The sequence below is a fragment of the Dipodomys merriami genome, unplaced genomic scaffold (genome assembly GCF_024711535.1).
Source record: "Dipodomys merriami isolate MVZ:Mamm:240054 unplaced genomic scaffold, mDipMer1.0.p SCAF_83, whole genome shotgun sequence".
In the NCBI taxonomy this organism is placed as follows: domain Eukaryota; kingdom Metazoa; phylum Chordata; class Mammalia; order Rodentia; family Heteromyidae; genus Dipodomys; species Dipodomys merriami.
In genome coordinates this window covers 3,850,663-3,917,135 of record NW_027206435.1, presented here as the reverse complement: position 1 = coordinate 3,917,135, position 66,473 = coordinate 3,850,663, and positions in this window count along the sequence as shown.

Here is a 66,473-nt window from a genome sequence, read left to right as displayed (position 1 = left end):
GAGGGTTATGTTTAGGATGAGGTTTTGGGTAGGGTTAGGATGAGGGTTCGGGTTCGGGTTAGGGTGAGGTTTAGGGTGTGGGTGGCAGTTAGTGTTAGAGAGAGGGTTAAGGTAATGATGAGGGTTAGGGTGAGGGTGAGGTTAGGCTTTTGGTGAGGATTAGGTTTAGGTTTAGGTTTAGATTTATGGTGACAGTAAGGGTTACGATGAGGTTTATGGTGAGGGAGAGGTTTACAGATATGGTTAGATTTAAGGTGAAAGTTCGGCTTCAGGTTAGGCTTAGGGTTAGCATGAGTGAAAGATATAGGGTGAGAATGAGGGTCAGGTTGAGGGTTAGGGTTATGGTTAGCGTTAGGGTGGGGGTGAGAGTGAGGTTTAGGGTGAGGGTGATCGTGAGTTTGAGGGTGAGGGTGAGGGTTAGGGTTTGGGTGAGGGTTAGGGTTAGGGTTAAGATTAGGGTGAGGGTTAGGGTTAGGGTTAGGGTTAGGTTTAGGTTTAGGTTTAGATTTATGGTGACAGTAAGGGTTACGATGAGGTTTATGGTGAGGGTGAGGTTTACAGATATGGTTAGATTTAAGGTGAAGGTTAGGCTTCAGGTTAGGCTTAGGGTTAGCATGAGTGTAAGATATAGGGTGAGGATGAGGGTCAGGGTGAGGGTTAGGGTTATGGTTAGCGTTAGGGTGGAGGTGAGAGTGAGGTTTAGGGTGAGGGTGATGGTGAGGTTGAGGGTGAGGGTGAGGGTTAGGGTTTGGGTGAGGGTTAGGGTTAGGGTTAAGATTAGGGTGAGGTTTAGGGTTAGGGTTAGGGTTAAGATGAGGGTTAGGCTGAGGGTGAGGATTAGGGTTAACCTGAGGGTTAGTGTGAAGGATAGGGTGAGGGTTAGGTTTAGGGTGAGGTGTGTGTAAGGGTTAGGGTGAGGGCTAGGGTTAGGATTAGTGTTAGTGACAGGTTTATGTTTAGGGTTGGGGTGGGGTTTATTATTAGGCTCAGGTGTAGGGTTAGGTTTAGGGTGAGCTTGAGGGTGAGGGTCAGATTTAGGTTTAGGGTGAGGTTTAGGCTTGTGTTTAGGGTTAGTGTGAGGGTGAGGTTGAAGTTTAGGGTGAGGGTAATGGTGAGGGTGAGGGTGAGGGTTAGGTTTAGTGTGAGGGTTAGGGTTATGGTTAGGGTTAGGTTGAGAGTGAGGTTGAGGGTTATGGTGAGGGTGATGGTGAGGTTGAAGGTGAGGGTGAGGGTGAGGGTTAGGGTTAGGGCTAGGATTAGGATTAGGGTTAGGGTTCGCCTGAGTGTGGGGGTGAGGTTGAGTGTGAAGGTTAGGGTTAGGGTTAGTTTTAGGGTGAGGGCTAGGGTGAGGGTGAGGGTTAGCGTGAGGGTTAGGGTGAGGGTGAGGGATTCGGTTAGGAAAGGCTTAGGGTAAAGGGTAGGGTGAGGATTAGGGTGAGGGTGAGGTTTAAGGTGACGGTTGTGGTTAGGGTGAGGATTAGGCTTAGGGTTAGGATGAGGGTTAGGTTAGGGTGATATTTAGGTTGAGGGTTAGGGTGAGGGTGAGGATGAGTGTTAGGATGAGGGTTAGGGTGTAGGTGAGGTTTAGGTTTAGGGTGAGGGATAGGGTGACGGTGAGGGTTAGGGTGAAGGTGAGGGTTAGGGTTACTTTTAGGGTGAGTGTTAGGGTGAGGCTTTGTGTGAGGAATAGGGTTAGGTTTAGGGTTATGGAGAGGGTAAGGTTTAGGGTGAGGTTTAGGGTGAGGATGAGAGTTAGGGCTAGCATTAGAGTAAGGGTGAGGTTTAAGGAGAGTGTTAGGGTTAGGTTGAGGGTGAGGGTTAGGGTTAGGGTGAGGGTTGGGGTTTGGGTGAGGGTCAGGGTTACTGTTAGTGTTAGAGTTAGGGTGATGGTGAGGGTGAGGGTTAAGATTAGGGTTAGAGATAGGGTTAGCCTGAGGGTTAGGGTGAGGGTTAGGTTTAGGGTGAGGGTTAGGGTGAGCATTAGGCTGAGGATTAGGTTTAGGTTGAGGGTTAGGATGAAGGTTAGAGTCAGGCTTAGTGTTAGTGTTAGGGTTAGGGTTAGGGTGAGGTTTAGGGTGAGGGTAAGGGTTAGAGTGATGGTTAGGTTGAGGGTGAGGCTGAGGATGAGGGTGATGGTGAGGGTTAGGGTCAAGGTGAGTGTTAGGAGTAGTGTTAGGCTGAGGGTTAGGGTTAGGGTTAGGGTGAGGTGTAGGGTGAGGGGTAGGTTTAGGCTTAGCGTGAGTGTTAGGGTTAATGTGAGGGTTTGGGTTAGGGTTCAGGTTAGTGTGAGGTTAAGGGTTAAGGTGAGTTTTAGGTTGAGAGTTAGGGTTAGGGTTAGAGTTAGGTTTAGGGTGAGGGTTAGGGTGAGGGTTAAGGTTAGTTTTAGTTTTAGTATTCGGTTGAGGGTTTGAGTTAGGTTTAGGGTGAGTGTTAGGTTTAGGGTGTGGTTGAGGGTAGGGTTAGGGTGAGGGTTCGGGTGAGGGTGAGTTTTAGTGTGGGCGTGATGGTTATGGTTAGGGTGAGGGTGAGGGTTAGGATTATGTTAAGGATTAGGGCTAGGGTTAGGGTTAGGGTTATGGTGAGGGTAAGGGTTAGGATGAGTTTTTGGGTGAGGGTAAGGTTTAGGGATAGCGTTAAAGTTAGGGTGAGGGTTAGTGTGAGTGTTAGGATTAGGGTTAGGCTTAGGGTGAGGTTGAGGGTTACAGTTACGTTTAGGGTTAGCGTTAGGCTGAGGGTAAAGTTTAGGTTGAGGGTTAGGATTAGGATGAGGTTGAGGGTTAGGGTGAGGATTAGGTTTTGGGTTAGGTTGAGTTTGAGGGTCAGGTTTAGGATTAGGGTTAGGGGTAGGTTTAGGCTTAGGGTGAGGCTGAGGGTGAGGGTTGGGGTGAGGGTGAGGGTTTCGTTTTGGAATGGTTTACTGTAAGGGTTAGGGTGAGGAATATGGTGAAGGTGAGGTTTAATGTGAGGTTTAGGTTTAGGGTGATGATTAGGGTTAGGGTTAGGGTGAGGGTTAGGGTGAGGGTTAAGGTAAGGGTTAGGTTTAGTATGAGGATGAGGGTTAGAGTTAGGTTTAGGGTGAGGGTTAGGTTTCAGGTGAGGTTTAGGGTAAGGTTACGGTGAGGATGAGCTTGAGGGTGAGGGTGAATTTTAGGTTGTGGGTGACGGTTAGGGTTAGGTTGTTTGTTAAGGTGACAGTGAGGGTTAAGGTTGTGGTGAGGATTAGGTTTAGGTTTAGGGTTAGGTTTATGGTGAGGATAAGGGTTAGAATGAGGGTGAGGGTGAGGGTGAGGTTTAGGGACAGTGTTAGAGTTAGGGTGAGGGTTAGCGTGAGGGTTAGGGTTCATGTTTCGCTTAGGGTGAGGTTGAGAATTAGAGTTAGTGTTAGCATTAGCGTTAGGGTGAGGGTAAGTTTTAGGGTGAGGTTTAGGGTTAGGGTGAGGGTTAGGGTTAGGTTTAGTGTTAGTGTTAGGGATAGGGTTAGAGTGAGGGTGAGGATGAGGGTAAGGGTTAGAGTGAGGGATGGGGCGTGGTTGAGGTTTAGGGATAGCATTTGGGTTAGGGTTAGGGTGAGGGTGAGGGTTAGGGTTAGGATTACGGTTAGTGTTAGATTTAGGCTGAGGGTGAGTGTGAGGCTGAAGGTGAGGTTTAGGGTTACGGTGAGGGTTAGGTTTAGGGTTAGGTTTAGGGTTAGGCTGAGGGTGAGGATCAGGGTGTATGTGAGGGTTAGGTTGAAGGTGAGGGTTAGGGTTAGGGTTAGGGTGAGGATTAGGGTTAGGGTTAGGGTGAGGGTTAAGGTGAGGTGTAGGGTTAGGGTTAGGGTGAGGGTTAGCGTTAATGTGCGGTTTAGGGTTAGGGTTAGGGTTGGGGTTAGGGTTTGGCTTACAGTGAGGCGAAGGGTTAGGAATAGCTTTAGGGTGAGGGTGAGCTTTAGGGATACCATTAGAGTTAGGTTGAGGGTTAAGGGTGAGGGTTAGGGTTCAGGTAAGGCTTAGGGTTAGGGTGAGAGTTAGAGTTAGGATTTTGTTTAGGATTAGGGTGAGGGTAAGGTTTAGGGTGAGGGTTAGGGTGAGGGTCAGGGTTAGGGTTAGAGTGAGGGTTAGTATGAGGTGGAGGGTTAGGGATAGCATTGGTGTTAGGTTTCGGGATAGGGTGAGGGTTAGGGTGAGGGGTAGGCTTAGGGTTAGGGTGAGAGTTAGGGTTCATGTGAGGGTTAGGGATAGTGTTAGGGTTAGAGTTAGGATAAGGGTTAGGGTGAGAGTTAGGGTGAGAGTGAGCATTAGGGTTAGTGTTAGGGTTATAGGGTGAGGATTAGGGTGAGGGTTTAGGTGAGCCTTAGGGTTAGTATGAGGATGAGGTTTAGAGTTAGGTTTAGTGTGAGGGTTAGGGTTAGGATGAGGTTTAGGGTAAGGTTAGGGTGAGTGTGAGGGTTTAGGTGAGGGTGAGTTTTAGGGTGTGTGTGAAAGTTAGGGTTAGGGTGAGGGTTAAGGTGACAGTGAGGGTTAGGGTGAGGGTGAGGGTTAGGGTTGTGGTGAGGATTAGGATTAGGGTGAGGGTTATGGTTATGGTGAGGGTATGGGTTAGGATGAGTTTTAGGGTGAGGGTGAGGTTTAGAGATAGCATTAGAGTTAGGGTGAGGTTTAGAGTTCAGGTTAGGCTTAGGGTGAGGATGAGGGTTAGAGTTAAGATTAGGGTTAGTGTTGAGGTGAGGGTAAGGTTTAGGGTAAGGGTTAGGGTTAGGATGAGGCTTAGGATTGAGTTGAGGGTTAGGGTGAGCGTTAGAGAGAGGGATAGGTTTAGGGTTAGGGTTAGGGTTAGGGTGAGGTTTAGTGTTAGGGTTAGGGTGAGGGTGAGGTTTAGGGATAGCCTTAGGGTTAGGGTTAGGATTAGGGTTAGGGAAAGAGTGAGGGTTAGTGTTAGGTTGAGGGTTAGGGATAGGTCTGGAGTTAGGGTGAGGGTCAGGGTTAGGGTTAGGGTTAGGTTTAAGGTGAGGTTTAGGGTAGGGTTAGGGTGAGGGTGAGGGTTCGGGTGAGGGTGAGTTCTAGTGTGGGCGTGATGGTTATGGTTAGGGTGATGGTTAAGGTGAAGTTTAGGGTTAGGGTGAGGGTGAGGGTTAGGATTATGTTAAGGATTAGGGTTACGGTTAGGGTTAGGGTTATGGAGAGGGTAAGGGTTAGGATGAGTTTGAGGGTGAGGGTGAGGTTTAGGGATAGTGTTAAAGTTAGGGTGAGGGTTAGTGTGAGTGTTAGGATTCGGGTTAGGCTTAGGGTGAGGTTGAGGGTTACAATTATGTTTAGGGTTAGGGTTAGGCTGAGGGTAAAGTTTAGGGTGAGGGTTAGGATTAGGGTGAGGTTGAGGGTTAGGGTGAGGATTAGGTTTAGGGTTAGGTTGAGGTAGAGGGTCAGGTTTAAGATTAGGCTTAGGGGTAGGTTTAGGCTTAGGGTGAGGCTGAGGGTGAGGGTTGGGGTGAGGGTGAGGGTTTCGTTTAGGAAAGGTTTATTTTTAGGGTTAGGGTGAGGATATTGGTGGAGGTGAGGTTTAATGTGAGGTTTAGGTTTAGGGTGAGGATGAGGGTTAGGGTTAGCATGAGGGTTAGGGTGAGGGATAAGGTAAGGGTTAGGTTTAGTATGAGGATGAGGGTTAGAGTTCGGTTTAGGGTGAGGTTTAGTGTAAGGTGCTGGTGAGGATGAGCTTCAGGGTGAGGGTGAATTTTGGGGGGTGGGTGACGGTTAGGGTTAGGTTGAGTGTTAAGGTGACAGTGAGGGTTAGGGGGAAGGTGAGGGTTAGGGTTGTGGTGAGGATTAGGTTTAGGTTTAGGTTTAGGGTTATTGTGAGGACAAGGGTTAGAATGAGGGTGAGGGTTAGGGTGAGGTTTAGGGACAGTGTTAGAGTTAGGGTGAGGGTTAGGATGAGGTTTAGGGTTCAGGTTTCGCTTAGGGTGAGGTTGAGGGTTAGATTTAGTGCTTGCATTAGCGTTAGGGTGAGGGTAAGTGTTAGAGTGAGGTTTAGGGTGAGGGTGAGGGTTAGGGTTAGTTTTAGTGCTAGTGTTAGGGTTAGGGTTAGGGTGAGGGTTAGGGTGAGGGTAAGGGTTAGAGTCAGGGTTAGGGCGAAGGTGAGGTTTAGGGATAGCATTAGGGTTAGGTTTAGGGTTAGTGTGAGGGTAAGGGTTAGAGTGAGGGTTAGGGTGAGGATGAGGGTTAGGGATAGCAGTAGGGTTAGGGTTAGGGTGAGGGTGAGGGTTAGGGTTAGGATTACGGTTAGTGTTAGAGTTAGGCTGAGGGTGAGTGTTAGGCTGAGGGTGAGATTTAGGGTTACGGTGAGGGTTAGGTTTAGGGTTAGGTTTAGGGTTAGGTTTTGGGTCAGGCTGAGGGTGAGGTTCAGGGTGTATGTGAGGTTTAGTTTGAAGGTGAGGGTTAGGGTTAGGTTTAGGGTGAGGGTTAGGGTTAGGGTTAGGGTGAGGGTTAGGGTGAGGTGTAGGGTTAAGGTTAGGGTGAGGGTTACCGTTAATGTGCGGTTTAGGGTTAGGGTTAGGGTTAGTGTGAGGATAAGGGTTCGGGTGAGTCTTACGGTGAGAGTGAGGGTTATGGTTAGCGTTAGGTTTAGGGTGATGGTAAGGGTGAGGGTTAAGGTGAGGGTTAGGCTTAGTATGTGGGTGAGGGTTAGAGTTAGAATTACGGTGAGGGTTAGTGTGAGGATGAGGTTTAGGGTAAGTTTAGGGTGAGTGTGATTTTTCGGCTGAGGGTGAGTTTTAAGGTGTGGGTGACGGTTAGGGTTTGGGTGAGGGTTAAGGTGATGCTGAGGGTTAGGGTTAGAGTGAGGTTTAGGGTTGCAGTGAGGATTAGGGTTAGGGTAAGGGTTCGGCTTACAGTGAGGCTAAGGGTTAGGAATAGCTTTAGGGTGAGGGTGAGGTTTAGGGATACCATTAGAGTTAGGGTGAGGGTTAGGGTGAGGGTTAGGGTTCAGGTAAGGCTTAGGGTGAGGGCGAGAGTTAGAGTTAGGATTAGGGTTACGGTTAGGGTGAGGGTAAGGTTTAGGGTGAGGGTTAGTGTGAGGGTCAGGGTTAGGGTTAGAGTGAGGGTTAGTATGAGGGAGAGGGTTAGGAATAGCATTGGGGTTAGGTTTAGGGTTAGGGTGAGGGTTAAGGTTAGGGTTAGGGTGATGGTTAATGTTAGGTTGAGCGTTAGGGACAGAGTAGTGGTTAGGGTGAGGGTCAGAGTTAGGGTTAGGGTTAGAGTTAGGGTGAGGGTGAGTGTGAGGGTTAGGGTTAGGATAAGGGTTAGGGTTAGGGTTAAGCTGAGGGTGAGGGTGAGGGTGAGGGTGAGTTTTAGGGTTAGGTTGAGGGTTAGGTTTTGCGTTATGGTTATGGTTATGCCGAGGGTGAGGGTGAGGGTGTAGGTGAGGGTTAGGGTGAAGGTGAGGGTTAGGGTTAGCGTTAGGGTGAGATTTAGGTTTAGGTTTAGGGTGAGGGGTAGGCTGAGGGGTATGCTTAGGGTTAGAGTGAGTGTTAGGGTTCATGTGAGGGTTAGGGATAGTGTTAGGGTTAGAGTTAGGATAAGGGTTAGGGTGAGAGTTAGGGTGAGAGTGAGCATTAGGGTTAGTGTTAGGGTTATAGGGTGAGGATTAGGGTGAGGGTTTAGGTGAGCGTTAGGGTTAGTATGAGGGTGAGGGTTAGAGTTAGGTTAAGTGTGAGGGTTAGGGTTAGGATGAGGTTTAGGGTAAGGTTAGGGTGAGTGTGAGGGTTTAGGTGAGGGTGAGTTTTAGGGTGTGTGTGAAAGTTAGGGTTAGGGTGAGGGTTAAGGTGACGGTGAGGGTTAGGGTGAGGGTGAGGGTTAGGGTTGCGGTGAGGATTAGGATTAGGGTGAGGGTTATGGTTATGGTGAGGGTATGGGTTAGGATGAGTTTTAGGGTGAGGGTGAGGTTTAGAGTTAGCTTTAGAGTTAGGGTGAGGTTTAGAGTTCAGGTTAGGCTTAGGGTGAGGATGAGGGTTAGAGTTAAGATTAGGGTTAGTGTTGAGGTGAGGGTAAGGTTTAGGGTAAGGGTTAGGGTTAGGATGAGGCTTAGGATTGAGTTGAGGGTTAGGGTGAGCGTTAGAGAGAGGGATAGGTTTAGGTTTAGGGTTAGGGTTAGGGTGAGGGTGAGGTTTAGGGATAGCATTAGGGTTAGGGTTATGGTTAGGGTAAGAGTGAGGGTTAGTGTTAGGTTGAGGTTTAGGGATAGGTTTGGAGTTAGGGTGAGGGTCAGGGTTAGGGTTAGGGTTAGGTTTAGGGTGAGGTTTAGGGTAGGGTTAGGGTGAGGGTGAGGGTTCGGTTGAGGGTGAGTTTTAGTGTGTGCGTGATAGTTATTGTTAGGGAGTGGTTTAAGGTGACGTTTAGGGTTAGGGTGAGGGTGAGGGTTAGGATTACGTTAAGGATTAGGGTTACGGTTAGGGTTAGGGTTATGGAGAGGGTAAGGGTTAGGATGAGTTTTAGGGTGAGGGTGAGGTTTAGGGATAGCGTTAAAGTTAGGGTGAGGGTTAGTGTGAGTGTTAGGATTCGGGTTAGGCTTAGGGTGAGGTTGAGGGTTACAGTTATGTTTAGGGTTAGGGTTAGGCTGAGGGTAAAGTTTAGGTTGAGAGTTAGGATTAGGGTGAGGTTGAGGGTTAGGGTGAGGATTAGGTTTAGGGTTAGGTTGAGGTTGAGGGTTAGGTTTAGGATTAGGCTTAGGGGTAGGTTTAGGCTTAGGGTGAGGCTGAGGGTGAGGCTTGGGGTGAGGGTGAGGGTTTCATTTAGGAAAGGTTTATTTTTAGATTTAAGTTGAGGTTTATGGTGAAGGTGAGGTTTAATGTGAGGTTTAGGTTTAGGGTGAGGATGAGGGTTAGGGTTAGGGTGAGGGTGAGGGTGAGGGTTAAGGTAAGGGTTAGGTTTAGTATGAGGATGAGCGTTAGAGTTTGGTTTAGGGTGAGTGTGAGGGTTAGGGTCAGTATTGGTTATGTTTAGGGTTAGGATGAGGGTGAGGGTTAATGTGAGTGTGAGGTTTAGGTTTAGGGTGAGGGTTAGGTTTAGGGTTAGGGTTAGGGTTAGGTTGACTGTTAGTGTTAGGGTTAGTTTGAGGGTTAGGGTTAGGGTTAGTAAGAGGGTTTGTCTGAGGGTTATGGTTAGGGTTAGGGTGAGGTTTAGGTTTAGTGTCACGGTTATTGTTACAGTTAAGGTTAGGGTGCGGGTAAGGGTTAGGGTGAGAGTTAGGGTTAATGTGAGCTTAAGGGTTAGGGGTAGGGATAGGGTTAGCATTTGGGTGAGTGTGAGGGTTAGTGTTAGCCTTAAGGTTAGGGTGAGGGTTAGGGTGAGGGTTAAGTTGAGGGTTAGGGTTAGTATGAGGGTATGGGTGAGGATGAGTTTTAGGGTGTGACGGTTAGGGTAAGAGTGAGGGTTAAGGTGACGGTGAGGTTAAGGGTGAAGGTGAGGTTTAGGGTTGTGGTGACGATTAGGCTTAGGGTGAGGGTTATGGTGAGGGTAAGTGTTAGGATGAGGTTTAGGGTGAGGGTGCGGTTTAGGTATAGCATTAGAATTAGGGTGAGGTTTAAGGTGAGGGTTAGGGTTAAGGTTAGGATTAGGGTGAATGTGAGGGTTAGAGTTAGTCTTAGGGTTAGGGTTAGGAAGAGGGTTTGTCTGAGGGTTAATGGTTAGGGTTGGGGTGAGGGATAGGTTTAGTGTGAGGGTTAGGCTTAGGGTTAGGGTTATTATTAGGGTGAGGGAAAGGTTTAGGGTTAGGGTTAGGGTGACAGTGAGTGTTAGGGTTAGGGTGAGGATTAGGGTGAGCGTTAGATTGAGGGTTAGGGTTAGGGTTAGGGTTAGGATGAGGGTTAGGGTGAGGTTTAGTTTTAGGGTTATGGTTAGAGTGAGGGTGAGGGTAAGGGTTACAGTGAGATTTAGGGTGAGGGTGAGGGTGAAGGATATCATTAGGGTTAGGGTTAGGTTTAGGGTGAGGTTTAGGGTCACGGTTAGGGTTAGGGTAAGGGTGAGGGTGAGGTTTATGTTGAGAGTTACGGTTAGGTTAAGGTTAGGGTGGGGTTAGGTTTAGGTTTGGGGTTAGGGTGAGTGTGAGGGTGAGGGTTAGCGTTAGGGTTAGGGTGAGGTTAATGGTTAGGGTGAGGGTTAGAGTGTAGGTGAGGGTAAGAGTAAGGGTGAGGGTTAGGTTTAGGATTATGCTTAGGTTTAGTGTTAGGCTTAGGATGAGCGTGAGGTTGAGGATCAAAGTTAGGTTTAGGGTGAGGGTTAGAGTTATGCTAAGGGATAAGGTGGCGAGGGTTAGGGTGAGGGTGATGGTGAGGATGAGGGTGAGGGTGAGATTTTTGTTTAGGGTTAGGTTTACGGTTAGTTTTAGTTTTGGGTTAGGGTGAGGGCTAGGGTGAGGCTGAGGTCTAGGGTTAAGGTTAGGATTAGGGTGAGGATTAAGTTTAGGGTGAGTGTTAGGGTGAGGGGTAGAGTTAGCGTCATTGTTAGGGTGAGGGTTAGGTTTAGTTTGAGGGTTAGGTTTAGGGTTAGGGTTAAGGTGAGTGTAAGTGTTAGGGTTAGGTATATGGTGAGGATTAGGTTAGGGTTAGGTTTAGAGTGAGGGTTAGGCTGAGGGGTAGGGTTAGGGTTAGGGTGAGTGTGAGGGTTAGGGGGAGGGTTAGGTTTAGGGTGAGGGTAAGGGTTAAGATTAGGGTAAGGGTAAGGGTTAGAGTGAGGGTTAGTGTGTGTTTGAGTGTTAGAAATAGCATTAGGGTTAGGGTTAGTGTGGGGATGAGGGTTAGGGTTGCGGTTAGGTTTAGGGTGAGGGTAAGAGTGAGGGTTATGTTGAGGGTTGGGTTTTGGGTTAGGAATAGGGTTAGGGTGAGGTTTATGGTTAGGGTTAGGTTTACGGTGAGGGTGAAGGTGAGGGTTAGGTTTAGGGGTAGGTTTAGGGTTAGCGTTATGGTGAGGGTTAGAGTGACGGTGAGGTTATGTGTTTGGGTGAGGGTTAGGGTTAGGGTTAGGTTTAGGGTAAGGTTTAGGTTTAGTGTGAGTATGAGGTTGAGGTTTAGGTTTAGGTTTAGGCTTAGGTTTAGGGTTAGGCATAGGTTTAGCGTGAGGGTGAAGTTCAGAGTTAGTTTTAGGGTGAGGGTTAGGGTTATGGTTAGGTTTAGGGTGAGGGTGAGGGTGAGGGTTATGGTGAGGTTGATGGTGAGTATGAGGGTGAGGGTGAGAGTTATGGTTAGTGTTAGTTTTATGGTTAGTGTTAGGTTTAGAGTTAGGGTGAGTGCTAGGGTGAGGCTGAGGGCTAGGGTTAAGGTTAGGATTAGGGTGAGGTTTATTGTTATGGTGAGTGTTAGTGTGAGGGGTAGGGTTAGCTTTATTGTTAGGGTGAGGTTTAGGTTTAGTGTGAGGGTTAGGGTTAGGTTTAGGGTTAGGGTGAGTGTAAGGGTTAGGTTGAGTGTTAGGGTTTGGTTGAGGGTTAATGTTAGCATTTGGGTTACGGTGAGGGTGAGGGTTAGGGTAAGGTTAGGGTTAGGTTTAGGGATAGGTTGAGGATTAGGGTTAGGGTTAGGTTTAGGTTGAGGGTTAGGCTGAGTGGTAGGATTAGGCTTAGGGTTAGGGTGAGGGTTAGGGTGAGGTTTAGGGTTAGGGTTAGATTTATGGTTAGGGTGAGGTTGAGGGTGAGGGTAAGGGTTAGGGTGAGGGTTAGGTTGAGGTTGAGGTTTAGGGTTAGTATTAGTGTTAGGGTGAGGGTTAGGGTTAGGATTAGGGTTAGTGTGAGGGTGAGGGCTAGTTTTAGCATTAGAGTTAGTGTTAGGGTTACGGTTAGTTGAGGGTGAGGGTGAGGGTTAGGGTTAGGTTTAGGATTAGGTTTAGGGTTAGTGTTAGGCTGAAGTTGGGGGTGAGGTTGAGGGTGAGGGTTAGGGATAGGGTTAGTTTTAGGGTGAGGTCTTGGGTGAGGGTTAGGGTTAGGGTGAGGTTTAGGATGAGGGTGAGGTTTTAGGTTAGGAAAGGCTTAGGGATAAGGTTAGGGTGTGGATTAGGGTGAGGGTGAAGTTTAAGGTGAGGGTTAGGTTTATGTGAGGATTAGGTTTAGGGTTAGGGTGAGGGTAAGGTTGAGGATGAGGGTGAAGGTGTATTTGAGGGTTAGGGTTGGGGTGAGGGTTAGGGTGACGGTGAGAATTAGGGTGAAGGAGAGGTTTAGGGTTAGTGTTAGAATGAGTGTTAGGGTTAGGGTTAGGGTGAGGGGTAATGTGAGGGGTAGGTTTAGAATTAGGATGAGGGTTAGGGTTTATGTGAGGGTTAGTGTTAGGGTTAAGGTTAGTGTGAGGATAAGGGTTAGGGAGAGGTTTAGGGTGAGACTGAGTGTTAGGCTTAGCCTTAGTGTTAGGTTGAGGGTTAATGTGAAGGATAAGGTGAGGGTTAGGGTTAGTATGAGGATGATGGATAGATAGGTTTCGGGTGAGGTTTAGGGTTAGGGTGAGGTTTAGGGTAGGGCTACGGTGAGGGTGAGGGTTCGGGTGAGGGTGAGTTTTAGGGTGTGGGTGGCCATTAGGTTTAGAGTGAGGGTTAAGGTGACGGTAAGGGTTAGGGTGAGGGTGAGGTTTATGTTTATGTTTAGGGTTAGGGTTGTGATGATGGTAAGTGTTAGGGTGAGGGTAAGTGTTAGGATGAGTTTTGGGTTGAGGGTGAGTTTTAGGGATAGCATTAGAGTTAGTGTGAGTTTGAGGGTGAGGTTTAGGGTTCAGTTAGGCTTACGGTGAGCGTGAGGTTAGGGTTAGGTTTAGGTCGAGGGTTAGAGTGAGCGTTACGTTGAGGGCTAGTTTTAGGTTAAGTTTAAGGCCAGGATTAGGGTGAGGTTTAGTGTTAGTGTTAGGGTTAGGGTTAGGGTGAGGGTTAGGATGAACGTAAGCGTTAGAATGATGGTTAGGGTGAGGGTGAGGGTTAGTGATAGCATTAGGTTTAGGTTTAGGGTTAATGTGAGTGTTAGGTTTAGGTTTAGGGTGAGATTTAGGGTTATGGTTAGGGTGAGGGTGATGGTGAGGTTGAGGTTGAGGGTAAGGGTTAGGGTTTGCGTGAGGGTAAGGGTTAGGGTTAAGGTTAGGGTGAGGTTTAGGGTTAGGGTTAGGGTTAGGATGAGGGTTAGGCTGAGGGTTAGGCTTAGGGATAGGGTGAGGTTAAGGTTAGGTTGAGGCTGAGGGTTAGGTTTAGGATTAGGGTTAGGGTTAGGGTGAGGTTTAGGGACAGGGTTAGGGTTAGGGTGAGAGTTTTGCTTAGGGGTAGGTTTAGAGTTAGGGTGAGGGTGAGCGTGAGGGTTTGAATTAGTGTTAGGGTTAGGGTTAGATTGAGGTTGAGGTTGAGGCTGAGGTTGAGGGTTAGGGTTAGGGTGATGGTTAGGATTAGGGTTAGGGTTAAAGTTAGGGTGAGGGTTAGGGTTAGGGTTAGGTTTAGGATGAGGGTTAGGCTGATTGTTAGGTTTTGGGTTCAGGGGAGTATGAGGGTTAGTGTGAGGGTTAAGGTGAGGTTGAGGGTTAGGGTTAGGGTGATGGTTAGTGTTAGGGTTAAAGTGAGGGTTAGGGTGAGGGTTAGGGTTAGGGTTAGTGTTAAGGTTAGGGTGAGGTTGAGGGTGAGGTTAAGCGTTAGGGTGAGGGTTACGGTGAGGTTGAGGTTTAGGGTTAGCATTAGGGTTAGGGTTAGGGTTAGTGTGAGCGTTAGGGTAAAGGTTCGGTTGAGGGTGGGGTGCACTTGAGGGTGAGTGTTTAGGTTAGGGTTAGTTTTAGGGTGAGGGCTAGGGTGAGGGTGAAGGTTAGGGTGAAGGTTAGGGTGAAGGTGAGGTTTAAGGTGAGGTTTAGGTGTAAGGTGAGGTTAGGGTTAGGTTTAGGGTGGGGTTAGTGATAGGGTGAGGGGGAGGTTTAGGGTGAGGTTGAGGGTGAAGGTGAGGGTGAGGGTGTAGATGAGTGTTAAGGGTTTAAGGTGAGGTTTAGGTGTAAGGTGAGGTTAGGGTGAGGTTTAGGGTGGGGTTAGTTTAGGGTGAGGGTGAGGTTTAGGGTGAGGGTGAGGGTGAGGGTGAAGGTGAGGGTGAGGGTGTAGATGAGGGTTAGGGTTAGGGTGAGGGTTACGGTGACAATGAGGGTTAGGTTGAAGTGGAGTGTTAGGGTTAGGGTTAGGGTGAGGGTTAGGGTTAATGTGAGTGTTCGGGTTAGGGTTAGGGATAGTGTGAGTATAAGGATTAGGGTTAGGGTTAGGGTGAGAATGAGGGTTAGGGTTAGTGTTAGAGTTAGGGTGAGAGTTAGGGTGACTGTTAAGTTGAGGGTTAGGGTTAGTATGAGAGTGAGAGTTAGAGTTAGGTTTAGGGTGAGGTTTAGGGTTATGGTGAGGTTTAGGGTAGTGCTATGGTGAGGGTTATGGTTCAGATGAGGGTGAATTTTAGGGTGTGGATGGCAGTTAGGTTTAGAGTGAAGGTTAAGGTGACAGTAAGTGTTAAGGTGAGGGTGAGGGTTAGGGTTATGGTGAGGATTAGGGTTAGGGTTAGGGTTAGAGTTATGATGAGCGAAAGGGTTAGGATGAGGTTTAGGGTCAGGGTGAGGTTTAGGTATAGCGTTAAAGTTAGGGTGAGGTTGAGGGTTAGGGTTCAGGTTAGGCTTATGGTGAGGGTGAGGGTTAGAGTTAGGTTTAGGGTTATTGGTAGTTTGAGGGTAAGGTTTAGGGTGAGGGTTAGGGTGAGGGTGAGGTTTAGGGTTAGGTAGAGGGTTAGGGTGAGCGTTAGGCTGAGTGCTAGGTTTAGGGTGAGGGTTAGGGTTATAGTTCGGGTTAGGGTGAGGGTAAGGTTCAGGGTTAGGGGGAGCGTGATGGTGAGGTTGAGGGTGAGGGTGAGGGTTAGGGTTTTGGTTAGGGTTAAGTTTAGGGTGAGGTTTAGGGTTAGGTTTAGGGTTAGGATGAGGGTTAGACTGAGGGTTAGGCTTCGGGATAGGGTGAGGGTAAGGTTTAGGTTGAGGGTGAGGGTTAATTTTAGGAGTAGGTTTAGGGTAAGGGTGAGGTTTAGGGACAGGTTTAGGGTTAGGGTGAATGTTATGGTTAGAGTTAGGTTTAGAGTTAGGTTGAGAGTGAGGGTTAGGGTTTGAATTAGGGTTAGGGTTAGGGTTAGTGTTGAGGTTGAGGTTGAGGTTATGGGTGAGGTTGTTAGGGTGAGGGTTAGTGTGAGGTTGAGGTTTAGGGTTAGGTTGAGGGGGGGTCATGTTGAGGGTGAGGGTTAGGGTTAGGGTCAGTTTTAGGGTGAGGGCTAGGGTGAGGGAGAGGCTTAGGGTTGGGGGTGAGGTTTTCAGTCAGGAAACGCTTAGGTTTAGGATTAGGGTGAGGACTAGGGTGAGGGTGAGGTTTAAAATGAGGGTTAGGGTTAAGGTGAAGTTAGGGTTAGGGTAAGGGTTAGGGTTAGAGTGATGTTTATTGTGAGGGTGAGGGTTAGGGTGAGGGTGAGGGTGTAGATGAGGTTTAGGGTTAGGGTGAGGGTTATGGTGACAGTGAGGGTTAGGGTGAAGTTGAGGGATAGGGTTAGGGTTAGGTTGAGGGTTAGGGTTAGGGTTATGGTGAGGGGTAGGGTGAGGGGTAGGGTTAGGGTTAGGGTGATATTTAGGGTTAATGTGAGTGTTAGGGTTAGGGTTAGGGATAGTATGAGGATAAGGATTAGGGTTAGGGTTAAGGTGAGAGTGAGGGTTAGGGTTAGCGTTACGGTTAGGGTGAGGTTTAAGGTTAGGGTTACGGTTAGTATAAGGGTGAGGGTTAGAGTTAGGTTCAGGATGAGTTTCAGGGAATGTTAAGGGTGGGGTTGAGGTTTCAGTTGAGGGTGAGTTTTAGGGTGTGGGTGACGGTTAGGGTTTGGGTGAGGGTAATGTGACGGTGAGGTTTAGGGTGATGTTGAGGGTTAGGTTTGCGGTGACAATAGGGTTAGGGTTATAGTTAGGGTTATGATGAGGGTAAGGGTTAGGATGAGGTTTAGGGTGAGGATAGGTTTAGGGAGAGAGTTAGAATTAGGGTGAGGTTTAGGGTTTGGATTAGGGTTCAGTTTAGGCTTAGGGTGATGGTGAGGCTTAGAGTTAGGGTTAGGGTTAAGGTTAGGGTGAGGATAAGCTTCAGGCTGAGGTTTAGGGTGAGGGTAAGAGTTAGGGTTAGGTGGAAGGTTAGGGTGAGCGTTAGGGTGAGGGTTATGTTTAGGTTTAGGGTTAGGGTGAGGGTTAGGGTGAAGTTTAGTGTTAGTGTTAAGGTTAGGGTTTGGGTGACGGTTAGGGTGAGGGTAAGGATTAGAGTGAGGGTTAGGGTGAGGGTGAGGTTTAGGTATAGCATTAGGGTTAGGGTTAGGGTGAGGGTGAGGGTTACGGTTAGGGTTAGCTTGAGGGTTAGGGTTAGTTTTAGGGTTAGGGATAGGGTTGGGGTTAGGGTGAGGGTCAGGATTAGGGTTAGGGTTAGAGTTAGGATGAGGGTGAGTGTGAGGATTAGGGTTAGGAATAGAGTTAGGTTTAAGGTTAGGCTGAGGGTGAGGGTGAGGTTTAGGGTTACGGTGAGGTTTAGGGTTATGGTTATCGTTAGGGTTAGGCTGAGTGTTATGGTTAGGGTGAGGAAGATGGTTTGGCTGAGACTTAGGGTTAGGTTTAGGATTAGGGTGAGGGAAAGGTTTAGGGTTAGGTTGAGGTTTCGGTTTAGGCGAGGGTCAGGGTTAGGGTTAGGTTTAGGGTGAGGGTTAGGATGAGGTTTAGTTTTAGGGTTAGGGTCAGGATGAGGGTAAGGGTTAGAGTGAGGGTTAGGGTGAGGGTGAGGGTTAGGGATAGCATTAGGGTTAGGGTTAGGGTGAGGGTGAGGGTTAGGGTTACAGTTAGGTTTAGGGTGAGGGTTTGGTTGAGGGTTATGTTGAGGGTTAGGGATAGGGTTAGGGTTAGGGTGAGTATTAGGATTAGGCTTAGGGTTAAGGTGAGGTTGAGGGTGAGGGTTAAGGTTAGGCTTAAGGTGAGGGTTAGGGTTACAATGAGGTTTAGATTGATGGTGAGGGTAAGGGTTAGGTTGAGGGCTATTGTTAGGGTTAGGGTTAGATTGAGGTTTAGGTTTAGGGTTAGGGTTAGGGATAGGGTGAGGTTAAGGGTTAGAGTGAGTGTTAGGGTGAGGGTGAGGATTTGGGATAGCATTAGGTTTAGGGTTAGGGTTAGGGTGAGTTTTAGGGTTACGGTTAGGTTTAGGGTGAGGGTGAGGTTTATGTTGAGGGTTAGAGTTAGGTTTAGGATTACGGTTAGGGTGAGGGTTAAGGTTAGGGTTAAGGTGAGGGTCAGGGTGAGGATTAGGGTTAGGGTAGGGTGAGGGTGAGGGTTAGGGTGAGAGTGATGGTGAGAGTGAGGGTGAGGGTTAGAGTTAAGTTTATGGTTAGTTGTATGGTTAGTGTTAGGTTTAGGGTTGAGGTGAGGGCTAGGGTGAGGCTGAGGGGTAGGTTTAAGGGTAGGATTAGGGTGAAGGTTAGGGTTAGGGTGAGGGATAGGGTTAGCATTAATGTTTAGTGTGAGGGTTTGGGTTAGGCTTACGGTTAGGGTGAGAGAAAGGTTTAGGGTGAGTGTTAGGTTGAGAGTGAGGGTTAGGGTTAGCCTGAGTGTTAGGGTCAGGGTTACGGTGAGGGTTAGGTTTAGGGTTAGTGTTAGGGTTAAGGTTAGGGTGAGGGTGAGGTTTATGGTTAGTGTTAGGGTGAGGGTTAGGGTTAGGGTGATGTTTAGTTTGAGGGTGACGGTTACGGTGAGGTTTCATGTTCGGGTTAGGGTGAGGATTAGGGTGTGGGTGAGGGTTAGGTTTAGAATGAGGGTTAGGTTGAAGGTGAGGGTTAGTGTGAGTTTGAGGTTTAGGGTTAGGATTAGGGTTAGTGTGAGGATTAGTGTTAGGTTTAGGGTTAGTGTGAGTGTAAGGGTTAGGAAGAGAGTTAGGGTAAAGATTAGGGTTAGGGTTAGCATTAGTGTTAGCATGAGGTTTAGGGTGAGGATTAGGGTTAGGTTTAGGGTTAGCGTTAGGGTGAGGGTTAGTGTTAGGGTTAGGGTAAGGTTGAGGGTGAGGTTGAGGGTGAGGGTGAGGGTTAGGGTTAGGTTTATTTTTAGGGTGAGGATGAGGGTTTGGTTTAGTTTTAGGGTGAGGGTTAGGGTGAGGGTGAGTGTTAGGGTTAGGTTTAGCTTTAGGGTGAGGGTTAAGGTGAGGTTTAAGTTTATGTTTAGGTTTAGGTTTAGTGTGAGGATTAGGGTTAGGATCAGGGTTAGGTTTAGGGTTGGGGTTAGGGTGAAGGTGAGGGTGAGGTTTAGTCTTAGGGTTAGGTTAAGGGTTAAGTTTAGGTTGAGGGTTAGGGAGAGAGTGAGGGTGAGGGTAAGGGTAAGGATGAGGGTGAGGGTGAGGGTGAGGGTGAGGGTTACACTTTGCATTAGAGTTAGGGTTAGGGTTAGAGTTAGGTTTAGGGTAAGTGTAAAGGTTAGGCTGAGGGTTAGGTTGAGAGTGAGGGATAGGGTTAGCGTGAGTGTGAGGGTGACTGTTAGGGTGAGTTTCAGGGCTAGGTTTAGGGTGAGGGTGAGTGTTATGTTTAGGGAGAGGGTGAGGGTTAGGGTTATGGTGATGTTTAGGGTAAGGGTGTGGGTTAGAGTAACCGTGAGTGTTTGGGTGAGGGGGAGGGTTAGGTTGTGTGTGAGGGTTAGATTTAGGTTGAGTGTTAGTGTGATGGTGAGAGTTAGGGTGAGGGTGAGGGTTAGGGTTAGGGTTAGGGTTAGGGTGTGGTTTAGGGTTAGGGTTAGGTTTGGGTAGGGTTTAGGTTGATGGGTAGGGTCAGGTTTAGGGTGAGTGTTATGGTTATTTTGAGGGTTAGGGTTAGGTTTAGGGTTAGTGATAGGATAAGGGTTAGGGTGAGTGTTAGGGTTATGGTGAGGATCAGGGTTAGCCTTAGGATTAGTCTGAGGGTTGGGGTGAGGGTGAAGGTTAGCGTTAGGTTTAGGTTGAGTGTGACGTTAACGGTTAGGTTTAGGGTGAGTGTTAGAGTTAGGGTGAGGGTTACGGTTAGGGTTTGGTTTAGGGTGAGGGTGAGGTTGAGGGTTAGGTTTAGGATTTTGGTTAGGTTTACGGCTAGGCTTAGGGGGAGGGGGAGGTTGATGGTGAATATTAGTGTTAGCGTGAGGATTAGGGTTAAGTTTAGGGTTAAGGGGAGGGTGAGGTTTAGTTTGAGGGTGAGGGTGAGGGTGATAGTGAGGTTTAGTGTGTGGGTGAGGGTTAGGGTAAGGTTTAGGGTTAGAGTAAAGGTTAGGGTGAGGCTTAAGGTGAGGGTGAGGGTTAGGGTGAGGGTGAGAGTGAGGGTTAGGGTTAGGGTTGTGTGAGGGTTAGGTTTAGGGTCAGGGCTAGGGTGAGGGTGAGATGGTGAGGTTGAGGGTGAGGGTTTCAATTAAGTAAGGGTTAGGATTAGGGTTAGGATGAGGATTAGATTGCGGGTGAGGCTTAGTTTGAGGGTTAGGGTTCGGGTGGGGGTTAGGGTTAGGGTAAGGGTTAGGGTTAGGGTAATGTTTAGGGTGATGGTCAGGGTTAGGGTGAACGTGAGGCATCGGGTGAGGGTGAAGGTTCAGGAGAGGGTGAGTGTTACAGTGTGTGTGAGTGTTCGGGTTCTGGTGAGTGTTAGGGTGACGGTGAGGATTAGGGTGAGGGTGAGGGTTAAGGTTAGTGTTAGGTTTACAGTGAGGGTTAGGGTTAGTGTTGGGTTTAGGGTGATGCTTAGTTTGAGGGGTAGGTTTAGGGTTAGGGTTATGCTAAGGGTTAGTGTGAGGATAAATGTTAGGGTGAGGTTTATGCTTAGAGTTAGGGTGAGTTTTAAGGTTAGGTTGATGTTTATGGTGAGAGGGAGGTTTAGGGTGAGGTTTAGGTTTCAGCGGGGGGTGAGGTTTACCGTTAGGTTTAGGGTGACGGTTACGTTGAGTGTTAGTGTGAGGGGTAGGCTGAGGGGTAGGGTTACGGTTAGGGTGAGGGATAGGGGTAGGGTTAGTGTGATGATAATTGTTAGGTTGAGTGTTAGTGTGATGGTGAGGGTTAGGGTTACAGTTATTGTTATGGTGAGGGTTAGGGTGAGGGTGAGGGTTAGGATTAGGGTGAGGGTTAGGGTTAGGGTTAGCATTAGTGTGAAGGTAAGGATTAAGGTAAGGATTAGGGTGAGGGAAAGGGTTAGGGTGAGGCTTAGTTTGAGGGTGAGGTTTAGGGTGAGGGTGAGAGTGAGGGTTAGGGTTAAGGTTAGGGTGAGGTTTAGGTTTAGGGTCAAGGCTAGGGTGAGGGTGAGAGTTAGGCTGAGGGTGATGGGGATGTTGAGGGTGAGGGTTTCAGTAATATAAGGGTTAGGGTTAGGGTTAGGATGAGGATTAGGTTGAGGGTGAGGCTTAGTTTGAGAGTTAGGGTTCGGGTGAGGGTTAGTGTTAGGATAAGGGTTAGGGTTAGGGTGATGTTTAGGGTGAGGGTCAGGGTTAGGGTGAAGGTGAGGTTTCGGGTGAGGGTGAGGGTTCGGGAGAGGGTGAGGTTTAGGTGTGGGTGAGGGTTCGGGTTCGGGTGAGTGTTAGGTTGGCGGTGAGGGTTAGGATGAGGGTGAGGGTTGAGGTTAGGTTTAGGGTTACAGTGAGGGTTATGTTAGGTTTAGGGTGAGCCTTAGTTTGAGGGGTAGGGTTAGGGTTAGGTTTAGGGTTAGGGTTATTGTGAGGATAAGTGTTAGGGTGAGGTTTTGGGTGAGGGTGAGGGTTAGGGTTAGCGTTAGGATGAGGGTGAGAATTAGGGTTAGGGTGAGGGTTACGGTTAGGGTTAGGGTGAGGGTTAGGTTTAGGGTGATGTTTAGGCTGAGGATGAGGGTTAGGTTAGTGTTAGGGTGATGATTAGGCTGAGGGATAGGCTTACGGTTAGGGTGAGCATTAGGTTTAGTGTGAGGGTTAGGGTTAGGTGTAGGGGTAGGGTTAGTGTGAGGATAAGGGTTAGGGTGAGTGTTTGGGTGAGGTTGAGCTGTAGGTTTAGTGTGAGGGTTACGGTTAGTGATAGGGTAGGGTTAGTGTTATGATAAGAGTTAGGGTGAGAGTCAGTGTGATGTTGAGGCTTAGGGTTACCGTTAGGGTTAGGGTGAGGTTTAGGGTGGGGGTGAGGTTGAGGGTGAGGGTTAGGATTAGGGTGAGGGTTAGGGTTAGGGTTAGCATTAGTGTGAGGGTAAGGATTAGGGTAAGGGTTAGGGTGAAGGAAAGAGATAGGGTGAGGCTTAGGTTGAGGGTTAGGGTTAGGGTGAGGGTGAGACTAAGGGTTAGGGTTAGGCTTAGGGTGCGGTTTAGGTTTAGGATAAAGGCTAGGGTGAGGGTGAGAGTTAGGCTGAGGGTGATTGTGATGTTGAGGGTGAGGGTTTCAGTAAGGTAAGGGTTAGGGTTAGGGTTAGGATGAGGATTAGGTTGAGGGTGAGGCTTAGTTTGAGAGTTAGGGTTCGGGTGAGGGTTAATGTTAGGGTAACGGTTAGGGTTAGTGTGATGTTTAGGGTGAGGGTCAGGTTTAGGGTGAAGGTGAGGTTTCAGGTGAGGGTGAGGGTTTGGGAGAGGGTGAGGTTTAGGTGTGGATGAGGGTTCGGGTTGGGGTGAGTGTTAGGTTGGCGGTGAGGGTTAGGATGATGGTGAGGGTTAAGGTTACGTTTAGGGTTACATTGAGGGTTAGGGTTACTGTTAGGTTTAGGGTGAGCCTTAGTTTGGGTGGTAGGGACAAGGTTAGGGTTAGGGTTAGGGTTAGTTTGAGGATAAGTGTTAGGGAGAGGTTTAGGGTGAGGGTTAGGGTTAACGTTAGTGTTGGGGTGAGGTTTAGGGTTAGGATGAGGGTTACCGTTAGGGTTACGGTGAGGGTTAGGTTTAGGGTGATGTTTAGGGTGTGGATGAAGGTTAGGGTGACTGTTAGGGTGAGGGTTAGGCTGAGGGGTAGGCTTAGGGTTAGGGTGAGCATTAGGTTTAATGTGAGAGTTAGGGTTAGGTGTATTGTTAGGGTTAGTTTGAGGATAAGTTAGGGTTAGGGTGAGGGTGAGGTTTAGGCTTAGGGTTTGCATTAGTGTTAGGGTGAGGGTTAGGGAGAGGGTTAGGGTTAGATTTAGGATTAGGGTGAGGGTTTGGGAGAGGGTGAGGTTTAGGGTGTGTGTGAGGTTTCGTGTTCGGGTGAGTGTTAGGGTGACGGTGAGGTTTAGGTTGAGGATGAGGGTTAAGGTTATGGTTAGGGTTACAATGAGGGTTATGGTTAGTGTTGGGTTTAGGGTGAGGCTTAGTTTGAGGGATAGGGTTAGGGTTAATTTTAGGGTTAGGGGTAGTGTGAGGATAAGTGTTAGGGTGAGGTTTATGGTGAGGGTGAGGGATAGGGTTAGCGTTATGGTTAGGGTGAGGGCTAGAGTGAGGGTTAGGGTTAGGGTGAGCGTTAAGTATAGGGTTAGGCTGAGGGTTACGGTTAGGATTAGGGTGAGGATTAGGATTAGGGTGATGTTTAGGGTAAGGTTGAGGGTTAGGGTGAGGTGAGGGTTAGTGTTAGATTTAGGGATAGGGTTCGGGTGAGGGTGAGTGTGAGGGTTAGGTTTAGGATTAGGGTTAGGTTTAGAGTTAGAATTAGTTTTAGGGTGAGGGTGAGGGTGAGGGGGAGGGTGAGAGTTAGGGTTATGGTGAGGATTAGGTTTAGGGTTAGGGTTTGGGTTATGGTGACGGTAAGGGTTAGGCTGAGGTTTAGGGTGAGGGTGAGGTTTAGGGATATCGTTCGAGTTAGGGTGAGGGTTAGTGTGAGGGTTATGTTTCAGGTTAGGCTTACGGTGAGGTTGAGGTTTACAGTCAGGATTAGGGTGAGGGTTAGGTGTAGGGTTCGGGTTAGGGTGAGGGTGAAGGTGTGGGTTAGGGTAAGGATTAGGTTTAGAGTTACGTTGAGGCTGAGGGTGAGCATTGGGGTTAGGATTAGGATTAGGTTTAGGGTTAAGCTTAGGCTGAGGCTGAGGCTGAGGGTGAGGGTGAGGTTAGGGTTAGGGTGAGGGTTAGGGTTAGTGTTAGGTTTAGGGTGAGGTTAAGAGTGAGGTTTAGGTTTAGGGTGAGGGTTAGGCTGCGGGTTAGGCTGAGGGTAAGGGTTAGGGTGAGGTTTAGGTTCAGGGTGAGGCTGAGGGTTAGGATGAGGGTAAGGGTTAGGGTGAGGGTTAGGGTTTGGTTTAGCATTAGTGTTAGGGTGAGGATGAGAGTTAGGTTGAGGGATAGGGTTAGGGTTAGGGATAGGTTGAGGGATAGGGTTAGTGTAAGTGTTAGGGTTAGTGTGAGGATAAGGGTTAGGGTGCGGGTTAGGTTGAGGCTGAGGGTTAGGTTATCGTTCGGGTTAGGTTGAGGGTTAGGCTGAGTGTTAGGGTTAGGGTGAGGGTTAGGTTTTGGGTTAGATTGAGAGTTAGGGTTAGGTTGATTTTTAGGGTGTGGGTGAGTGTAAGGGTGAGGGTGATGGTGAGGGTGACGTTTAGAGTGAGGATGAGAGTGAGGGTGAGGGTTACGGTAATTGTTAGGGTTAGGGTGAGGGTTAGGGTTAGGGTTAGACTGAGGGCTAATGTTAGGGTGATGTTCAGGGTGAGGGTGAGTGTAATGGTGAGGGTTAGGTGAGGGTGTGGTTTAGGCTGAGGGTGAGAGTGAGGGTGAGGGTTACAGTTAGGGTTAGGGTTAGGGTGTGGTTTAAGTTTAGAGTTAGGGTGAGTGTTAGGGTTAGGGTGATGTTTATGGTGAGGGTGAGTTTTAGGGTGAGGTTTAGGTTTCGGGTGAGGGTGAGGTTTAAGATTAGGTTTAGGGTAAGGGTTAGGGTGAGTTTTAGGGTGAGGGGTAGGCTGAGGGGTAGGGTTAGGTTTCGGGTGAGCATTAGGTTTAGTGTGAGGGTTAGGGTTAGGGATAGGGGTAGGGTTAGTGTGATGATAAGTGTTCGGGTGAGGGTTAGTGTGATGGTGAGGGTTAGGGTTAGCGTTATGGTTAGGTTGAGGATTAGGTTGAGGATTAGGTTAGGGTTAGGGTGAGGATGAGGGTTAGGTTTAGGGTTAAGGTTAGGGTGATGGTGCGAGTTAGATTTAGGATTAGCGTTAGGGTTAGGCTTAGGGTGAGGGTGTGGGTGAGTTTGAGGGTTAGGGTTAGGGTTAGCATTAGGGTGAGGGTAAGGGTTAGCGTAAGGTTTAGGGTGAGGAAAAGGTTGAGGTTGAGGCTTAGGGTGAGGTTGAGGGTTAGGGTTAGGGTGAGAGTGAGGGTTAGGTTTAGGGTGAGGGTGAGGTTTAGGTTTAGGTTCAGTGTTAGGGTGAGGGTGAGAGTTAGGTTGAGGGTGATGGTGAGGTTGAGGTTGAGGGTTTCAATAATGTATGGGTTAGGGTTAGGGTTTGCATGAGGATTAGGTTGAGGGTGAGGCTTAGTTTGAGGGTTCGGGTTCGGGTTCGGGTTAGGATTAGGGTAAGTGTTAGGGTTAAGGTGATGTTTAGGGTGAGGGTGAGGGTTAGGGTGAACCTGAGTTTTCCCGTGACGGTTGAGGGTTTGGGAGAGGTTGAGGGTTCGGGAGAGTGTGAGGGTTAGGGGGTGGGTGATGGTTCGGTTTTGAGTGAGTGTTAGTGTGACAGTGAGGTTTAGGTTGAGGGTGAGGGTCAAAGTTAATGTTAGGGTTACAGTGAGGCTTAGGGTTAGGTTTAGGATGAGGATTACTTTGAGGGGTAGGGTTATGTTTAGAGTTAGGGTTATGGTTAATGTGAGGATAAGTGTTAGGGTGAGGTTTAGGGTGAGGGTGAGGGTTAGGGTTAGCGTTAGGGTTAGGGTGAGGGTTAGGGTGGGGGTGAGGTTTAGGGTGAGGGTGAGAGTGAGGGTGAGTTTTACGGTTAGAGTTAGGGTTAGGGTGCGGTTTAGGGTTAGAGTTAGGGTGAGTGTTAGGGTTAGGGTGATGTTTATGGTGAGGGTGAGGTTTAGGGTGAGGTTTAGGTTTTGGGTGAATGCGAGGTTTAGGGTTAGGTTTAGGGTGAGGGTTAGGGTGAGTGTTAGGGTGAGGGGGAGGCTGAGGTCTATGGTTAGGGTTCGGGTGGGGATTAGGTTCAGAGTGAGGGTTAGGGTTAGGGATAGGGGTAAGGTTAGTGTGATGATATGTGTTAGGGAGAGGGTTAGTGTGATGATGAGTGCTAGGTTTAGCATTAAGGGTTAGGGTGAGGGTTAGTGTGAGGGTTAGGGTTAGGTTTAGGGTGAGGGTGAGGGTTAGGGTTAGGATTAGGGTGATGGTGAGGGTTAGATTTAGGATTAGGGTTAAGGTTAGGTTTAGGGTTACAGTGAGGTTTAGGGTTACTGTTAGGTTTAGGGCGAGGCTTAGTTTGAGGGGTAGGGTTAGGGTTATTGGTTAGGGTTAGGGTTAGTGTGAGGATAAGTGTTAGGGTGAGGTTTAGGGTGAGGGTGAGGGTTAGGGTTAGCGTTAGTGTTAGGGTGAGTGTTAGGGTTAGGATGAGGGTTACGGTTATGGTTAGGGTGTCGGTTAGGATTAGGGTGATGTTTTGGGTGAGCATGAGGGTTAGGGTGAGTGTTAGGGTGAGGTTTAGGCTGAGGTGTAGGGTTAGGGTTAGAGTGAGCATTAGGTTTAGTTTGAGGGTTAGGGTAATGGATAGGGGTAGGGTTAGTGTGATGATAAGTGTTAGGGTGAGAGTTAGCATGATGGTGAGGTTTCGGGTTAGCGTTAGGGTTAGGGTGAGTGTTAGGGTGAGGGTTAGCCTTAGTGTTAGGGTGAGGGTGAGGGTTATTGTTATGGTTAGGTTTAGGCTGATGGTGAGCGTTAGATTTAGGATTAGGGTTAGGGTTAGGATTAGGGTGAGTGTGAGGGTGATGGTGTGGGTTCTGATTTGGGTGAGGGTTAGGGTTAGGGTTAGCATTAGTTTGAGAGGGTAAGGGTTAGTTTAAGGTTTAGAGTGAGGGTAAGGTTTAGGGTGAGGCTTAGTGTGAGTGTGAGGGTTAGGGTTAAGTTGAGAGTGAGGCTTAGGTTTAGGTTTAGTGTGAGGGATAGGTTTAGGTTCAGGGCTAGGGTGAGTGTGAGAGTTAGGCTGAGAGTGATGGTGAAGTTGAGGGTGAGGGTTTCATTTAGCTAAGGGTTACGGTTAGGATTAGGATGAGGATTAGGTTGAGGATTAGGCTTAGTTTGAGTGTTAGGGTTGGGGTGAGGTTTAGGGTAAGGGTTAGGCATAGGTTTAGGGTGATGTTTACGGAGAGGGTCAGGGTTAGGGTGAAGGTCAGGTATCGGTTGAGGGTGAGGTGAGGTTTCGGGAGAGGGTGAGGGTTAGGGTGTGTGTGAGGGTTCAGGTTCGGGTGAGCGTTAGGTTGACGGTGAGGGTTAGGGTGAGGCTTAGGGTTAAGGTTAGGGTTAGGGTTACCATGAGGATTAGGGATAGTGTTGGGTTTAGGGTGAGGCTTATTTTGAGGGTTAGAGTTAGGGTTAGAGTTAGGGTTAGTGTGAGGATAAGTGTTAGGTTGAGGTTTAGGGTGAGGGTGAGGGTTAGGATTAGCGTTAGGGTTAGGTGGATGGCTAGGGTGAAGGTTAGGGTTAGGGTGAGGATTATGGTTAGGCTTAGGGTGATGGTTATGGTTAGGATTAGGGTGAGGGTTAGGATTAGTGTGATGTTTACGCTGAGGGTGAGGGTTTTTGTGAGTGTTAGTGTGAGGGTTAGGCTGAGGGGTAGGATTAGGGTTAGGGTGAGTATTAGGTTTAGTGTGAAGTTTAGGGTTAGGGATAGGGGTAGGGTTAGTGTGATGATAATTGTTAGGTTGAGGGTTAGTGTGATGGTGAGGGTTAGGGTTATCGTTAGGGTTAGGGTGAGGGTTAGGGTGAGAGTTAGGGTTAGAGTTAGGGTGAGTGTGAGGGTCATTGTTAGGGTTAGTGTGATGGTGAGTGTTAGATTTAGGATTAGGGTGAAGGTTAGGCTTACAGTGAGGCTGAGGGTGAGTTTGAGGGTTAGGATTACGGTGAGGGTTAGGGTTAGAGTTAGCATTAGTGTGAGGGTAAGGGTTAAGGTAAGGGTTAGGGTGAGGTTAAGGGTTACTGTGAGGCTTAGGGTGAGGGTGAGGGTTAGGGTGAGGGTGAAGTTGAGGGTTAGGGTTAGGGTTAGGATGAGGGTTAGGTTTTGGGACAGGGCTAGTGTGAGGGTGAGAGTTAGGCTGAGGGTGATGGTGAGGTTGAGAGTGACGTTTTCAATTAGGTAAGGATTAGGGTTAGGGTTAGGATGAGGATTAGGTTGAGGGTGAGGCTTAGTTTTAGGGTTAGGTTTCAGGTGAGGGGTAGTGTTAGGGTAAGGGTTAGGGTTAGGGTGATGTATAGGGTGAGGGTCAGGGTTAGGGTGAAGATGAGCTTTCGGGTGAGGGTGAGGATTCGGGAGAGGGTGAGGGTTAAGGTGTGTGTGAGGGTTCGGGTTAGGGTGATTGTTAGGGTGACGGTGAGGGTTAGGGTGAGGGTGAGGGTTAAGGTTAGGGTTAGGGTTAGAGAGAGGGTTATAGTTGTTGTTAGGTTTACCGTGAGGCTTAGTTTGAGGGTAGGGTTAGGGTTAGGGTTAGGGTTAGTGTGAGGGTAAGTGTTAGGGTGAGGTTTAGGGTGAGGGTGAGGGTTAGGGTTTGCTTTAGGGTTAGGGTGAGGGTTAGGTTTAGGGTGAGGGTAATGTTTAGCGTTAGGGTGAGGGTTACAGTTAGGGTTAGGGTGAGGGTTAGGATTAGGGTGATGTTTAGGTTGAGGGTGAGGGTTAGGGTGAGGATGAGGTTTAGGGTTTGGTTTAGGGTTAGGGTTAGGTTGAGGGTGAGCATGTGTGTTAGGTTTAGGATTACGGTTAGTGTTAGAGTTAGGGTGAGTGTTAGGGTGAGGGAGAGGGTGAGGGTGACTGTTAGGGGATGGGTGAGGTTTAGGGATAGGGTGAGGATTAGATTTAGGGTTTGGGTTATGGTTAGGGTAAGGGTTAGGATGAGGTTTAGGGTGAGGGTGAGGGTTAGGGATAGCGATCCAGTTAGGTTGAGGGTTAGAGTGCTGGTTACGTTTCAGATTAGGCTTACGGTGAGGGTGAGGATTAGAGTCAGGGTTAGGGTGAGGGTTACGGTTAGGGGTCTGGTGAGGGTTAGGATGTGGGTGAGGGTTAGGCTTAGGATGAGGGTTAGGGTGACGACGAAAGTGAGGGTGAGGTTGACGTTTAGGGTTAGGGTTAGCGTTAGTGTGAGGGTAAGGGTTAGGATGAGGGTAAGGTGAGGGTGAGGCTTAGGGTTAGTGTTAGGTTTAGGATTAGGGTGAAGATGAGGGTTAGGGTTAGGTTCAGGGTTAGGGTGAGGGTTAGGGTTAGGGTTAGTGTTAGGCTGAGGTTGAGGTTGAGGATGAGGTTTAGGGTTTGGGTTAGGGTTACGGTTAGGGTAAGTGTGACGGTGAGGGTTAGTGTTAGGATTAGGGTTAGGTTTAGGGTTAGACTGAGGGTGAGGTTGAGGGTGAAGGTGATTGTTAGGGTTAGGGTTTGTGTTAGTGTGAGAGCTAGGGTGGGGGTGAGAGTGAGTATTTCGGTTAGGTAAATGTTAGGGATAGGATTATGGTGAGGATTATGGTGAGGGTTAGGGTTAGGATTAGGGTGAGGCTTAGGGTGAGGGGTAGAGTTAGGTTTAGGGTGACAGTTAGGGTTACTGTGAGGGTTAGGGTTAGGTTTAGGGTTAGGGTTAGGGTTATAGTTACTGTGAGGATAAGGGTTAGGATGAGGGTTAGTGTGAGGGTGTGGGTTAGGGTTAGCGTTAGGGTTAGGGTGAGGGTCAGGGTGAGGTTTAGGGTTAGGATTAGGGTGAGGGTGAGGTTTAGTGATAGGGTTACGGTTAAGTTGATGGTGAGGGGTAGATTTAGGATTAGGTTTAGGGTTAAGGTTATGCTTAGGGTGAGGATGAGTTTTAGGATTATCCTTTGGATTAGGGATAGGGTTAGCATTAGGGTGAGGGTAAGGGTTAGGGTGAAGGTTAGGGTGATTGTTCGGGTTTGGTTTAGCATTAATGTTTGGGTGGGGGTGAGTTTTAGGGTGAGTTTTAGGGTTATTCTTAGGGTTAGAGTGAGGGTTAGAGTGAGGGTTAGTCTGAGGATTAGGGTTAGGTTTAGAGTTAGTGTGAGGGTGGCGTTGAGGGTTAGTGTTAGGGTGAGGGTTAGTGTGAGAGTTAGTTTGAGGGGTAGTGTTAGTGTGAGGGTTAGGGTTAGCGTTATTGTTAGGGTGATGGTGTGGGTTAGGGTTAGCGTTAGAGTTAGGGTGAGGGTTAGGGTGAGGGTAAGGGCTTGGGTGAGCGTACGGTAAGGGTCAGTGTCAGGGTTAGGGTTAGGGTGAGGGTGAGGATTAGATTTAGGATTAGGGTTAGGGATATGCTTAGGCTTAGGGTGAGAGTGAAGGTGAGGGTGAGGGTTAGGATTAGGGTGAGGGTTAGGGTTAGGATTAACATTAGAGTGAGGATAAGGTTTAGGGTTAGCGTTAGGGTGAGGGTGAGTGTTAGAGTTCAGGGCTAGAGTTAGGATTAGTGATATGGTGAAGATTATGGTTTGGGTAACGGTTAAGATGAATGTTAGTGTGACGGTTAGGTTGAGATTTAGGCTGAGGGGTAGGTTTAGTGTTAGTGTGAGTGTTAGGTTTAGCGTGAGTGTTAGGGTTAGGGTACAGGTTAGGGTGAGGGTAAGGGTTTGGGTGAGGGTAAGGTGAGGTTGAGGGTTAGGGTAAGCATTAGGGTTAGGGCTAGTGTTAGGGTGGGGTTTAGGCTTGGGGTAAGGGTTAGGGTGAGGGTGAGGGTGAGGGTGAGAATTAGGTTGAGGGTGATGGTGAGGTTGAGGGTGAGGTTTGCAGTTAGGTAAGTGCTACTGTTAGGGTTAGGGTGAGGATTAGGGTGAGGGTGAGTCTTAGTTTGATGGTTAGGGTTAAGGTGAGGTTTAGGATTAGGATGAAGTTTGGGGTGAGGGTGAGATTTAGAGTAACAGTGTGGTTTCGGGTGAGGGTGAGGTTCAGGAGAGGGTGAGGGTTAGGTGGTGGGTGAGGGTTCGGGTTCTGGTGAGTGTTAGGGTGACGGTGAGGGTTAGAGGGAAGGTGTCAGTTAGGGTTAGGGTTAGGGTTAAGGTGAGGGATAGGGTTAGGGTTAGGTTAAAGGTAAGGTTTAGGTTGAGGGGTAGGGTTAGGGTTAGGATGAGGGTTAGGGATAGTGTGAGAGTTAGGGTTAGGGTTAGGGTTATTGTGAAGATAAGTGATAGGGTGAGGTTTAGGGTGAGGGTGAGGGTTAGGGTTAGTGTTAGGGTTAGGGTGATGGTTTGGGTGAGGTTTAGGGTTAAGGTTAGGGTTATGGTTAGGGTTAGGGTGACGGTTAGGTTTAGGGTGATGTTTAGGGTGAGGGTGAGGGTTAGGGTTAGGATGAGGGTGAGGGTTAGTGTTAGGTTTAGGGTGAGGGTGAGCATGAGGGTTAGGCTTAGGATTAGGGTTAAGGTTAAGGTTTGGGTGAGTGTTAGGGTGAGGGTGAGGGTGAGGGTGAGTGTGAGGGTGTGGGTTAGGGTTAGGGTTAGGGTGAGGATTATGGTTAGGGTTAGGGTTAAGGTTATGGTGAGGGTAAGGGTTTGGATGAGGTTTCGGGTGAGGTTGAGGGTTAGGGATAGCGTTAGGGTTAGGATGAGGGTTAGGGTGAGGTTTAGAGTTAGGGTTATTGTGAGGGTTAGATTTAGGGTGAGTGTTAAGGATAGGGTTAAGGTTAGGGTGAGGGTGAGGTTGTTGTTTAGGGTTAGAGTTAGGGTGAGGCTTAGGGTGAGGGTTAGAGTTAGGATTATGGTTAAGGTTAGGGTTATGCTTAGAATGAGGCTGAGGCTGAGGGTGAGGGTAAGGTTAGTCTTAGGGTGAGGGTTAGGGTTAGGGTTAGGGTGAGTGTAAGGGTTAGGGTGAGGTTTAGATTGAAGGTGAGGCTTAGGGTTAGGATGAGGGTAAGGGTTATGGTTAGGGTGAGGGTTAGGGTTATCATTAATGTTAAGGTGAGCGTGAGGGTTAGGGTGAAGGATAGAGTTAGGGTTAGGGATAGGCTGAGGGTTAGGGTTTGGGTAAGTGTTAAGGTGAGTGTTAGGGTGAGGGTTAGTGTTAGGGTTAGGGATAGGGTGAGGATTTTGGTTAGGATTAGGGTTAGGGTGAGGCTGAGGGTTAGAGTTAGGGTTAGAGTGAGGGTTAGATTTAGGGTGAGTCTTAGGGATAGAGTTAGGTTTAGGGTGAGGGTGAGGTCGAGGGTTAGGTTTAGGATTATGCTTAGGGGTAGGGTTAGGCTTAGGCTGATGTTGAGAATGAGGGTGAGTGTGAGGTTAGGGTTACGGTGAGGGTTAGGATTACGGTTAGGGTTAGGGTGAGGGTAAGGGTGAGGGTTAGGGTTAGGCTTAGAGTGCAGGTTAGGGTGAGAGTAAGGGTTAGGGTGAGGTTTAGTTTGAGGATGAGGCTTAGGGTTAGGATGAGGGTAAGAGTTATGGTGAGGTTTAGGGTGAGGGTGAGGGTTAGGGTTATCATTAGTTTTAGGGTGAGGCTGAGGGTTAGGTTGAGGGATAGGGTTAGGTTTAGGGATAGGGTGAGGGTTAGGGTTAGTGTGAGTGTTAGGGTTAGTGTGAGGATAATGGTTAGGGTGAGGGTTAGGGTTAGAGTGAGGGTTAGGGTTAGGGTGATGATTAGGGTAAGGGTGAGTGTAAGTGTGAGGGTGAGGTTTAGGTTGAGGGTGAGAGTCAGGGTGAGAGTTATGGTTAGGATTATGGTTAGGCTGAGGCTTAGGGTTAGAGTAAGGGTGAGTGTTAGGGTTAGTGTGATGTTTAAGGTGAGGGTGAGTTTTACGGTGAGGTTTAGGATTCGGGTTCGGGTGACGTTCAGTGTTAGGATTAGGGTGAGCGTTAGAGTGAGTGTTAGAGTGAGGGTTAGGTTGAGGGGTATTGTTAGGGTTAGGGTGAGCGTTACGGTTAGTATGAGGGTTAGATTTAGGAATAGGGTTTGGTTCAGTGTGATATAAGGGTTAGGGTGACGGTTAGTGTGATGGTGAGGGTTATGGTTAGCGTTACGGATAGTGTGAGGGTTAGTGTGAGGTGTCGGGTGAGGGTCAGGGTTAGGGTTAGGGTGAGGGTGAGGGTTAGGGTTAGGGTTAGGGTTATTGTGACTGAGAGGGTTAGATTTAGAAATGGTTTTAGGGTTAGGCTTAGGGTAATGGTGAGGTTTAGGATTACGGTGAGGGTTAGGGTTAGGATTAGCATCATGGTGAGGGTAAGGGTTAGGATGAGGGTTAGTGTGAGGTTGAGGTTTAGTGTTAGGATTAGAGATAGTGTGAGGATTAGAGTTTGGGTAAGTGTTAAGGTGAGGGTTAGGGTGAGGGTTAGGTTTCGGGTTAGGGATAAGGTAAGGATTAGGGTTAGGTTTAGGGTTAGGTTGAAGTTTAGACTGACTGTTAGGTTTAGGGTTAGGGTGAAAGTTAGGTTTAGTGTGAGTGTTAGGGTTAGGGTAAGGTTTAGGTTGAGGGTAAGGGTTAGGGTGATGGTTAGGGTGAGGGTGAGGATTAGGGTTAGCATTAGGGTTAGGGTTAGGTTTAGGGTGTGGGTTAGGGTTAGTCTTTGGTTTAGGGTAAGGGTGAGGGTTCGGGTTCGGGTTCGGGTTAGAGTGATGTTTAGGGTTAGCGTGAAGGCTATGGTGAGGGTAAGGGTTAGGTTGAGGTTGTGGGTGAGGGTGAGATATTCACTTAGGTAAGGGTTAGGGCTAGGGAGAGGATTAGGGTGAGGTTGAGGGTTATTTTGAGGGTTAGGGTTAGGATGAGGGTTAGGGTTAGGGTTAGGGTGAGGGTTAGGGTGAGGGTTATGTTTAGAGTGATGGTGAGCTTTAGGTTGAGGGTGAGGTTGAGGGTGAGGTTGAGGGTTGGGGAGATTGTGAGGGTTAGGGTGTGGGTGAGGTTTCAGGTTTGGGGGAGTGTTTGGGTGACGGTGAGTGTTAGGGTTAGGGTTAGGGTTAGGGTTAGGGTTGGGGTGAGATTTAAGGTGAGGGTCAGGGTTAGGATTAGGATAAGGGTTAGGGTTAGGGTGAGGCTTAGGTTGAGGGTTAGGGTGTGGTTGAGTGTTAGGCTTAGGATGAGGGTTAAGGATATGGTGAGCGTTAGGGTGAGGGGGAAGTTTAGGATTAGGGTTAGCGTTAGTGTGAGGGTGAGGTTTAGGATGAGGGTAAGGTGAGGGTGAGGATTAGGGTTAGGGTTAGGTTTAGGATTAGGGTGAGGGTGAAGGTTAAGGTTAGGGTCAGGGTTAGGGTTAGGGTGACGGTTATGGTTAAGGTTAGTTTTAAGTTTAGGGTGAGGTTGAGGGTGATGATGAGGGTTAGGTTTAGCGTTAAGTTTAGAGTTAGACTGAGGGTGAGGGTGAGGGTGAGGGTGAGGGGTAGGTTTAGGGTGAGGGCTAGGGTGAGGCTGAGGGTGAGGGTTTCTGTTAGGTAAGTGTTAGGGTTAGGGTGAGGATTAGGGTGAGGGTTAGGTTAGGGTTAGGATGAGGGTGAGGGTTAGGATTAGGCTGAGGGTCAGGGTTATGGTTAGCATTAGGGCGAGGGTAAAGGTTAGGGTGAGAGATAGGCTAGGATGAGGGTTAGGGTTATGGTTAGCATTAGGATTAGTGATAGGGTGAGATTAGTGTTTGGATAAGTGTTAAGGTGAGGGATAGGGTGAGGGTTAGAGTTAGGGATAAGGTGAGGGTTACGGTTACGGTTAGGTTGAGGTTTAGGCTGAGGGGTGTTTTAGGGTTAGGGTGATGGTTAGGTTTAGTGTGAGTGTTAGGGTTCGGGTAAGGTTTAGGGTGAGGTTTAGGTTTAGGGTGATGTTTAGGGTGAGGGTGAGGATTAGGGTTAGCATTAGGGTTAGGTTTAGGGTTAAGATTAGTGTTAGGGTAAGGGTTAGAGTGAGGATTAGGGTTAGGGTTAGGATTAGAGTGATGTTTAGGGTTATCATGAAGTCTATGGTGAGGGTGAGGGTTAAATTGAGGCTGAGGTTGAGGTTTTCAGGTAGGTATGGGTTAGGGTTAGGGTTAGGGTGAGGATAAGGGTGAGGTTGAGGGTTATTTTGATGGTTAGGGTTAGGGTGAGGATTAGGGTTAGAGTTATGTTTATAGTGAGGGTGAAGGTTAGGATTAGGGTGAGGTTTTCGGGTGAGGTTGAGGGTCCGGGAGAGGGTGAGGGTTAGGGTGTGGGTGAGGGTTCGGGTTCGGGTGAGTGTTAGGGTAATGGTGAGGGTTAGGGTGAAGGTGAAGGTTAGGTTTAGGGTTAGCGTTAGTGTGAGGGTAAGGGTTACAATGAGGGTAGGGTGAGGATTAGGGTTAGGGTTAGGTTTAGGATTAGGGTGATGGTGAGGGTTAGGATTAAGTTCAGAGTTAGGGTTAGGGTGAGGGTTAGGTTTAGGGTTAGTGTTAGGTTTAGGTTGAGGGTGAGGGTGATGGTGAGGGTTAGGTTTATGGTTAAGTTTACTGTTATACTGAGGGTGAGGGTGAGGTTGAATGGTAGGGTTAGGTTTAGGGTTAGGGTGAGGGCTAGGGTGAGGCTGAGGGTGAGGGTTTCAGTTAGGGTTAAGGTGAGGATTAGGGTGACCGTGAGTGTTAACTTTAGGATTACGTTTAGTGTTAAGGTTATGCTTATGGTGAGGGTGAGGGTTAGGTTTATGCTGAGGGTTAGGATTAGGGTTAGCATTAGGGTGAGGCTAAGTGTTAGGGTGAGGGTTAGGGTGAGGGTGAGGGTTAGTTTTAGGGTTAGGGTTAGGATTAGTGATAGGTTGAGTACTAGGGTTTGGGTAAGGTTAAGGTGACGTGAAGGGTGAAGGTTAGGTTTAGGGTTACAGTTAGGGTGAGGTTTAGGATTAGGGGTAGGTTTAGGGTTAGGGTGAGGGTTAGCTTTAGTGTGAGTGTTAGGGTCAGGGTAAGGTCTAGGGTGAGGGTGAGGATTAGGGTGATGGTTAGGGTGAGGGTGAGGGTTAGGTGTAACATTAGGACTAGGGTTAGGGTTAGGATTGGGATTAGCGATAGGGTTAGGGTGAAGGTGATGGTTGGGTTAGGGTTAGTGTTAGGGTGAGGGTCAGAGTTAGGGTTAGTGTTAGGGTAAGTTTTAGGGTTAGGGTGAGGGTTAGGGTAAGGGTTAGGGATAGGCTGAGTGTGAGGGTGAGGGTTAGGGTTAGGGTTAGGGTGATGGTTAGGGTTAGGATTAGGGTTAGGGTAAGGTTTAGGGTTAGGGTGAGGATTAGGGTTTGGTTTAGGGTGAGTGTTAGGGTTAGGTTTAGGGTTAGGGTAAGGGTTAGGGTTAGGTTGAGGGTTAGGGTTAGGGATAGGGTTAGGGTTATGGTGAGGGTTAGGGTGAGGGTGAGGGTGAGGGTTAATTTTAGGGTTAGGGTGTGGGTGAGGATTAGGGTGAGGGTTAGTGTTGGGGTTTGGGTGACGGTGTGGGTAAGGATGAGGGTTAGGTTTAGGGTTAGGTTTACGGTTAGTGTGAGGCTGAGGTTGAGAGTTAGGGTTAGGATTAGGTTTAGGGTTAGGGTTAGGCTGAGGGAGAGAGTGATGGTGTGGCTGAGGGTGAATTTTAAGGTTAGGATTGGGGTTAGGGTGAGGGCTAGAGTATGGGTGTTGGTGAGGGTTTCGGTTAGGTAAGTGTTAAGGTTAGGGTGAGGATTAGGGTGAGGGTGAAGCTTAGTGTTAGAATTAGGGTTAGGGTGAGGGTTAGGGTGACTGTGAGGGTTAGGGTTAGGGTTAGGGTTAGGGAGAGGGTAAGGGTTGTGGTGAGGGTTAGGGTGCTGGTGAGGGTTAGGGTTAAGCATTAGGGTTAGGGTGAGGGTGAGGGTAAGGGTGAGGTTTAGGTTTAGGGATATGGTTTGGCTTAGGGTTAGGGTTGGGGTGAGATTTAGGGTCAGGGTCAGGGTTAGGATTAGGATTAGGGTTAGGGTTACGGTTAGTCTTAGGTTGAGGGTTAGGGTGTGGTTGAGTGTTAGGCTTAGGATGAGGGTTAGGGATATGGTGAGGGTTAGGGTGAGGGTGAAGTTTAGGGTTAGGTTAGCGTTAGTGTGAGGGTAAGGGTTAGGATGAGGGTAAGGTGAGGGTGAGGATTAGGGTTAGGGTTAGGTTTAGGATTAGGGTGAGGGTGAATATTAAGGTTAGGGCCAGGGTTAGGGTTAGGTTGAGGGTTAAGGTTAGCGTTAGGTTTACTTTTAGGGTGAGGGTGAGGGTGATGGTGAGGGATATGTTTAGGGTTAAGTTTAGGGTTAGACTGAGGGTGATGGTGAGGGTGAGGGTGAGGGTGAGGGTAAGGGTTAGGTTTAGGGTTAGGGTGAAGGTTAGGTTGAGGGTTTCCATTAGGTAAGTGTTAGGGTTAGGGTGAGGATTAGGGTGAGGGTTAGGTTAGGTTTAGGCTGAGGGTTAAGGTGAGGGGTAGGGTTAGGATGAGGGTGAGGGTTAGGATTAGGCTGAGGATCAGGGTTATGGTTAGCATTAGGGCAAGGGTAAGGGTTAGGGTGAGGGTTAGGTTAGGATGTGGGTTAGGGTTAGGGTTAGCATTAGGATTAGTGATAGGGTGAGATTAGTGTTGGGATAAATGTGAAGATGAGGAATAGGGTGAGGGTTCGGGTTAGGGATAAGGTGAGGGTTACGGTTAGGGTTAGGTTTTGGTTGAAGTTTAGGCTGAGGGGTGGTTTAGGGTTAAGGTGATAGTTAGGTTTAGTGTGAGTGTTAGGGTTAGGGTAAGGTTTAGGGTGAGGTTTAGGTTTAGGGTGATGGTTAGGGTGAGGGTGAGGATTAGGGTTAGCATTAGGGTTAGGTTTAGGGTTAGGGTTAAGTTTAGGGTTAGGGTAAGGGTTAGAGTGAGGATTAGGGTTAGGGTTAGGATTAGAGTGATGTTTAGGGTTAGCATGAAGGCTATGGTTAGGGTGAGGGTTAAGTTGAGGCTGAGGTTGAGGTTGAGGTTTTCAGGTAGGTATGGGTTAGGGTTAGGGTTAGGGTGAGGATAAGGGTGAGGTTGAGGGTTATTTTGAGGGTTAGGGTTAGGGTGAGGGTTAGGGTTAGAGTTATGTTTAGATTGAGGGTGAAGGTTAGGATTAGGGTGAGGTTTTCAGGTGAGGTTGAGGGTCCGGGAGAGGGTGAGGGTTAGGGTGTGGGTGAGGGTTTGGGTTCGGGTGATTGTTAGGGTAATGGTGAGGGTTAGGGTGAAGGTGAAGGTTAGGTTTAGGGTTAGCGTTAGTGTGAGGGTAAGGGTTACGATGAGGGTAAGGTGAGGGTGAGGATTAGGGTTAGGGTTAGGGTTAGGATTAGGGTGATGGTGAGGGTTAGGGTTAAGTTCAGAGTTAGGGTTAGGGTGAGGGTTAGGTTTAGGGTTAGTGTTAGGTTTAGGTTGAGGGTGAGGGTGATGGTGAGGGTTAGGTTTATGGTTAAGTTTACTGTTATACTGAGGGTGAGGGTGAGGCTGAAGGGTAGGGTTAGGTTTAGGGTTAGGGTGAGGGCTAGGGTGAGGCTGAGGGTGAGGGTTTCAGTTAGGGTTAGGGTGAGGATTAGGGTGACCATGAGTGTTAGTTTTAGGATTATGTTTAGTGTTAAGGTTATGCTTATGGTGAGGGTGAGGGTTAGGTTTAGGCTGAGGGTTAGGATTAGGGTTAGCATTAGGGTGAGGCTAAGTGTTAGGGTGAGCATTAGGGTGAGGGTGAGGGTTAGTTTTAGGGTTAGGGTTAGGATTAGTGATAGTTTGAGTACTAGGGTTTGGGTAAGGGTTAAGGTGACGTGTAGGTTGAAGGTTAGGTTTAGGGTTATGGTTAGGGTGAGGTTTAGGATTAGGGGTAGGTTTAGGGTTAGGGTGAGGGTTAGCTTTAGTGTGAGTGTTAGGGTCAGGGTAAGGTCTAGGGTGAGGGTGAATATTAGGGTGATGGTTAGGGTTAGGGTGAGGGTTAGGTAAGAGTTATGTTTAGAGTGAGGGTGAAGTTTAGGGTGAGGGTGAGGTTTTAGGGTGAGGTTGAGTGTTCGGGCAAGGGTGAGCGTTAGGGTGTGGGTGAGGGTTTGGGTTCGGGTGAGTGTTAGGGTAATGGTGAGGGTTAGGGTGAGGGTGAGGGTTAGGGTTAGGTTTAGGGTGAGTTTTAATTTGAGGGTGACGGTTAGGTTTACGATTAGGGTTAGGGTTAGGGTTAGGCTTAGGGTGAGGGTTAGGGTGTGGGTGAGGATTAGGCTTAGGATGAGGGTTAGGGATACAGTGAGGGTTAGGGTGAGGGTTAAGGTTAGGGTTAGGGTTAGCGTTAGTGTTAGGGTAAGGGTTAGGATGAGGGTAAGGTGAGGATGAAGATTAGGGTTAGGGTTAGGTTTAGTATTAGGGTGATGGTGTGAGTTAGGGTTAAGTTCAGTGTTAGGGTTAGGGTGAGGGTTAGGGCTAGGGTGATTGTTAGCTTTAGGGTGAGGGTGAGGGTGATGGTGAGGATTAGGTTTATGGTTAAGTTTACTGTTTGACTGAAGGTGAGGGTGAGAGTGAGGTTGAAGGGTAGGGTTAGGTTTAGGGTTAGGGTGAGGGCTAGGGTGAGGCTGAGGGTGAGGGTTTCAGTTAGGTAAGTGTTAGGGTTAGGGTGAGGATTAGGGTGAGGGTTAGGTTAGGGTTAGGCTGAGGGGTAGGGTGAGGGGTAGGGTTAGGATGAGGGTGAGGGTTAGAATTAGGCTGAGGGTCAGGGTTATGGTTAGCCTTAGGGCGAGGGTAAGGTTTATGGTGAGGGTTAGGGTAGGATGAGGGTTAGGGTTTTGGTTAGCATTAAGATTAGTGATAGGGTGAGATTAGTGTTTGGATAAGTGTTAAGGTGAGGGATAGAGGGAGGGTTAGGGTTAGGGATAAGGTGAGGGTTACGGTTAGGTTTAGGTTTTGGTTGAAGTTTAGGCTGAGGGGTGGTTTAGGGTTAGGGTGCTAGTTAGGTTTAGTGTGAGTGTTAGGGTTAGGGTAAGGTTTAGGGTGAGGTTTAAGTTTAGTGTGATGGTTAGGGTGAGGGTGAGGATTAGGGTTAGCATTAGGGTTAGGTTTAGGGTTAGGGTTAAGGTTAGGGTTAGGGTAAGGGTTAGGGTGAGGATTAGGGTTAGGGTTAGGATTAGAGTGATGGGTAGGGTTAGCATGAAGGCTATGGTGAGGGTGAGGGTTAAGTTAAGGCTGAGGTTGAGGTTGAGGTTTTCAGTTAGGTATGGGTTAGGGTTAGGGTTAGGGTGAGGATAAGGGTGAGGTTGAGGGTTATTTTGAGGGTTAGGGTTAGGGTGAGGTTTAGGGTAAGAGTTATGTTTAGAGTGAGGGTGAAGGTTAGGGTGAGGGTGAGGTTTGGTGAGGTTGAGGGTCCGGGAGAGGGTGAGGGTTAGGGTGTGGGTGAGGGTTTGGGTTTGGGTGAGTGTTAGGGTAATGGTGAGGGTTAGGGTGAGGGTTAGGCTTAGGATGAGGGTTAGGGATACAGTGAGAGGGTGAGGGTTAAGGTTAGGGTTAGGGTTGGCGTTAGTGTGAGGGTAAGGGTTAGGATGAGGGTAAGGTGAGGATGAAGGTTAGGGTTAGGGTTAGGTTTAGGATTAGGATGATGGTGAGGGTTAGGGTTAAGTTCAGTGTTAGGGTTAGGGTGAGGGTTAGGGCTAGGGTGATTGTTAGCTTTAGGGTGAGGGTGAGGGTGATGGTGAGGATTAGGTTTATGGTTAAGTTTACTGTTAGACTGAGGGTGAGGGTGAGAGTGAGGTTGAAGGGTAGGGTTAGGTTTAGGGTTAGGGTGAGGGCTAGGGTGAGGCTGAGGGTGAGGGTTTCAGTTAGGTAAGTGTTAGGGTTAGGGTGAGGATTAGGGTGAGGGTTAGGTTAGGGTTAGGCTGAGGGTTAGGTTTAGGGGTAGGGTTAGGATGAGGGTGAGGGTTAGAATTAGGCTGAGGGTCAGGGTTATGGTTAGCCTTAGGGCGAGGGTAAGGGTTAGGGTAAGGGTTAGGGTAGGGTGAGGGTTAGGGTTAGGATTAGCATTAGGATTAGTGATAGGGTGAAGATTAGTGTTTGGGTAAGTGTTAAGGTGAGGGATAGGGTGAGGGTTAGGGTTAGGGATAAGGTGAGGGTTACGGTTAGGGTTAGGGTTAGGTTGAGGTTTAGGCTGAGGCATGGTTTATGGTTAGGGTGAGGGTTAGGTTTAGTGTGAGTGTTAGGGTTAGGGGGTAAGGTTTAGGGTGAGATTTAGATTTAGGGTGATGTTAAGGTGAGTGTGAGTATTAGGGTTAGAATTAGGGTTAGGTTTAGGGTTAGGGTTAAGGTTAGGGTTAGGGTAAGGGTTAGTTTGAGGATTAGGGTTAGGGTTAGGATTAGAGTGATGTTTAGGGTTAGCATGAAGGCTATGGTGAGGGTGAGGGTTAAGTTGAGGCTGAGGTTGAGGTTGAGGTTTTCAGGTAGGTATGGGTTAGGGTTAGGGTTAGGGTGAGGATAAGGGTGAGGTTGTGTAGTGACCGTCTACTCGACCAGCGAGGAAAAACGACCACCACACCAGGAGTCTTCTCAGATCACGCTTTATTGGAGAGCCTTTTAGTTGTAGGAGAGCTTGGGCGCGAGAGAGCGTGCACCCGAAACACAGCCGCTTATATATGAGAATATGAACGCGGGTCTTTCTATTGTTGGTCGCCTGCCTTTCACCGTAACCAGGTGTCATGGGATTGTCTGGGAACTCTACCTGGATCGTGCACGCGCACAGCCCAGGCGTCCCGCCAAGCACCAAGTGGGCGGAGTCTCGCCTAGGCTCCCTACAGTGTTGAGGGTTATTTTGAGGGTTAGGGTTAGGGTTAGGGTTAGAGTTATGTTTAGAGTGAGGGTGAAGGTTAGGGTGAGGCTGAGGTTTTGGTGAGGTTGAGGGTTCGCGAGATGGTGAGGGTTAGATTGTGGGTGAGGGTTTGGGTTCGGGTGAGTGTTAGGCCAATGGTGAGGGTTAGGGTGAGGGTGAGCGTTAGGGTTAGGGTTAGGGTGAGGTTTAAGTTGAGGGTGACGGTTTGGTTTAGGATTAGGGTTAGGGTTAGGGTTAGGCTTAGGGTGAGGGTTAGGGTGTGGGTGAGGATTAGGCTTAGGATGAGGATTAGGGATACAGTGAGGGTTAGGGTGAGGATTAAGGTTAGGGTTAGGGTTAGCGTTAGTGTGAGGGTAAGGGTTAGGCTGAGGGTAAGGTAAGGATGAAGATTAGGGTTAGGGTTAGGTTTAGGATTAGGGTGATGATGAGGGTTAGTGTTAATTTAAGGTTTATGGTTAGGGTGATGTTTAGGGTTTGGTTTAGGGTGAGTGTTACGGTTAGGTTTAGGGTTAGGGTAAGTTTTAGGGTTAGGGTGAAGGTTAGGGTTAGGGATAGGTTTAGGATTAGGGTGAGGGTTAGGGTGAGGGTTAGGTTTAGAGTTAGGGTTACAGTTAGTGTGAGGGTGAAGTTGAGAGTTTGGGTTAGGATTAGGTTTAGGGTTAGGGTTAGGCTGAGTGAGAGGGTGATGGTGAGGCTGAGGGTGAGTTATAAGGTTAGCATTGGTGTTATGGTGAGAGCTAGTGTTTGGGTGAGTGGGAGGGTTTCGGTTATTTAAGTGTTAAGGTTAGGGTGAGGATTAGGGTGAGGGTGAGGGTTAGGGTTAGACTTAGTGTTAAGGTGAGCCTTAGCGTAAGGGTTAGTGTAAGGGTGAGGGTTAGGGTTATGGTTAGGTTGAGGATTAGGTTTAATGTGATATTTATGGTGAGGGTGAGTGTTAGTGTGAAGGTGAGGGTGAGGGTTAGGTTTAGGGTTAGGGTGAATGTAAGAGTTAGGGTGAGGGTTAGGGTGAGGTTGAGGGTTAGGTTTATCATTAGGGTTAGATTGAGGGTGAGAGTTAGGGTGATTGCTAGGGTTAGTGTGTGTTTATTGTGAGGGTGAGTGTTAGGCTGAGGGTGAGGTTGAGGGTTAGGTTTAGGGTTAGGGTTAGGTTTAGGGTTAGGGTGAGAGTGAGGGTGAGATCGAGGCTTAGAGTTCGGGTAAGGGTGAGGGTGAGCGTTACTGTTAGCATTAGGGTGAGGGTGAAGGTTAGGGTGAGGGTAAACGTTAGGTTATCGGCTCGGGTGACAGTGAGGGTTAGGGTGAGGGTGAGTTTGAGGGTTTCAGTTAGGTAGGTAAAAGTTAGGGTTAGGGTTATGGTGAGGATTAGCGTGATTCTGAGGTTTAGGTTGCCTGTTAGTGTTATGGTGAGGGTTAGGGTGAGGGTTAGGGTTAGGGTTTTGGTTAGGGTTAGGGTGAGGGTTAGTGTGAGGGTTAGGGTTAGGGGTAGGGTTAGGGTGAGGGTGAGGGTTAGTGTTAGGGTTAGGGTGAGGGTTAAGTTTAGTGTTTAGCCTAGGGTGATAGTGAGGGTTATGTTGAGGGTGAGGGTGAGGGTTTCGGTTAGGTAAGGTTTAGGGTTAGGGCTATGGTGAGGATTAGTGTGAGGGTGAGGGTTAGGTTGAGGGTTAGGGTAAGGGTGAGGGTTAGGGTTAGGGTTAGGGTTAGGGTGATGGTTAGGGTGCAGTTGAGGGTTAGGTTGAGGGTGAGGGTTAGGGTTAGGGTTAGGGTGAGGTTTAAGTTGAGGGTGATGGTTAGGTGAGGGTTAGGATTAAAGTGTGTTTATGGTGAGGTTGAGTGTTAGGGTGAGGGTGAAGTTGACGGTTAGTTTTAGGGTTAATGTTAGTGTTAGGGTTAGGGAGAGAGTGAGGGTGAGGGTTAGGGTTAGGTTTCGGGTCAGGGTGAGGGTGAGCGTTAGGGTTAGGGTGTGGGTGAAGGTTTCGGTTATGTAAGGGTTAGGGTTAGGGTTATGGTGAGGATTAGGGTGAGAGTGAGGGTTAGCTTGAGGGTTAGGGTTAGGGTGAGGGTTAGGATGAGGGTTAGTGTGAGGGGTAGGGTTAGGGTTAGGGTGATGGTTAAGGTTAGTGTGAGGGTTAGGTTTAGGGTTGGGTTTAGGGTTAGTGTGAGGATAATGGTTAGGGTGAGTGTTAGGTTGAGGGTGATGGTTAGGTTTAGCGTTAGGTTTAAGGTTAGCATTAGGGTTAGGGTGAGGTTTGGGTTAGGGTGAGGTTTAGATTGAGGGGGAGGGTTAGGCTTAGGTTTAAGGTTAGGGTGAGGGTTAGTATGAGGGTTAGGGTTAGGTCATGTTTAGGGTTAGGGTGAGGGTTAGTATTAGTGTTAGGGTGAGGGTTAAGGTTAAGGTGAGGGCTAGGGTTAGCGTGAGGGTTAAGGTGAGTGTGAGGGTGAGTGTTTCTGTTAGGTAAGTTTTAGGGTTATAGTTATGGTGAAGATTAGGGTGAGGGTGAGGGTTAGGTTGAGGATTAGGTTAAAGGTGTGGCTGAGGGTTAGGGTTAGGGTGAGGGTTAGTGTTAGAGTGATGTTTAGCATGAGGTTGAAGTTTAAGGTAAGGGTGAGGGTGAGGGTTCGGGTGAGGATTAGGTTTAGGGTTAGGGTTAGATTTAGGTTGAGGGCTAGGATTAGGTTTAGTTTTAGGGTTAGGTTTAGTGTGAGGGGTCGGGTTAGGGTTAGTGTGAGGGTTAGGGTTAGGGTTAGGATTAGGGTTAGTGTGAGGATAAGGGTTAGGGTGAGGGTTAGGTTGAGGGTGAATTTTAGGGTTAGCCTTAGGTTTGGGGTTAGCGTTAGGGTTAGGGTGAGGGTTAATGTGAGTGTTAGGTTTAGGGTGAAGGTTAGGTTGAGGGTGAGCATTAGGGTTATGTTTAGGTTGATAGGGTTAGGGTTAGGTTTAGTGTGAGGGTTAGGGTGAGGGTTAGAGTGAGGGTTAGTGTTAGGGTGAGAGTTAAAGTTAGGATAAAGGTTACAGTGAGTTTTAGAGTTAGGTTATGGTTAGGGTAAGGGTTAGGGTTAGGATTAAGGTTAGGTTTAGGGTACGGTTATTGTTAGGGTTAGGGTTAGGGTTAGGGTGAGGGTTAGGTTGAGGGTTGACGTTAGGATTAGTGTTAGGTTTAGGGTGATGTTGGGGGTGAGGGGTAGGTTTAGGATTAGGATTTTGTTTAGGCTGAGGGGGAGGCAGAGAAGGAGGGTGATGTTTAGGGTTAGGTTTATGTTTAGAGTTATGGTGAGGGCTATGGTGAGGGTGAGGCTGAGGTTGAGGGTTAATTTAGGGTGAGGGTTAGGGTTAGGGTTAGGGTTAGAGTGAGGGTTATGGTTAGGTTGAAGTTTAGGATGAGGCTGAGTGTTAGGTTTCTGGTGATGGTGAGGGTAAAGGTGAGTGCAAGGGTGACAGTGAGGTTTAGGGTGTGGCTCAGGGTTAGGGCTAGGGTGAAGGTTAAGGTGAAGTTTAGGGTTAGGGTTAGGTTTAGGTTGAAGGTGAGGGTGAGGGTTAGGGTTAGGGTTATGTTGAGGGTTAGGGTTAGGTTGAGGACTAGGGTGAGGGTAAGTTTTAGGGTGAGGGTTAGGTTTAGAGTTAGGGTTTGGGTGAGGGTTAGTTTGAGGGGTAGTGTTAAGGTTAGGGTGAGGGTTTGGGTTAGAGTTAGGGTTAGTGTGAGGTTAAAGTTTAGGGTGAGTGTTAGGGTGAGGGTGAGTGTCAGGATTGTCGTTAGGGTTAGGGTGAGGCTTAGGGTAAGGGTTAGGTTTAGTGTGAGGGTTAGGTTTAGGGTTAGGGTGAGAGGGTTAGGGTACTGTTTAGCGTGAGGGTGATGGTTAGGTTGAGGTTTAGGGTTAGGGTGATATTTAGGGTGAGTTCAGGGTTACGGTGAGGATGAGAGTGAGGGTTAGGGTTAGGTTTAGGGTTAGGGTTCAGGTGAGGGTGATGTTGAGGTTTAGGTTTAGGATTAGGTTTAGGGTAAGGTGAGTGTTAGGGTGTGGGTAAGGTTTCGGTTGAGGTTGAATTTTAGGTTGTGGGTGAGGGTTAGGTTTAGGGTGAGGATTAGGGTTAGGTTTAGGGTTATGGTGAGGGTAAGTATTAGGGTTAGGTTTAGGGTGAGGTTGTGGTTTTGGGTTAGCGTTAGGGTTAGGGTGAGGGTTAGTGTGAGGGTTAGGGTTAGGTTTAGGGTTAGGCTGAGGGTGAGGTTTAGAGTTAGGGATAGGGGAGGCTTAGGTTTAGGGTTGGGGTGATGGTAAGGGTTAGGGTGAGGGTTAGGGTGAGGGTTAAGTTTAGGGTGAGAGTTCACTTTAAGGTGAGGGCTACAGTGAGGGTGAGGGTATGGGTGAGGGTGACGGTGTGTGTTAGAATTGGGTTTAATGTGAGGTTAAAGTTGAGGGTGAGGGGTAGGGTGAGGTTGAGGGTTAGGGTTCTCGTTAGGGTTAGGGTGAGGGTTAGGGTGAGGGTTAGGTTTATGGAGAGGGTTAGGTTTAGGCTTAGGGTGAGAGTTAGGGTTAGGTTACTGTTTAGCGTGAGGGTGAGGGTTAGGGTGAGGGTTAGGGTTAGCGTTAGTGTGCCGGTGAAGGTGATGTTGAGGTTTAGGTTTAGGATTTTGTTTAGAGTAAGGTGAGTGTTAGGGTTAGGGTAAGGATTCAGATGAGGGTGAATTTTAGGTTGTGGGTGAGGGTTAGGTTTAAGGTGAGGATTCGGTTTAGGGTTAGGTTTATGGTGAGGGTATGTATTAGGGTGAGGTTTAGGGTGAGGTTGAGGTTTTGGTTTCACGTAAGGGTTAGGGTGAGGTTTAGTGTAAATGTTAGGGTTAGCTTTAGGGTTAGGGTGAGGATGAGGTTTAGAGTTAGCGTTAGGGGGAGGGTTAGGTTTAGAGTTAGGCTGATGATAAGGGATAGGGTGAGGCTTATGGTGAGTTTGAGTGTTAGGTTTAGCATTAGGCTTAGGGTGAGAATGAGGGTTAGGGTGAGGGTTAGGATTTGGGTTTGGTATAGGGTGAGGATTAGGGTTAGTTTGAGGGTTAGGGTTAGATTTAGTGTGAGGATAATTGTTAGGGAGAGGGTTATGGGGAGGGTGAGCGTGAGAGTTTCGGTTATGTAAGGGTTAGGGTTAAGGTTATGGTTAGGATTAGGGTGAAGATGGGGGTTAGGTTGAGGATTAGGTTTAGGGTGAGGGTTCGGGTGAGGGTTAGGGATAGGTTTAGGGTTAGGGTGATTGTGGGGGTGAGGTGAATTTTTAGGATTAGGGTTAGGGTTAGGCTGAAGGTGAGGGGGAGGGGGAGTGGGAAGTTTAGGTTTAGGGTTAGGGTTAAATGAGGGCTAGGTTGAGGGTGAGCATTAGGGAGAGGGTGAGGGTGAGAGAGTGAGGGTTAGGGATAACTTTAGGGTTAGGGTGAGGGTTAGCGTGAGGGTTAGGTTTAGATTTTGAGTTAGGGTGAGGGCGAGGGTTAGAGTTCACTTTAGGGATAGATTTAGGGTTATGGTTAGGGTGAGGGTTTGGGTTAGGGTTAAGCTTAGGTTGAAGGTGAGAGTAAGGGTTAGGGTGAAGTTGAGTGGTAGGGTTAGCATTAGGGTTAGTGTGAGAGTGAGGGTTAGGGTGTGGTTTAGGGTAACAGTTCGGGATAGGGTGAGGATTAGTGTTAGTGTGAGGGTTAGGGTTAGGTTTAGTGTGAGGATAAGTGTTAGGGTGACGGTTATGGTGAGAGTGAGGTTTAAAGTTAGCATTAGGGTTAGGGTGAGCATTAAGGTGAGGGTTAGCATTAGGGTGAGGGTTAGGGTTAGTGTTAGGGTGATGGTTAGGGTTCGGGTTAGGGTTAACGAGAGGGTGAGGGTTAGTAATAGGGTTCGGTTGAAGGTTAATGATAGGTTGAGGATTAAGGTTAGGGTGAGGTCTAGGGTGAGGGTGAGGGTTAGGGTGAGGCTGAGTGTGAGGGTTTCATTTTGGCAAGGGTGAGGGTTAAGGTTTTGGTGAGTATTAGGGTGAGGGTGACGGTTAGGTTGAGGATTAGGGTTAGGATGAGGGTTAGAGTGAGGGTTAGTGTTAGAGTTAGGGTTATGGTGAGGGTTATGGTGAGGGTTAGGGTTAGGGTTATGTTTAGGGTGAGGGTGAGGGTTAGTGTTAGGGTTAGGGTGGGGGTTAAGGTTAGGGTGAGGTCTAGGGTGGTGTGAGGGTTAGGATGAAGGTTAGTGAGAGGGGTATTGCTAGGGTTAGGTTGAGGGTGAGGGTTAGGGTGAGGGTGAGGGTGAGGGTGAGGATGAGGGTTAGAGATAACGTTAGGTTTAGGGTGAGGGTTAGTGTGAGGGTTAGGTTTATGTTTAGAGTTAGGGTGAGGGTGAGGCTTAGGGTGAGGGGGAGGGTAGGGTTAGCATTAGGGTTAGGGTGAGGGTGGGGGTGAGGTGTAGGTTTAGGAATAGGGTTAGGATTAGACTGCAGGCTAGGGTGAGGTTGAGGTTGAGGGTGAGGTTGAGGGTGAGGGTTTCTGTTACTTAAGGGTTATGGTTATTGTCAGGGTGAGGATTAGGTTCAGGGTGAGGTTTAGTGTGAGGGTTAGGGTTAGAGGGAGTGTTATGGTTCCAGTTTTGGTGAGGGTGAGAGTTAGGGTGAGCGTTAGAGTTCGGGTGAGTTTGAGCTTTAGGGTGTGGATGAGGGTTAGGGTTAGGGTGAGGGTTAGGGTGTCGGTGAGGGTTAGGGTGACTGTGAGGCTTAGGGTTAGATTTAGGGTGAGAATTAGGGTTAGGGTTAAGTTTACGGTGAGGTTTAGGGTGAGGGGTAGGGTTATGGTTAGGGAGAGGGTAAGGATTAAGTTGAGGGTTAGGGTTAGGGTTAGGGTTAGGTTGAGGTAAGGGTCACCATGATTGTTAGGGTGAGGGTAAGGGTTAGAGTGAGAGTTAGGGTGAGGGTAAGGGTTAGGTTAGCGTTAGGTTGAGGGTGAGGGTTAAATTGAGGGTTAGGGTTTGGGTTAGATTTAGGGGTATTGTGAAGGTTAGGGTGTGGGTTAGGGATAGGGTTAGGTTGAGGGTGAGGGTTAGGGGGAGGGTGAGGGTGAGGGTGAGTGCTGGGGATAACGTTAGGGTTAGGGTGAGGGTTAGTGTGAGGTTTAGGTTTACGTTTAGACTTAGGGTGAGTGTGAGGCTTAGGGTTCTGGTTAGTGATAGGGTTATCATTAGGGTTAGGATGAGGTTTAGGGTTAGTGTTAGGTTGAAGGTGAGTATGATTGTTAGGGTTAGGGTTAGGTTGAAGATGAGGCTGAGGGTTAGGGTTAGGGTTAGGTTGCGGGCTAGGGTGAGGGTTAGGGTTAGGGTGAGGATGAGGGTGAGGATTTTGATAAGTTAAGTGTTAGGCTTAGGGTTAGATTGAGGATTAAGGTGAGGGTGAGGGTTAGGTTGAGGGTTAAGTTTAGGGTGAGTGTTAGGGTTGGGGTTAGGTTGAGGGTTAAGGTTAGGGTGATGTTTAGGGTGAGGAAGAGTGTTAGGGTAAAAGTGAGGGATTGGGTGAGTGTGAGTGTTCGGGAGAGGGTGAAGGTCAGGGTGTGGGTGAGAATTAGTTTACGGAATAGTGTTAGGGTGACAGTGAGTGTTAGGGTGAGGGTGAGGGTTAGGGTTAGGGTTAGGGTGAGTGTTAGGGTTAGGGTTAGGGTTAGGGTTAGGGTCAGTGTTAGGGTTAGGGTTAGGGTGAGTTTGAGGGTTCGGTTGAGTGTGAGGGTTAGAATGTGTGTGAGGGTTAGGTTTCAGCTGAGTGTTAGGGGGATGGTGAGGGTTAGGGTTAGGGTTAGCTTTAGGGTTAGGGTGACGGTTACATTGAGGGTTAGGGTTAGGGTGAGTGTTAGGGTTAGGGTGATGTTTAAGTTGAGGTTGAGTTTTAGGTTGTGGGTGAGAGTTAGGGTTAGGGTGAGGATTGTGGTTAGGGTTAGGGTTAGGGTTATGGTGAGTTTAAGGGATAGGGTGAGGTTTAGTGTGAGGTTGAGGGTTATGGTTAGTGTTAGGGTTAGGGTGAGGGTTAGGCTTTGGGTGCGGTTTAGGGTGACAGTTAGGGTTAGGGTGAGTGTGAGGGTGAAAGTTAGGGTTAGGGTTAGGGTTAGAGTTAGGGTGAGGGTGAGAGTAGGGTTAGAATTTGGATTAGCGTTATGGTTAGAGTTACGGTGAGGGTGAGCGTTAGGGTTAGGATTAGAGTTAGGCTGAGAGTGAGGGTGAGGTTCAGTGTTAAAATTAGGGTTATGGTTAGGGTTAGAGTGAGTGTTAGGGTTAGGGTGAGGATGAGGGTTCGGGTGAGCGTTCGGGTTAGGGTGTGGGTTAGTGTTAGGTTTATTGTGAGGGTTAAAGTTGCGGTGAGGGTTAGGGTGAGGGTGAGGGTGAGGGTGAGGTTTTGGGTTAGGGTGAGGGTTAGGGTTAGGTTTATGTTTAGGGTGTGGTTAGGATGAGGGGTAGGATTAGGTTTAGGGAAAGGTTGGGGTTAGTGTGAGGTTTAGGGTTAGCCTTAGAGTTAGGGTTAGTATGAGGATAAAGGTTAGGGTAAGGTTTATGGTGAAGGTGAGTGTTTGGGTGAGGATGAGGGTTCGGGTGAGGGTGAGGGTAAGGGTGTGTGTTGGGATTAGGGTTAGGGTTTGGTTAGGGTGAAGGTGAGGGTTAGGGTGAGGGTGAGGTTTAGGGTTAGTGTTAGGGTGATGGTGAGGTTTAGGGTTAAGTTGAGGTTTAGGTTTACTGTGAAGGTTAGGTTTAGGGTTAGAGTTAGGGTTCATGTGAGGTTAAAGGATGGGTTAGGGTTAGGGTGAGGTTGAGTGTTAGGGTTAGGATTAGGTTTTGGTTTTGGGTGAGCGTGAGGGTGAGTGTTAGTGTTTGTGTTAGGGTTAGGGTAAGGCTGAGGTCGAGGGTGAGGTTGAGGGTAAGGTTTAGGTTTAGGGTTAGGGTTAGGTTGAGGGCTAGGTTGAAGGTGAGGTTTAGGGTGAGAGTGAGGGTGAGGGTGAGGGTTTTGGTTAGGAAAGGGTTAGGGTTATTGTTAGGGTAAGGTTTAAGTTGAGGTTGAGTGTTAGTTTGAGGGTTATTGTTAGGGAGAGGATTGGGGTTAGAGTTAGATTTAGGGGTAGGGTTAGGGTGATGTTTAAGGTGAAGGTAAGGGTTAGGGTGAGGGTTAGGGTTCGGTTGAGAGTGAGGGTTAGTGTGTGGGTGAGGGTTAGGGTTAGGGTGAGGTTTAGGGTGACGGTGAACTTTAGGGTGAGTGTGCGGGTTAGGGTTAGTTTTCGGGTGAGTGTTAGGGTTTTGGTTAGGGTGAGGGTGAAGTGTTGGGTGATGGGTAGATTTTGGGTTAGGGTGAGGTTTACTGTTAATGTGAGGATTAGGGTTAGGGTTATGGTTAGGTTTAGTGTGAGGATAAGTGCTAGGATGAGGGTTAGGGTGAGGGTGAGGGTTAGGGTTAGCGTTAGGGATAGGTTGACGGTTAGGTTGAGGGTTAGGGTTAGGTTGATGTTTAGGTTGAGGGTGAGGTTTAGGGTGAGGGTGAGGGTTCGGGTGAGGTTTTGGGTTCGGTTGAGGAAGAGGGTTAGGTGTGGGTGAGGGTTAGGGTTCATGTGAGTTTTAGGGTGACGGTGAGGGTTAGGGTGAGTGTGAGGGTGAGGGTTCAGTTTATGATTAGGGTGAGGGTTAGCGTTAGGGTTAGGGTTAGGGTGAGGGTTAGGGTGAGGGGTAGGTTTAGGGTTAGGGTGAGGGTTAGGTTTAGTGTGAGGGTTATGGTTATGTATAGGGTTTGTGTTAGTGTGAGGATAAGTGTTAGGGTGATGGTTAGGTTGAGGGTCAGGGTTAGGGTTAGTCTTAGGATTAGGGTTAGTGTTAGCATGAGGGTGAGGGTGGGGGTGAGGGTTTCGGTTAGGTAAGGGATTGGGTTAGGGTGAGGATTAGGGTGAGGGTGAGGGTTAGACTGAGGGTGAGGTTAGGGTTAGGGTGAGTGATAGGGTTGGGGTTACGGTGAGGGTTAGGTTTAGGGTGATGTTTATTTTGAGGGTGAGGGTTAGAGTAAAGTTGATGGTTCGGGTGTGGGAGAGGGTTCGGGTGGGGGGGTGAGGGTTAGTGTATGGGTGAGGGTTAGGGTTAGGGTGAGGGTTATGGTGAGTGTTAGTGTTAGGGTTAGTGTTAGGGATAGGGTTAGGGTTAGGGTGATATTTAGGGTGAGGGTGAGGTTTAGGGTTAGGGTGAGGGTGAGGGTGATGGTCAGGGTTAGGTGTAGTGTTAGGGTTAGGGTTAGGGTTAGAGTGAGTGTGCACGTGAGGGTGAGGTTTCGGGATATGTGGAGTGGTAGGGTGTGGTTGAGGGTTACGGTTAGAGTGAGGATTAGGGTTAGGGTTAAGGTTAGGGTTATAGTGAGCTTTAGAGTTAGAGTGAGGTTTAGGGTGAGGGTGAGGTTTAGGGTTAGCAATAGTGTTAGGTTGAGGATTAGGGTAAGGTTTAGTTTTAGGGATAGGTTGAGGGTGAGTGTTAGGTTTAGGATTAGGATTAGGGTTAGAGTTTTGGTGAGGCTGAAGGTGAGGGTTAGTGTTAGGATTAGGTTTAGGGTTAGGGTTACAGTTATTGTTAGGGTTAGGGTTAAGTTGAGTTTGAGTGTGAGGGTTCGCATTAGGGTTATGGTTAAGATTAGGGTAAGGGAGGGGGTGAGGTTAGGTTTAAGATTAGGATTAGGGTGTGTGTGAGGCTGAGGGTGAGTGTGAGAGTGAGGGTGAGGTTTAGGATGAGCGTTAGGGTGAGGGGTAGGGTTAGGGTTAGGGTGAGGGTTATAGTGAGGGTTAGGGTGAGGTTTAGTGTTAGGTTGAGGGTTAGGGTTAGGGTTAGGGTGAATTATCGTGTTAGGTTTAATGTTATTGTGAGGGTTAGGGTTAGGATTAGTGTTAGGTGTTGGGTTTCAGTTATTTTTAGGGTTACGATTAGGTTTAGGTTGAGGTGAGGGTGATGGTTAGCATTAGGTTTTTGGTTAGTGTTAGGGTGAGTGAGGGGGTGAGGGTTAGGTTTAGGATTAGGATTAGGCTTAGGGTTAGGATGAGGCTGAGGTTGAGGGTTAATGTTAGGATGACGATTAGGGTTAGGGTTAGGATGAGGGTTAGCGTGAGGGGTAGGGTTAGGGTTAGGGTGAGGATTAGGGTGAGGGTTAAGGTGAGGGTTAAGATTAGGGTTAAGTTTGGAGTTAGGGTGAGGGTTAGGGTTAGGGTGAAGTTTAGGGTGACGGTGAGGGTTAGAGTGAGGGTGAGGTTGAGGTTGAGGGTTAGGGTAAGGGTGAGAATGAGGGTGATGGTGATGGTTATTGTTAGGGTTAGGGTTAGGGTGAGTGTGAGGGTTAGGGTTAGGATTAGGGTTTGATTAAGGTTTAGGCTGATTGTGAGGGTGAGGGTGAGGGTTAGGGTTAGGATTAGGGTGAGGGTTAGGTTTAGTGTGATGGTTAGGGTGAGAGTGAGGTTGAGGGTCAGGTTTAGGGTGACTGTGACAGTGAGGGTGTGGGTTAGGTTTAGGGTGAGTTTTAGGTTTAGGGTTAGGTTTATTGTTAGGCTTAGGGTTAGGGTTAGTGTAAGAGTGAGGTTTAGGGTTAGGGTTAGGGATAGGTTTAGGTTTAGCGTGAGGGCTACCGGGAGGGTGAGGTTTAGGGTGAGTGTGAGGGTTAGGGTGAGCGTAAGGTTTACAATTTGGGTTAGGGTTATGGTAAGGGTGAGTGTGACGTTGAGGGTGAGGGTGAAGTTTAGGTTTAGGGTTAGGGTTAGGGTGAGGTTGAGGTTGAGGGTTAGGGTTAGGATTAGGGTTAGGGTTAGGTTTAGGCTGAGAGTGACGGTGAGTGTGTGGGTGAAGGTTAGGAATAAGGTTAGGGTTAGGGTTAAGGTGAGGGCTAGGGTGAGGGGGAGGGTTAGAGGGAGAATGAGGGTGAAGGTGAGGGTTTGGGTTAGGTATGAGTTAGTGTTATTGTTAAGGTGAGGATTAGGTTGAATGTGAGGGAGAGTGTGAGGTTTAGGGTTAGGGTGAGGGTTAGGATTAGAGTTAGGGTGAGGGTTAGGGTTAGGTTTAGGGTTAGGGTGAGGGTTAGTGTTAGGGTGAGGGTTAGGGTTAGGGTTAGGTTTAGGGTCAGGTTGAGGGTAAGGTTTAGGTTGAGGGTTAGGGTGAGTGTGAGGGTTAGGGTTAGGGTGAGGTTGAGCATTAGCGTGTGGGTGAGTTTGAGAGTTAGGTTGAGGATTAAGGTGATGGTGAGGCTTAGGGTGACTGTGAGAGTTAGGGATATGTTTAGGTTGAGGGTTAGTGTTAGGGTAAGGGTTAGGGTTAGGGTGATGTTAAGGGTGAGGTTTAGGATTTGGGTTCGGTTGAGGGTCAGGGTTAGTGTGAGGGTTAGTGTTAGTATTAGGGCTAGTGTTAGGTTGAGGGAAAGTTTTAGGGTGTGTGTTAGGTTGAGGGTAAGCGTTAGGCTTAGCATTAGGGTTAGGGTGAGGGTGAGGTTAGTGTTAGGATCAGGGTTAGGTTTAGGGTGAGGATTATTGTTAGGGCTAGGATAAGGGTTAGGGTTAGTGTGAGGGTGAGGGTTAGCGTTAGGGTTAGGGTTAGGGTGAGGGTGAGGGTGAGTGTTAGAGTTAGGGTTAGGGTTAGGTTTAGGCTGAGGGTGAAGGTGAGGGTGAGTGTAAGGATTAGTGTTAGGGTTAGGGTGAGGGTTAGGGATATCGTTAGTGTTAGGCTGAGGGTGATAGTTAGGGTGAGGGTTAGGTTTAGGGTTAGGGTGAGGGTTAGTTTTAGTGTGAGGATTAGGGTTAGGGATAAGTTTGGGTTAGTGTGAGGTTAAAGTTTAGGGTGAGGGTTTGGGTGAGGGTGAGGGTTAGGGTTAGGGTAAGGTTTAGGGAGAGTGTTAGTGTTAGCATTAGGGTTAGGGTTAGGGTTATTGTTAGGGGTAGGGTCAGGTTTAGGGTGAGTGTGAGGGTGAGTGATAGCATTAGGGTTAGTGTTAGGGTGAGGATGAAGTTGAGTGTTAGGGTTAGAGTTAGGGTTAGGCTGAGGGCGATGGTGGGGGTGAGGGTAAGTGTTAGGGTTAGGGTTAGGGTGAGGGGTTAAGTGAGGGGTAGGGTAGGGTTAGGGTGAGGGTTAGGTTTAGGATGAATGTGAGGGTTATGGTTAAGATTAGGGTTAGGTTTAGGGTTAGGGTGTAGTTGAGGGTGAGAGTGAGGGTTAGGGTTAGGTTTAGGGTTATGGTGAGGGTAAGGTTGGGGGTGAGGTTTAGGTTAGGGTGAGGGTTAGGTTTAGCGTTATGTTTAGGGTGAGGCTTAGGCTGAGTGTTAGGTTTAGGGTTGAGGGTAAAAGTTAGGGTGAGGGATAGGGAGAGGTTGAGGATGAGCGTGAGGATGATGGTGAGGGAGAGGGTTTTGGTTAGGTTAGTGTTAGGGTTAGGATTATGGTGAGGATTAGTGTGAGGGTGAGGGTTAGGTTGAGGCTTAGGGTTAGGGTGAGTGTTAGGGTTAGGTTTAGGGTGAGGGTTAGGGTTAGGGTGATGTTTAGGGTGAGAGTTACGGTGACAGTGAGGGTGAGAGTTTGGGTGAGGGTGAGGGTTAGGGTTAGTGTTAGGGTGAAGGTTAGGATTAGGGTTAGGGTTAGGGAGAGGGTTAGTGTGAGTTGTAGGTTTCAGGTTATGGTGAGGGTTATGGTTAGTGTGAGGGTTAGGGTTAGGTTTAGGGTTAGTGTGAGGATAAGGCTTAGGGTTAGGGTTAGATTGAGGGTGAGGTTTAGGTTTAGCGTTAGTTTTAGGGTGAGTTTTAGGGTTAGGGTGAGTGTTAGGGTTAGGGTTAGTGTTAGAGTTAGGGTGAGGGTGAGGGTGAGGGTGAGGGTTAGGTTTAGGTTTAGGTTTAGGGTTAGGGTTAGAGTTAGGGTGAGGGTGAGGGTGAGGTGGAGGTTTAGGTTTAGGGTGAGGGGTAGAGTGAGAGTGAGGTTTAGGTTGAGGGTTAGGGTTAGATTTTGGGAGATGTTTAGGTTGAGGGTGAGGGTTAGGGTGAGGTTTCGGGTTCAGGTTCAGGTTCGGTGAGGATGAGGGTTAGGGTGTGGGTGAGGGTTAGGTTTCGAGTGAGGTTTAGGGTGACGGTGAGGATTAGGGTGAGGGTGAGGTTTAGGGTTAATGTTATTGTTAGGGTGAGGGGTAGCGTTAGGGTTAGGGTTAGGGAGAGGGTTAGGGTTTATGATAGGGTTAGGCTTAGCGTGAGGTTTAGGGTTAGTGTGAGGGTTAGGATTATGTTTAGGGTTATTGTTAGTGTGAGGATAAGGTGTAGGGTGAGGGTGAGGGTTAGGGTTAGGATTAGGGTTTGGGTAAGGTTTATAGTGAGGGTTAGAGTTAGGGTGAGTGTTAGGGTTAGGTTTAGGGTGAGTGTTATTGTTAGGGTTAGGGTTAGGGTTACGGTTAGTGTTATTGTTAGGGTTAGGGTTAGGGTGAGGGTGAGGGTGAGGTTTAGCGTTAGGGTTAGGGTTAGGGTGAGGGTGAGGGTGAGTGTTAGTTTTAGCGTCAGGGTGAGGGTTGGAGTGAGGGGTAGGTTAGTGTTAGGGAGAGGGTTAGGGTTAGGGTTAGAGTTAGGTTTAGTATGAGGATAAAGGTTAGGGTGAGGGTTCGGGTTAGTGTTAGCGTTAAGGTTAGGGTTAGGGTGAGGGTTAGGGTTAGGGTGATATTTAGGGTGAGGTTGAACGTTAGGGTGAGGGTGAGGTTGAGGGTGAGGGTGACGGTGACGTTGAGGGTTAGTTTTAGGGTGAATGTGAGGGTTATGTTTAAGATTAGGGTTAGGTTTAGGGTTAGGGTGAAGTTGAGGGTGAGGGTGAGGGTTAGGGTTAGTGTGAGGGTTAGGATTAGTTTGAGGGTTAGGGTGAAGGTGAGTTTGAGGGTGAGGTTTAGGGTGAAGGTGATGGTGAGTGTGAATGTTAGGATTAGACTTAGGGTTAGGTTTAGGGTTAGGGTTAGTGTTAGGTTGAGGGTGAGGGTGAGGGTAAGGGTTAAGGTTCACGTTAGGGTGAGTGTTGGGGTTAGAGTTAGGGTAAGGATTAGTTTTAGGCTTAGGGTTAGGTTGAGGTTTAGGGTTAGGGTTAGGATTAGGGTGAGCTTTAGGGTTATGGTTAGGGTGAGGGTGAGGTGTAGGTTTAGGTTTAGGGTAAGGTTTAGGGTTATGGTGAGTGTTAGGGTTAGGTTTAGGGTTAGGTTGAGGGTGAAGGTGAGGGTTAGGGTTAGGGTTAGTTTTAGGGTGAGGGTTAGAGTGTGGTGAGGGTTCGGATTAGTGTGAGCGTCAGGGTGTATGTGAGGGTTAGGGTGAGGTTGAGGATCAGGGTTAAGTTTAGGTTGAGGCTTAGTGTTAGGGTTAGGTTTAGGCTTAGGGTGAGAGTTAACACGAGGTCTAAGGTTAGAATTAGGGTGAGGGTTAGTGTTAGTGTGAGTGTTAGGGTTAGGTTCAGACTCAGTTTTAGTGCATGGTTAAAGGTTAGGCTGAGGGTTAGGGTGAGGGTGAGTGTTAGAGTTATCGTTAAGGTTAGGGTGAGGGTTAGTGTGAGGGTTAGGTTTAGTGCGAGGGTTATGGTGAGGGTAATGTTTAGAGTGAGGGTGAGGGTTAGGGTGAGGAAGAGGCTTAATGTTATATTTAGGGTTAGGGTTAGGGTTAGGGTGAGGGATAGGGTTAGTGTGAGGGTTAGTGTTAAGTTTAGGGTTAGGGTTAGTGTGAGGTTAAAGTTTGGGATGAGGGTTAGTGTGAAGGTGAGGGTTAGGGTGAGGATTAGGGTGTTGGTTAGGGTTAGGTTGAGGGTTGGGTTTAGTTATAGGATGAGGGTTAGGGTGAGGGTGAGTGTTAGGGTTAGGATTAGGGCCAGGGTGAGGGCTAGGCTGAGGGTGAGGGTTTGGTGAGGGTGAGCGAGAGGGTTAGTGTTAGGGTCAGCATGAGGTTTAGGGTGAGGGTGAGTGTTAGGGTTAGAATTAGGGTCAGGGTTAGGGTTAGGCTGTGGGTGAGGGTTTGGTGAGGGTGAGTGAGAGGGTTAGGGTTAGGGTTAGGATGAGTGTTAGTGTTAATGTTAAGGTTAGGGTGAGGGTGAGGTTGAGTGTGAGGGTTAGGGTGAGGGTGAGTGTGAGAGTTAGGGTTAACGTTGGGGTTAGGGTTAGGGTTAGGGTGAGGTTCGGGTTAGGTTTAGGATTAGGGTTAGCGTTTGGGTTAAGCTGATTCTGAGGGTGAGTTTGAGGGTTTTAGGGTTATTCTGAAGTTGAGGGTGAGAGTTAGCGTTAAAGTTAGGGTGAGGGTTAAGGTGAGGGCTAGGGTGAGTGTAAGGGTTTCAGTTAGGTAAGTGTTAGGGTTATTGTTAGGGTGAGGTTTAGGTTGAGTGTGGGGGTTAGGGTGAGGTTTAGGGTTAGGGTGAGGGTTAGCGTTAGAGTTAGGTTGAGGGTTAGGTTTAGGGTGATGTTTAGGGTGAGGGAGAGGGTTAGGGTGAAGGTTAGATTTCGGGTTCAGGTGAGGATTAGTTTATGGGTGAGGGTTAGGGTGAAGGTTAAGGTGACGGTGAGGGTTAGGGTGAGGGTGTGGTTTAGCGTTATGTTTAAGGTGACAATTAGGGTTGAGGTTAGGGTTAGGGTGAGGGTTTGCCTGAGGGTTAGGTTTAGGGTTAGTGTGAGGGTTAGGGTTAGGGTTAGTGTGAGGATAAGGGTTATGTTGCGGGTTAGGAAGAGGGTGAGGGTGAGGGTTAGCTTTAGGGTTATTGTGAGGTTTAGGGAGAGGGTGAGGGTTATGGTGAGGGTTAGGGTTAGGGTGATGTTTAGGGTGATGTTGAGGGTGAGGGTGAGGTTTGGGGGTGAGGGTGAGGGTTAATGTGAATGTGAGAGTGAGGGTGAGGCTGAGGGTTAGCGTTAATGTTAAGGTTAGGGTGAGGGTTTGGTTTATTGTTAGAATTAGGGCTAGGGTTAGGTTTAGGATGAGGGAGAGGCTGAGGGTTAGTGTTAGGGTTAGGATTAGTGTTAGGGTTAGGTTGAGGGCTAGGGTGAGGGTGAGGGTTAGGGTTAGGGTGGTTTAGGGTGAGTGTTAGTGAGGGTTAGGCTGAGGGCGAGGATGGTGTTGAGTGAAAGGGTTAGGGTTAGGGTGAGGGTTAGGGATAGGGTGATGTTTAGGATGAGGGTTAGGGTGAGGGTTAGGGTTCGGTTTCAGGTGAGGGTTAGGGTGTGGGTGAGGGTTAATTGTAGGGTGAATTTTAGGGTGAGAGTGAGGGTTAGGGTGAGGGTGAGGGTTAGGCTTATGTTTAGGTTGAGAGTTAGAGTTAATGTGAGGGTTATGGTGAGGGTTAGGGTGAGGGGTAGGGTTAGGGTTAGGGTGAGGTTTAGGGTTAGTGTTAGGGTTAGTTTTAGGGTTAGTGTTATTGTGAGGATAAGGGTTATGGTGAGTGTTAGGATTAGGGTGAAGTTTAGGTTTTGTCTTAGGGTTAGTGTGATGTTTAGGGTGAGGGTTAGGGTTAGGGTTAGGGTAAGGGTAAGGGTAAGGTTTAGGATTAGGTTTAGGGTTAGGATTAGGCCTTGGGTGAGGGTGAGGGTGAGATTGAAGGTTATGGTTAGTGTGAGGGGTAGGATTAAGGTTAGGATTAGGTTGAGGGTAAGGTTTACGCTGAGGGTTTGGGTGAGGGTGAGGGTTAGATTTAGGATTAGGGTGAGTGTGAGGGTGAGGTTGAGGGTCAGAGTTAGGTTGAGGGTTAGGTTTAGGCTGAGGGCTAGATTGAGGGTGAGGGTTAGGGTTAGCATTAGGGTTAGTGTTAGGTTTAGGGTGAGGGTTAGGCTTTGGTTAGCGTTAGGGTGAGAGTGAGGGTGAGGGTTAGGGTTCAGTTGAGGGTTAGGGTTAAGGCTAGGGGTAGGGTGAGGGTGAGCGTTAGGGTGAGGGTGAGAGGGAGGGTGAGGGTGAGGTTTCGTTTAGGTAAGGGTAAGAGTTAGGGTGAGGTTTAGGGTGATGATGAGGGTTAGGTTGAGTCTTAGGTTTAGCGTGAGGGTTAAGGTTGGGGTTAAGTTGAGAGTTAGGGTTAGGTTGATGTTTAGGTTGAGGGTGAGGTATAGGGTCAGGGTGAGTGTTCGGATGAGGATGAGGGTTAGGGTGTGGGTGAGGGTTAGGGTTCAGTTTATGATTAGGGTGAGGGTTAGCATTAGGGTTAGGGTTACGGTGAGGGTTAGGGTGAGGGTAGGGTTAGGGTTCAGTTTATGATTAGGTTTAGCATTAGGGTGAGGGTTAGGGTGAGGGTACGGTTAGGGATATTGTGAGGGTTAGGGTTAGTGTGAGGGTTAGGGTTATGTATAGGGTTAGTGTTATTGTGAGCATAAGGGTTAGGGTGAAGGTTAGGGTGAGGGTGAGGATTAGGGTTAGGGTATGGGTAAGGGTTACAGTGATGTTTAGGGTGAGGGTCAGGGTTAGGGTTATCATTTGGGTTAAGGTTAGTGTGAGGGTGAGGGTGAAGGAGAGGTTGAGGGTTTCAGTTTGGTAAGGGATAGGGTTAGGGTGAGGATTAGGGTGAGGATGAGGGTTAGATTGAGGGTGAGGGTTAGTGTTAGGGTGAGGGTTAGGGTTGGGGTTAGGGTGAGGCTTTAGGTTTAGGGTGATGTTTAGGTTGAGGGTGAGGGTTAGGATGAGGGTAACGGTTCATGTGAGGGTGAGGGTGAGGGTGGGGGTGAGTGTTAGTGTGTAGGTGAGTGTTAGGGTTCGGGTGAGTTTTAGGGTGATGGTGTTAGGGTGAGGGTGAGGGTTCGGTTAGGGTTAGGATTAGGTTTAGGGTTAGTTTTAGGGTTAGGGTTAGCGTGAGGTTTAGGGTGAGGGGTAGGGTTAGGGTTAGGGTGATGGTTAGGGTTATTGTGAGGGTTAGGTTTAGGTGTAGGGTTAGGGTTAGTGTGAGGATGAGGTTTAGGGTGAGGGTGTGTGTTAGGGTTAGCGTTAGGGTTAGGGTGAGGGTTATGGTGAGGGTTAGTGTTAGTGGTAGGGTTAGGGTGATATTTAGGGTCAGGGTGAGGGTTAGAGTTAGGGTTAGGGTTAGGGTGAGGGTGAGGGTGAGGGTTAGGCGTAGGGTTAGTGTTAGGGTTAGGCTTAGAGTGAGTGTGAACTTGAGGGTTCGGGTTCGTGTGAGGTTGAGTGTTAGGGTGTCATTGAGGGTTACAGATAGGGTGAGGATTAGGGTTAGGGTTAGGGTTAGGGTTATAGTGAGGTTTAGAGTTGGAATGAGGTTTATGGTGAGGGTGAGGTTTAGGGATAGCAATAGGGTTAGGTTGAGGATTAGGGTGAGGTTTACGTTTAGCGATAGCGTGAGGGTGAGGGTTAGGGTTAGGATTAGGTTTAGGGTTAGGGATACAGTTATTGTTAGGGTTAGGGTTAGCATTAAGTTGAGTGTAAGTGTGAGGGTTAGCATTAGGGTTATGGTTAGGATTAGGGTGAGGGAGGGGGTGAGGGTTAGGTTTAAGATTAGGTTTAGGGTTTATGTTAAGCTGAGGGTGAGCGTGAGGGTGATGGTGAGGGTTAGGGTTAGGGTGAGTGTTAGGTTTATGGTTAGAATGAGGGTTAGTTTGAGGGTAGGGTTAGGGTTAGGGTGAGGGTTAGGTTGAGGGTTAGATTTAGGGTTAGGGTGAGGGTGAAGTTTAGGGTGAGTGTTAGGGGTAGGCTTAGTGTGAGGTATAGTGTTAGGGTGAGGGTTAGGGTGAGTTATAGTGTTAGGTTTAGGGTTAGTGTGAGGGTTAGGGTTAGGATTAGGATTAGGTTTAGGGTTTCAGTTATTGTTAGGTTTAGGGTTAGGGTTAGGTTGAGGTGAGGGTGAGGGTTAGCATTAGGGTTACGGTTAGTGTTAGGTTGAGTGAGGGTGTGAGGATTAGGTTTAGGATTAGGGTTAGTGTTAGGGTTAAGCTCAGGCTTAGGTGAGGGTGAGGGTGAGGATTAGGGTTAGGTTGAGGATTAGGGTTAGGGTTAGAATGAGGGTTAGGGTGAGGGGTAGGGTTAGGGTTAGGCGGAGTGTGAGAGTGAGTGTGAGGGTTAGGGTTACGGTTATGGTGAGGGTTAGGGTTAATGTGATGTTCAGGGTGAAGATGAGAATTAGGGTGACGGTGAGGGTTCATAAGAGGGTTAGGGTTAGGGTGTGGATGAGGTGTAGGCTTAGGGTGAAGGTTAGGGTGATGCTGAGTGTTAGGGTGAGGGTTAGTGTTAGGGTTAGTGTTAGGGTGAGGGTAAGTATTAGGGTGAGGGTTAGGGTGAAGTTGAAGTTTAGGGTTAGGGTTAGGGTGAGGGTTAGGGTTAGCGTTAGGGTCAGGGTAAGGATTAGATTGAGGGTTAGGTTGAGGGTGAGGTTTAGGGTTAAGGGGAGGGTTAGGTTTAGCAATAGGGTTAGGGTGAGGGTAAGGTTAGGGTGAGGTTTCGGGTTAGGGTTATGGATAGGGTGAGGAATAGGGTTATGGTTAGGTTTAGGGTGAGGTTTAGGCTGAGGTGTAGTGTTAGGGTTAGTGTGAAGGTTAGGTTTACTGTTAGGATTAGGATTAGGTTTAGGTTTAGGGTGAGGTCAGGCTTAGGGTGAGGGTTAGGGTTAGGGTGATGTTGAGGGTAAGAGTGAGGGTTTCCGTTAGGTAAGTGTTAGGGTTAGGGTGCAGATTAGGGTGAGGTTGAGGGTTAGGTTTAGGCCGAGGGTTAAGTTAAGGGTTAGGGTGAGTTTTAGGGTTAGGGTGAGGGGTAGGGTGAGGCTTAGGTTGAGGGTTAGTTTTAGGGTTAATTTTAGGGTAAGGGTTAGGGTGAGGGTTAGTGTGAGGGTTAGGGTTAGGGTAAGAATTAGGGTTAGAGTGAGGGTTGAGTTTAGGTTTAGGGTTAGGTTGAGAGTGAGTGTGAGGGTTAGGATTAGACTTAGTGTGAGGATAAGGGTTAGGGTGAGGTTTAGGGTGAGGGTGTGGGTTAGGGTTAGGATTAGGTTTAGGGTAAGGGTTAGGATGAGGGTGAGGATGTGTTTTAGGGTTAGGTTTAGGGTTAGGGTGAGGGTTAGTGTTAGGATTAGTGTTAGGGTTAGGCTTAGGTTGAGAGTGAGGGTGCGGGATATGTTTAGGATTAGTGTTATTGTTAAGGTTAGGCTTAGGGTTAGGTTGAGGGTGAGAGTTGGGTTTAGGATGAGGATTAGGCTTAGGTTTAGGGTGAGGGTTAGGGTCAGGGTGATGTTCATGGTGAGGATGACGATTAGGGTTAGCTTGTGGGTGAGGGTTAGGCTTAAGGTGAAGTTTATGGGGATGGTGATGGTTAGGGTTAGGGAAGGTTTAGGGTTAGGGTTAGTGTTAGGGTGAGGGTAAGGTTTAGGATGAGGGTTAGGGTGAGGTTAAGTTTAGGGTTAGGCTGAGGTTTAGGGTTATTGTGTGGGTTAGGATTAGTGTTAGGGTTTGGGTTAGTGTGAGGATAAGGGATAGGGTGAGAGTTTGGGTGAGGATTAACGTGAGGGAGAGGGTTAGGGTTACGATTAGGTTTAAGCTGAGGGTTAGGGTGAGGGTTAGGGTTAGGGTAAGGATTTGGGTTTGGTGAGGTTAGGGTTAGTGATAGGGTTAGGGTGAGGGTGAGGTTGAGGGTTAGGGTTAGATTTATGGTGAGGGTTAAGGTGAGGGTGAGATTTAGTGTTAGGGTTAGTGTTAGGGTGAGGATGATGGTGAGGGTTAGGTTTAGGATTAGAGTTAGGGTTAGTGTAAGGGTGAGGGTAAGGGTGAGGGTGAAGGTTCAGGTGAGGGTGAGGGTTAGGGTGTTTTTGAGGGTTAGGGTTAGAGTGAGGGTTAGGGTGAGGGTTATGGTGATGGTGAGGGTTAGGGTGAGGGTGATGGTGAGGGTTAGGTTGAAGGTTAGTGTTAGGGTTATTAATAGGTTGAGGGTAAGGCTTAGGGTGAGGGTTCGGGTGAGGGTGAAGTTTAGGTTTAGGGTTAGGGTTAGGATTAGGGTGAGGGTTAGGGTTAGGTTGGGGGTTAGGGTCACGTTGAGGTTAAGGATCATTGTGAGGGTTGACAGGGTAAGCTTTAGGGTTAGGGTGAGGGTGAGGGTTAGGATGAGGGTTAGGGTTACGGATAGGGTTAGGGTTAGGATGAGGTTTAGGGTGAGGGTTAGGCTTAGGCTTAGGGTTAGGGTGAGGGTTAGGTTTAGGGTTAGGGTGAGTATTAGGTTTAGGGTGAGGGCTACGGTGAGGGTGCGGGTTGCAGTGAGTGTGAGGGTGATGGTGAGGGTTTCGGTTAGGTAAGGGTTAAGGTTAGGGTTAGGTTTAGGATTAGGGTTAGAGTGAGTGTTAGAGTTCTGGTGAGGGTTCACTTGAGGGTGAGGGTGAGGGTGAGGGTGGGGGTTATAGAGTGTGGGTACGGGTTAATTTTAGGTTGAGGTTTAGTTTGATGGTGAGTGTGAGGGTGAGATTTAGGGTTAGTGTGAGTGTTAGGTTTAGGATTAGAGTTAGGGTAATTGTGAGGATAAAGGTCAGGGTGATAATTAGGGTGAAGGTGAGGGTTAGAGTGAGGGTTAGGTTTAGGTTTAGAACTAGGGTGAGGATTAGATTTAGGGTGATGTTTAGGGTGAGGGTGAGGGTGATGGTGACTGTTAGGGTTAGGGTCATTGTGAGGATTAGGTTTAGGATTAGGGTTAGTTTTAGGGTTAGGCTGAGAGTGAGGGTGACGGTGAGGGTGAGGTTTAGGGTTAGGGTTAGGTTGAGGGTTAGGGTTAGTGTGAGTGTTAGGGTGAAGGTGAGGGTGAGGGTGAAGTTTAGGGTGAGGGTGAAGTTGAGGATGAGTGTTAGGATTAGGTTTAGGATTATGGTGAGGTTTAGGGTTAGGGTTAGGGTTAAGGTGAGAGTTAGGGTTAAGATTAGGGTTAGGTTTAGGTTTAGGGTAATTGTTCGGGTTAGGTTTAGGGTTAGGGTGAAGATGAGGGTGAGGGTTACAGTTCTGATTTGGTTAGGATTAGGGTGAGGGTGAGGGTGAGGATTAGGGTTAGGATTAGGATTAGGGTTAGGGTTAGGCTCAGGGAGAGGGTGAGGTTGAGGGTGAGGGTTAGGTTTAGGTTTAGGTTTAGGGTGATTGCTATTGTGAGGTTTAGGATTAGGTTGAGGTTGAGGGTGAGGTTTTCGGTTAGGGAAGGTTTAGGGTTATTGTTAGGGTGTTGATTAGGTTGAGGGTGAGGGTTAATGTGAGGCTTATGGTTAAGGTGCAGGTTAGTATTAGAGTTAGTGTGAGGGTTAAGGTGAGGGTTAGGTTTTGGGTGAGGGTGAGGGTTAGGGTGTGGGTGAAGGTTAGGTTGAGGGTGAGGGTTAGGGTTTGGTTTAGGTTGAGGGTAAGGGTTAGGGTTAGGGTTAGGGTGAGGGGTAGGGTGAGAGGTAATATTAAGGTTAGGGTGACAGTTAGGGTTAGTGTGAGGGTTAGGGTTAAGATTAGTATTAGGGTTAGGATAAGTGTTAGAGTGAGGGTTAGGGTGAGGGTGAGGGTTAGGGTGAGGATTAGGGTTAGGATTAGGATTAGGGTGAGGGTTAGGGTTAGGATTAGGGTAAGGTTTATGGTTAGGATGAGGGTTATGGTTAGGGGTAGGTTTAGGGTGAGGGTGAGTGTGAGTTTGAGGGTGAGTGTTCGGGGAAGGTTTAGGGTTAGGTTGAGGCTGAGGGTGAGGGTTAAGTTTAGGATTAGATTTGGGGTTAGGTTTAGTCTTAGGGTGAGGGTGAGAGTGAGGTTGAGGGTTAGGGTTACCCTGAGGGTTAGGTTTAGGGTTAGGGTGATTGTTAGAGTTATGATGATGTATAGTTTGAGGGTGAGGGTTAGCGTTAAGTTGAGGGTTCGCGTGAGGTTTAGGATTATGGTGTGGTTGAGGGTTAGGCTTAGGGTGAGGGTTAGGGTGATGGTGAGTGTTAGGGTGAGGGTTAGTCTCAGGGTGAGTTTTAGGGTTAGGATTAGGGTGAGGGTGAAGGTTAGGGTTTGGTTGAGGTTTAGGGTTAGGTTGAGGGTTAGAATTAAGGTGACTATTAGGGTGAGCGTGAGAGTTAGGGTGAGGGTTTGGGTTAGGATGAGAGATTATGTTGAAGGTAAGGGCTGGTTGAAGGTTAGGGTGAGATTGAGGGTTATGGTTAGCATTATGGTTAGGGTGAGCGTGAGGGATAGGGTGAGGTTTCGGGTTTCGGTTAGGGATAGGGTGAGGATAAGTGTTAGGGTGAAGGTTAGGATGAGGGTGAGGGTTTCCTTTAGGTAAGGGATAGGGTTAGTTTTATCGTGAGGATAAGGGTAAGGTTGAGTGTTAGGGTGAGGGTTAGGGTTAGGGTTAGGCTGAGGGTTCGGGTTAGGGTGACGTTTAGTGTGAGAGTGAGCGTTAGCGTGAGGGTTAGGCCGAGGGTTAGGGTTAGAGTTAGGGTGAGGGTAAGGGTTAGAGTTAGGGTGAGGGTTAATGTTAGGGTTACCGTTAAGGTGAGGGTGAGGGTTAGGGTTAGCGTTAGGGTTAAAGTGAGGTTTAGTGTCAGGGTGAGTGTTAGGGTTAGGGTTAGGGCGAGGGTTAGCCTGAGGTTTAGGGATAAGGTTAGGGTGAGGATTATTGTGAAGTTTAGGGTTAGGGTTAGGGTTTTGGTTAGGGTGAGGGTTAGGGTGAGTGTAAGGGTTAGGGTCAGCTTTAGGGATAGGGTTAGGATTAGGATTAGGATTAGGGTTAGGGTGAGGTTTAGGCTGTGGAGTAGGGTTAGGGTTAGGGTGAAGGTTCGGGTGAGGTTGTGGGTTAGGGTTTGGGTGAGGGTTAGGCTTCGTGTGAGGGTTAGGGTTATGGTTAGGTTTACAGTGAGGGTAAAGGTTGGGGTTAGGGCTGAGGCTAGGCTGAGGGTTTGGGTTAGGTTTAGGTTTAGGGTGAAGGTGAGGGTTCGTGTGAGAGTTAGCCTTTGGGTTATGGTTAGGTTTAGGGTTAGGATAAGGTTAGGGTGAGGTTTAAGGTGAGGGTGAGGTTTTACATTAGTGTTAGGGCTAGGTTTAGGGTGAGGGTGAGGGTTAAGTTTAGGTTTAGGATGAGGTTTAGTATTAGGGTGAGGGTTAGTGTCAGTATTCGGGTTAGGTTGAGGGTTAGGGTGAGGGTGAGGATTAGTGTTAGTGTTAGGGTTAGAATTAGGGTGAGGGTGAGGGTGAAGGTTTGGGTTAGGGTGAGGGTTAGGATTAGGGTGAGGGTTAGGGTTAGGGTTAGGGTGAGGGTGAGGGTTACGTTTAGGGTTAGGGTTAGGGTAAGGTCTAGGGTGAGGTTGAGGTTTAGGGTGAGGGTTAGGGTTAGGTTAGGATGAGCATTAGGGTGAGGGTGAGGGTTAAGGTGAGGGTTTGGTTTAGGGTGATGTTTAGGGTGAGAGTGAAGTTTCGAGTGAGGGGGAAGGTTAGGCTAACCCTAACGGTTAGCGTGAGGGTTAGTTTAGGGTTAGGTTTAGGGTGAGGGTGAGGGTGAAGTTTAGGGTGAGTGTGATGGTGAAGGTGAGGGTGACGGTTAGTGTTAGGGTTAAGGTTACGGTTAGGGTTAGAGTTAGGGTGAGGGCAAGGCTTAGGGTAAGGGTTAGAGTGATGGTGAGTGTGAGCGTTAGGTTGAGGGTGAGGGTGAGGGTGAGGGTTACAGGGAGTGTGAGGGTTAGTGTTAATGTTAGAGTTAGTGTGAGGGTGTGGGTGAGGGTTAGGTTTAGGATTAGGGTTAGGTTTAGGTTTAGGCTAAGGGTGAATGTGAAGGTGAGGGTGAGGTTTAGGCTTAGTTTGAGGGTGATG